We start from the raw sequence: 72,089 nt of genomic DNA on the forward strand, positions 1-72,089 counted from the left end.
GGCATTTTAAAACATATTGATCTCACCCTATATCACTACCAACACAAACCTATCGTAGGCAGTTCATTTCATGTGTCATAGTATACACAAAATAATGGTTGATCATTATCATGCAATAAATTTAATGACTTTTAAAAAAGTCAGTAAACTCCTGTCCAATCAGTTTGTCCTCTCTAAAGCCACTTATTATTATTAGCAAAGGTAATAACATTTTGAATACTAGCCTATCAAATCCAAAAATAATTTATCTCAAAATCAACCATTTCCTAATATCTCATTACAGTAGTATAAATCTCATTATTTCTTACTAACCACCTAGAATTTATATAAATTAAGTTGTTAATGGAAAAATTAAATCAATAAATGGGTCTTGGTGATAATTCATGTTGTTAAGTCTCTTGGGACTGGAATGATATAAAGATTAAAAACATACTTCAGCCCTAGTTGGTTTGGTTCAGTGTATGGGGCATCGGCCTGCGGACTGAAGGGTCCCAGGTTTGATTCCGGTCAAGGGCACATGCCTGGGTTGTGGGCCCAACCCCCAGTGGGGGGCGTGCAGGAGACAGCCGATCAATGATTCTTTCTCATCATTGATGTTTCTATATCTCTTTCTCCCTCTCCTTCCTCTCTGAAATCAATAAAAATATATATATATTTTTTAAAATCCTTCAGTTTTCATTCATTCTAACAAACTTACATATCCAATTATATTCACTCTAATTTATTTAGCTTCATTTTATATTGAGTAGTTTGCTTCCAGTTTTCTGATTTGCAACTTATCATCAAAATAATTTCTCACTTTTTAAAATTATTTGCTATTGCCACATTAATGAGCCAATATTATTTTTCCTAAATATTTTTCAATATTCAGATTGCTCCCCAACTCACTCTGGAAGAGACAGTTCCCAACTCCTCTCTAACTGGCAGAATCTGACATATTCTCAAAGACACTGTTGAATACAGCCAAGAAATATTATCTCTCTACAGCAAATTACTAGAATTAACTTCAAGAATATCTATACACATAAGTGAATAAAGATCATTCCTTTTGTTTTCAGAAACTCATAAAATGTGTTACAAATTATACAGAAGAAAAAGGAATACTAATGTCTTCCTTGGGAAAATGTGCTTCCTACTTTATGAGTGATGGCACATTTTAAGAGCTTATGTATATATTTAATGAACACCAATTTAGTGCCTACTCTGTGCCAACATGCTTCTTGAGATCTAACTGCGAATAAGATAAGCAACTTACACTCTAGATAGGGGAGAAAGAAAATACAAAAAAAAAAAAAATACATGAACATGACAATGAAAACATAAGTGTTAGATGACAATAGGCCCTGAGAGATTAAAAAAAAAAAGTATATAATAAAGTGCTGGGGTATCAATACTTTAGATAAAGTATTCAGGGAACTTAGCTCAAAGAAGTTGACATTTGAATTAATAAATGAAAAGCTTAACAGAAAAAGAGTAAATAGCAGGAACAAATCGACTGACTGTGAGTTGTTCTTAAAATATTCATCTTCTCCAAGAAGGTTTGCTCTTCAGTCATCAGGTCAGTAAGTCTGGGTAAGGACTGAAAGTCAGACAGGGCCATGGGAACTCATACATGGTCAATGGAATTCAAGAAATGACTCAACCCTGAACTGGTCACTGTGGGATAGTGGATATTTTTAATTTGTTAGATTATGAAACATATTTAGCACTTAGTACTATGTATGATGTATGATGTACAAAATGCTATTCTATACATTTTCTTATCAATAGACTAGAGGCCCAGGGCACGAATTTGTGCACTTGGGGGGGTCCCTCAGCCTGGCCTGTGCCCTCTCGCAGTCCAGGAGCCTTTGGGGGATGTCTGACTGCCTCAGAGGTGGAAGGGGCTCCCACCACTGCCACTGCGCTCACCAGCCATGTGCCTGGCTTCTGGCTAAGCAGCACTCCCCCTGTGGGTGCACACTGACCACCAGGGGCAGCTCCTGCATTGAGTGTCTGACCCTGGTGGTCAGTGCGTGTCATAGCGAATGGTTGTTCCACCATTTGGTCGATTTGCATGTTAGCCTTTTATTATATAGGATAATTTGTTTACCAGCCCCAGGACTGGGTTAAGACAACACAAATTAAAGTATTCACAGGCTAACTCATTCAGCAGAGATTTATTGAATTTCATGTGCCTAGCTATCATTAACAGAATTTTAAAATCACCTCCTCTTCCTGGTAACATGTAAAAACTGCTTTTGACATACTTACATTGACACATTAAGGCAAATGTTAAATTTCAGAATGTAAATGCTCTTGCCTTTCCAAAAGTCACCACCACTCATTTCCTTTAGTTACTGTGGCTAGTTTAACCAATATGACAACACTCACAAAAAACCCATGACTTGTTCTCAGATACTTGTCTGAGTCCAGAGAGCAGGTTTCCTCATAGGTTACTTAAGCAAAACCCTCTTTGAAGAGCCATTATGATAATTTTTTAAGTGGAAGTTTTTTAGCATGCTAAATACTTTAGAGATGAAAACATAATACTTATTAAACAGATCAAAAGTGCTTCAGAAAAATTATGATCGGGTAGTGAGTCAATAAATAATGAAAGCCTATTTCAGGAATTCAGTACCTTTCGGCCAAAGTGCTTTATGTATGAACATAGCTTCAGCCATTCTCTCCAAAGTATAATGCACTTTATATTGTAACCATTTATGACAAGAAAAATAAAATGACTGTCCCTCACTTAAAGCACAAAAAGTGTGTTAGAAGACAAATCATGATCAGTAAAATTCAGCTAGTTTAGGATGGCAATACTTAAGCCAAAAGCTTCATGAAGATTAATTTTATCCTCAAAATAATTAAGTCCAAATTTAACAGTCAGTAAAACTGAAAGTCATGAGGACAGACAAAAACTGGCATAAATTATAGGCCAACATTTGCACCTAAACCTTTTGTTGTCTTTGTGAGCACAAAGCAGCCAAGGTTTAACCAGGAACTGCAAAAAAAAAAAAAACCACAAAAAAACACACACACACACAAATACACACACAAAACACACAAACAAACAAACTAAAATAACAACAAAAACCATGATGCCTTATGTCCTAAATGATGTCAAAGCCCAAATTAAATAGGTAAATACATGCTAAACTATTAAAAACTATATTTTAGTATAGTAAAAACCAGGCCAAGAAATGGATTTGTCCTACATTTATTTAAATTAGACCTCACCTTTTTTACTCCGCCCTCCAATTCCCTTCCCCTCTAACTGCTCTGTCTGTTTTCTGTATTTATGAGTCTGTTTCTATTTTGTTCATTACATACCACATATAAGTAAAATCATATGGTACTTGTCTTTCTCTGACTGGTCCTTAGCATAATGCTCTCCAGGTCCATCCATGCTATCGTAAAGGGTAAGAGATCCCTCTTTTTTATGGCTGAGTAGTATTCCATTGGGTAAATGTACCCCAGCTTTTTTGTCAACTCATCTACTGTTGGACATTTTACTGCTTCCAAATCTTGGCTATTTTAATAATACTGCAATGGACATAGGGATGTATATATTCTTCTGAATCAATGTTTCAGGTTTCTTTGGAAATATTCCCAGCTGCTCTAGACTTATTTGTATGACTGAATTCATTTTGTGACAGTGTGACTCATTTTCTTTTGTCTTATACTGGGCTCCCTAGAGACAGGATGAAAATAAAGTTCTCTTTTGGGTAACTTTCTAAAAATCTTGGTACTTAAACTCATCTGATATGCCTAATTTTCTAATTCATTGCTTTCTCATAAACTCTGAAAATCTAAAATTCAAACCAGTAGAAGCATGATGTTTAAAAATTCAGATTAGTGCATTATTTCAAAATTTTATTTCTTTGTGAAGTGTCCTTCCATCCTCACTAGTATCATAATTCGCATAAATTTTTATATATTTCAACATCTTCTCTTCATGTCTTATCTATAAAAATATTTCAGCAATATGTTATGCTCTGCAGCTGATGTCAAACACAGTTATGCTGGCTGGCTTAATTTATTAAATACTATTCAAAGAAGGGGGAAACTAAATAAATTCCATTTCCACTTACATGTAATTGAACATTTTGTGAAGTGTTAAAAGAGGGTCATTCACTTTCATTTCTTGACAGTAGTGAAATGTTTCATGTAAATTATCAGTGAAAATAATCTGCTGTTACTGCTCCACTGCTTAGCCTAAGTTAACTTATGTGTAGTTACTCAGTTTTTTCCAAGAAAAACTGGATTTTTTTTTCTGTTCACTACTACTAAGAAAATAGATTTAAAATATATGGCATTACACTGTTCTCAAAACTGCCTGGTACTGGCACAAGAACAGACATATAAACCAATGGAACAGAATAGAGAACCCAGAAATTGACCCAAGCCATTATGCTTAATTAATATTTGACAAAGGAAGCAAGAGCATACAAAAGAGTCAAGACAGTCTCTTCAATAAATGGTGATGGGAAAATTGGACAGATACATGCAAGAAAACTTTCATCATATACAAAAATAAACTCAAAATGGATAAAGGACTTAAATTAAGATGGGAAACCATAAATATCTTAGAAGAATCTACAGGCATGTAGATTATAAAATACCAGATATATGTCATAGCACTATCGTCACCGATACAGCTCCTAGGGCAATGGCAACTAAAGAGAAAATAAACAAATGGGACTACATCAAAATAAAAACCTTTTGCACAGCAAAAGAAACCATCAACAAAACAACAAAAAAGCCCACTGCATGGGAGAACATATTTGCCAATGTTATATCTGATAAAGGTCTCCAAAATTTATGAGGAACTCATACATCTTAACAAAAGGAAGATAAACAATGCAATAAAAATTGGGCAAAGGACCTAAATAGATACTTTTCGAAAGTGGACATGCAAAATGCCAAGAGACATGAAAACATGCTCAAAGTTACTAATCATCAGTGAGATGCAAATCAAAACAACAATGAGATACCATTTCACACCTGTCAGAATGGCTATCATCAACAAATCGACCAATGACAAGTGCTGGCCAGGATGTGGAGAAAAAGGAACCCTCGTGCACAGCTGGTGGGAATGCAGACTGGTGCAGTCACTGTGGAAAACAGTATGGAGTTTCCTCAAAAAATTAAAAATGGAACTCCCATTTGACCCAGTATTCCACTTCTAGGAATATATTCCAAGAAATCAGAAACACCATCAGAAAGATGCATCCCTATGTTCATAGCAGCACAATTTATAATGGCTACAATTTGGAAACAGCTTAAGTGCCCATCAGCAGATGAGTGAATTAAAAAACTGTGGTACATCTACACAATGGAATACTACGCTGCTGTAAAAAAGAAAGAACTCTTACCATATGCAACAGCATGGATGGAACTGGAAAGCATTATGCTAAGTGAAATAAGCCAGTCGGAGAAAGATAAATATCACATGATCTCACTCATTTGTGGAATATAATCAACAACATGAACTGATGAGCAAAAATAGATCCAGAGACAGAGAAGCATCGATCAGACCATCAAACCTCAGAGGGAAGGCGGAGGGGATGGGGGGAGTAAAGTGTAAGAGATTAACCAAAGGTCTTGTATGCATCTTGTGTGCATGCATATAAGCATAACCAATAGACACAGGCACTAGGAGGATGAGGACATGTGCTGGGAGGTGGGAGTGGCCAAGGAGAGGTCAATGGGGGGATAAGGAGACATATGTAATACTTAAAAAGATAAAGACTTTTTAAAAAAATATTTGGCTTTTAGGTCAACTATGTGCCAGATCTCTGTCTTCCCATTTCAAAATCCTTATCTTAATCTTGTACACAAAGTTCGCTTTACTTTGTAAATATATTTACAGATGTCAATGATTAGAATGGGCACTTTTGTGTGGCATTAATCTTTCTACCACAACCAAAACAAAAAGTAACATGATTTATCCTCCATGATGCCTCTCTAGATCCCCTCAATCACACCAAGGCACCTTCCTTACTGGCTCATCGAGTATATTTTTGTATATTTCTATTGTTGGTGTTTGTATGGTTAACCAACATAGTCTCCTAGACTGTGAGTGCCACGAGATTGCTCTAACTCTCATAATAATTAGATATCCGAAGAATTCAAAGAGGTAAAGGGAAAACTAGCACAATAGTGAGTTTTGTGAAGAATTAAGTTGTAGAATATCTGGAAATTAGTAGTTTTTTAATATTAAAACAGAAATCATTGTGCATATCTCCAATAAAGGTCACAATACTTGATGCTTAGTAGATATTTTTAAAATATTGGCAGATTGAAAAACTACTAAACACAGTTGAGACTAAAATTAAAGTATTATTAAATGGAGAACTTTTTGTTGTTTTCTAATAGAGATGTATTTATCTATGGTATATTTGGTTTATAGAAACTGTAACAGCATGGTAAAAAAGAGATAAATTAATTAGTCTGCTCTCAAACTATTCATTTTCAAGATGGACAAATGTTAACATTAAGTAGTATATTCCCCTTCCTAAGATGTTAACTGAGGATTTATTATCTGCTTTTCACCTGTAGCCACCAAAGTTTTCTAAAATGTATTTATAACCATCATATTAAATAATTTAACTTTTCATCTTTGGAAAATAGAGGATAGTCTACAAATTACTGTTTTTAAAGAAATCTGAGATGCATCATCCTGGAAATAGTATGTATTTTCTTACAGCTATATTTATTTATTAGTACCGTATTAATATTTGCTCATGACATTAAGCCGAGGTCTTAACTTATGGCAATGAAATTTCAAAATGTGTTTTTAGGGTATTTTTGAAATTGCAGAATAAATTCCTCATTGGTATATTATTGGAAGCAAGGAAAAATATAATATCCATACAGATGGTTTTAAAGCTGATTTGGTTCAGAGGTGTTAGCAGTATGATATTATAATGATCTCAATATTTATTAATAAATGTGTGCATGACACACAGTTTGTTGTAACCAAAATGACAGTTTGTCAATAAAATATCTATTAGGTCTATAACATGTTGCACAGACTACAGAATAATTGAAAGGAATGGCACACACTCGATCAATACCATGAATAGCAGAGGGGGTCTGGATAATTTACCGCAAACTGAAAATGATTTTCTAGGCATGTATCTCATCAGGAGCATAAGTGGGAAATAACAGGCATTAACAGGGACAGAGCTAGGTCCCTGTGTCATATTTCAATAACTGTATTTGATTTTGTTGTTTAGCTTGCCCTCACCATTTTACTTGTTTCCTAGCCTCATAAGAACAGTCATAAAATGAAAGTGGTACTGTTTCCATTAGATGTTTTTGGTAGCAAACAACAGACTGAGTCACAACATAAGACAAATGGAGACTTTTTAAACTCAGTCCCTCCTTGTCACTTACTGTTTATAGATTACAATTGCCTAATAGGCCAGCAAACAAGCATTATACTTCTACAAATGTAAATTCATAGCAAAGTCAATAGATGTTACCAATAGTAACCAAACAGAAACTGCAGTAGAATTATTTTAATTATAATAGAATAACTTCAATAAAAACTCATTTTTGAGAGACAAAAACACTTGCAAACACCATTCGATTTCATACATGTGTGTAGGAAGGAGAGTTTTATAGAGTCTGTAGCTGCTTCCTTGAAATAAATTGACAACAGAGAGATCAACAGAAAATGTAAACAAATTTATTAAATTTTAATATTGCATGCATAGGGGCATTACAGGAAAAAATTAACCCCCCCCCCAAAGAAGTAATGTTTGAAAAATTATATGTCATCTCAGTAGAAGAAGGGAAGGGGAGATGTAGGTCACTTAGGGAAAGGTAAATGATTTTTAGGAAAGATGAATGGGCTCTTAGAAGAATAGATGGTTGATAAAATAGTTTGTTACAAAGTTGGTCTGGATGTGGGGTCAACTTCTAGTCTCCTCTCCTGTGATAAAAATCAATCTACCCTATTGATGGAACTCCTGGGGAAAGGATTTATGATAATTGATTTCCTTTTGGAGAATTGGTCTTTAGGTAGATGAGGGGAGTTCAGAGAAAGTCTCTCCTTGCATTTGCTGTTTTTTAAGTACCCTCAGCTCAAAATAACCAATATAATAAAGCAGCATATGTTAAAATGGCATATCCTTAATTCCTTCATTCATCATTACTTTATTATCCCCCAAATTTAGAGTGCTAATAAATCAAGAAGAAATATAAGATCTGCAGATTAGAAATATGATTCTTACACAAAAAAATAATAATAAATATATTTTTAAAATTTCTGAATTTGGAAGTTAAATTTGTTAGGATCTCTACTTATTGCTTAGAAGGAGATCAAATCTCTTCTATTACCTTTAGATTCTACGTAAATCTAACTGAGCTGTTTTCATTTTCCTTTATCTCTTTTCAGGTTATTTTAAAAGTGTGTGCTTTTTAATGCCAGTATCCTCAAGATTCATATGTTCTCACAGAACTGAAATAAAAGAAATGAAAACACATTTTGCAAAATTGATAATGTTGCCAGTTTTTTAGATAACACAACAGAGTCACTGTTTTGTTCTAAGCTGTGGTGTTGTTGTTTGTTTGTTTTTTTGTTTAGTGTTATGAGTCACCTGAGTTGCTTTTCTATCATTCCTGTTATTTTCTTTAAGGGTAGTCTATCACAGAGGGGATATTTGCATGCTTTGGTAAGGACACTTGACAGAGAAACAGAAGCCCTCCAGAGTGCACCATTGTACACACATTAAGTTAACTTGTAAGGTTCAAACTTTTTCAAATTAACTGCCTTCAGTTAATGATCCTAAGAAAGCAGAAAATTATAAATTCAGAGAATTGCAGTAAAGTGGGCTTCCTTTTATTTTCAAATAAAGTGGGAAGAAAAATTTCACATGGACATGATGTCTAAAGTTTCATATATATGTGTGTGTGTGTGTGTGTGTGTTAGTCCATGATGTATAGAACTATTTGGCAAAAACTGACTTCTCTTTAGTTTGGAGTTAATTCAAACTATTGACTGTGATAATAGTGCTTCAGATTTCACAAACTGCTTCCACAGACATTAATTAAATCTCACAAACTTTCTGGGAAATAGATATTATAATGTTGCTTTAGAAATAGAGAATCTGATGCTCGAAGAGCTTATGGTATCTGGACAAAAGGTGAATTTTCTAATGCCATTTCCTTTGTTCTTTATATTAAAATTCAGTAAGTCTTACTTATATTGAGACTTACATCGTGCTCTTGAAGGGGTTCAAACAGGCCTGGCCACAGTGTGCTATTTTGGCCTGTGGATTATTGTGAGCTAGAGGCAATCAAAGACCCTGCAGCCTCAAGATAAACTTTTATCTATACTGTAAAGTTTTTAAATTGAGGACCTTGCCCATAATAAGTTTATTACCAGAAATAACTTTTTGTGAACTATCTCACGTAGGGTAAACATCTGATTACTGAATATCTGCTCTTCTTATTGTCATGTACATTATCCTCTTCCCTCCTGAAGCCCCAGACCCTTACCTCCTTCCTTAGCTCAGGATTTTCACATATACCTCATTTTACCTTTGTCTTTGAATTTCTCCTGTGTGTGGTGTCTCTGACTCTCTTAGGTATGTGAGGTTGTCATGTGCACAAAATGAAATTTGATTTTCTCCTGTTAATCTGTCCCATGTCCATTTAATTATTAGATAAGCAAAAGGATCAAGAAGGGTAGAGTAAAATTTTTTTTTCTCCCCAAAACTCTGAATATGAGAGCCCTGTTATTTCCATTAAGATGTTAGTCACTTTTGCCAAAACCGGTTTGGCTCAGTGGATAGAGCGTAGGCCTGCGGACTGAAAGGCCCCAGGTTCGATTCCGGTCAAGGGCATGTACCTTGGTTGTGGGCACATCCCCGGTGGGGGGTGTGGAGGAGGCAGCTGGTTGATGTTTCTCTCTCATCGATGTTTCTAGCTCTCTCTCTCCCTCCCTTCCTCTCTGTAAAAAATCAATAAAATATATTAAAAAAAAAGATGTTAGTCACTTTTATTGATAAATATTTCTGCACAAAAAAACATTCATTACTTTGAAGCTGATGTAAAATTGTGGTGTTAAGAAGATTTGAAAGACTGGCATTGAATATTCTAAATGAAACAGAAAGAAAAAGTTTTATTAGAAAATATAATCCCAATTGCTATTGTAAACAATTTAGCATAATTTTAGGATAAATATAGCTTTGAATTCCGGATCCAATAAAGAAAAATACGGTAGACACTATAAGTTAGCTACACAAAAGCCCATTCACAACCAACTTTCCCCTTTTCTTCCTCATATAAACAGGTTAAAAATGTAAAATAGTTACTTTTCCTGGCTATCTTAAAAGTGGATGTAACATGATAACCAGTTCTGCACAGGAAATGTCAGCAGAAGTCACTCAGTCGGGATTCCAGAAAAGTTTTTTAAACGAACAGACTCAGGCAGCCTGTTTGCCTTTAGTTGTTTGCCTTTCATCTTCTACCTGGGATGTAGATATAATTTCTGAGAAAATAGGGTTATCTTATGACCAGAAAAAAAGACACATGTATGGGATGTGCAATCGGAAGAAATAGAAGACATTTTCTTTGAATAGCTACTATAGGTTTCTTATTGAGTGGGAGAGAAAAATCTCGTAGTTGTCAAACCTGTCTTTATTTGCAGCCAATCAGGATTTTAACAAACACAAAATGTGTTGTTGAAATAGGGGTGCTAAGTGTAAAAAAGATATATACCTGAGAGGCAAAGCACTCACAATTTCTGGGTAGGAAGGTATTGCTTCAGGTTATATAAAGAACACATTCAGCGTAACTATAGCTTGCTATAGAACACATACTGACTCAGACTGTAACTTTAAGGGCAATAATAAAAATTGAGTATTTGGGCCTGTGCCAATTTTAGCAAATTCCCACAAGAAAGCATGTCTCTTCCTGATTTGGTCTACCAAATTTTCAAGACAAAGAGAGATGCTCTTTGTTGCAATTTATGTTAATTGATATTCCTATAATTTTGAGTCGTATAAGTGTTGAAAGAGCAAACTCAGGTTCAGGATGGGGGACACGGAAAACAAAGGTGTCTGTGTAGTTGATCAGGTTAAATGCTGCAGGTAGTATGTATCCATCCGCCTTAGAGAAACACGGATGGACCTCTGGCATTTCTCTAGCCTCTTATACTGCTGTGCCACTCAAAGGTTTGGAAGTGGCTGGCAAAAATGAAATTAAGAATTTTAAGTCACTAAAGTCTTGATTTTTAAAAAATTGCATCATAGAAATTACATTAAATTAAGGGCTAGGAGATGTATTCTTCATTTTGTTCCTACAATGGTGGAAGTTGCACAACTGTAGTACATGATCAAACCCAGGCTATTGACCTTGAGTCATTATATTTCTTTTTTTATACATATATTTTATTGATTTTTTACAGAGAGGAAGGGAGAGAGATGGAGAGTTAGAAACATCGATGAGAGAGAAACATCGATCAGCTGCCTCTTGCACACCCCCTACTGGGGCTGTGCCCGCAACCAAGGTACATGCCCTTGACCGGAATCAAACCTGGGACCCTTCAGTCCACAGGCCGACGCTCTATCCACTGAGCCCGGTTTCAGCATTATATTTCTTATATAGTGTATCCTCTCTAATAAAATGGTAATATGCAAATTAACCATCACTCCACTACATAAGTCACGCCCACCAGCCAAGCCACACCCACCAGCCAAGCCACGCCCATCAGCCAATCAGGGCGAGTATGCAAATTAACCCCAATCCAAGATGGCTACAGCCACAGAGAGCAAGGTTTCCCAGGTAACAGAGCAAGCCAAGCTTTCCATAGCCGTTGCAGGCCTAAGGCTCCACTCAAGCTACAAAGTTTCAATTATAGAAGGTAAACAAATTCAAACAAATGGCGGCAGAATGGAGCTTGAGAGAGCAGGCCAGGGTTGCCGGCGGCAACAGGGGAAGCAAAGCTTTCCACACATCCTGGCCAGTCTCAGGACTCTGCTTAAGGCTACAAAGTTTCAATTGTAGAAGGTGAATTAACTGCCACAGAAATGGCTGCCGCCCCAGGCTACAAAGTTTCAACTGTAGAAGGAAAATAAATTCCAGATACCAGGGCCTCCCCTTGGGTTGCCAGGAGGTGTGGCCGGCCTGCAAACCACCACAGGCCCCTCGCTCAGGCCGCCCCACGCCCCAAGGGAACCCCCACCCTTATCTGTGACACCCTTCAGGGCAAACCAGCTGGTCCCCACCCGTGCACCAGGCCTCTATCCTATCTAATAAAAGAGTAATATACAGATTGATCATCACTGCAACACACAATATTGCTGCCCCCATGTGGTCAAAGATCCTGCCCCTATGTGGACACAAGATGGCCACCACAAGATGGCCAGCAGAAGAGGGCAGTTGGGAGGCACCCGGCCTGCAAGGGAGGGCAGTTGTGAGGGACCAGGCCTGCAAGGGAGGGCAGGTGGGAGGGACCAGGCTTGCAAGTGAGGGCAGTTGGAGGTGATCAACCCTGCAGGAGAGGGCAGTTAGGGGTGACCAGGCTGGCAGAGGAGGGAAGTTGGGGGCAAACAGGCTGGCAGGGGAGCAGTTAAGCATCAACCAGGCTGGCAGCGGAGTGGTTAGGGGGTGATCAGGCTGGCAGGCAGAAGCGGTTAGGGGCAATCAGGAAGGCAGGCAGGCAAGCAGTTGGGAGCCAGCAGTCCTGGATTGTGAGAGGGATGTCCGACTGCCTGTTTAGGCCCGATCCGGATCGGGCCTAAACGGGCAGTCGGACATCCCTCCAGGAGTCCCAGATTGGAGAGGGTACAGGCTGGGCTGAGGGACAACCCCCCACCGTGCACGAATTTCGTGCACCGGGCTTCTAGTATTTATATAAATTTACAAACAGTTTGCTCTGCTGAAATTGTCACTGAATTGGAATGAGTTTCGAAATTCCTTAAAGTAAACTTAGATTCAGAAATTAACAATACATTTTACCTATCATACTCAAACATTGTAAAAGAACTGCATGTGTGATAAACCATAATTATCAAACTACTAGAGGTCCAATGCTCGAAATTCATGCAAGGGGCTTGGCCCTCGCAGCCCTGGCTTCATCCAGAAGGTCGACCAGACGGTCATTCTGCTGTTCAGTCTAATTAGCATATTAGTTCTTTATTATATAGGATTACAAAAAATTAAGCCTGCATCATAAAATTCGCCTTGTACTCTTTTAAAGTAATATATAGGTATATTTGGTCATGTGAACAATTTTTATACCCTTCATCCATGTTTATCTAGATCTATAGATATAAAAATTTGAGAGTAATAGGAATTATTTAATTTTGCAAATTATTTTTTCTGTTGCCTTATATAACTTCGCAAAGTTTAATTCTTGAGTACTTCTAGAATCAAGCTTTAGACATAAAGAGAAAAAGGAAATGGATGGTGGGCAAATTGTGAAATCATATTTCATTATGCAAAAATCAATTATTTTATGCCACTTAAGAGGAAGAAATACATGTTAATCGCGTCTTTTCTCTTACCAAAGCTTCCACCAACAAAATCCTTCTAGAATTCTGAAACAGTGTCCCTCTCCAATGTCAGCAACAATCCAAACCACAAACCTTCATGGCATTTGGACTTAATTGACTTTTGCTTCTGGGATATAGGGCAGGAATGTGCAGAACTGTTTTCTTTTCCTTGGTACTTGCATTTATTTTGAGAACAGATATTTAGCGCTACTGATTGAGTCCTATCAGTACTGCACATTGGATCCCAAGTGATAGACAAGCCCATGTGGTTTTTATTAAATTTTAAGTTCACATTGTGTGTGAGAAAGAGAGTGAGTGTGCATGTGTGTGCACAGACACAAGCTAGACTGGTGTACTGGATAGAGGGGAGGGAAAGGAAGGGAAGGGGAAGGGAGAGGAGGGGAGGGGAAGGAAGGGGAGGGGAGGGGAAGGAAGGGGAGGGGAGGGGAAGGGAGGAAACCCAAGACAAGACATCCTAAAACAGGATCCTAGTCTGAGGTCCCTGACTACAAGGGTGGTGTCCTACAGTTATGGGAACGTGTGAAAATGACAATGCTAAGTTCTATCTAACTAAATTGAGCATGCAGAGATTTTGTGTTAATAACTTTGCCACTGAGGCAACCCCCATCTCTAGACTAGTCCAGCTATGTTTAATTTAGTAACAGAGCCTGGACAGCTAACTCCTAAACAGTCACCTGACCAGATTTTCTCTGATGAAATAAGACCCCTGCTGACTCCTTGCTCTCTGAATTATTATTTATCATGTTTCCAGGAAGTCTGGATTCACTCAATAGGGTAATGATTGTCTGAGAGCCAGACAGTTCATGTGCAACTATTCTATTTTCTGGATGGCTGCTGTTCTTATCGTCTGTTCCTTACTGCAGTGGATATTGCTTAGTATGACATGCATACAATCTTTACTTACAATTTTAGAAATTTAAGCTACCAGTATTGAAAAAAAAGGCTCACTCTGTAAAATTTTTGCAAATTTTTAACGTTTTCATGCATACTTCTCATACATTAAATCCCATCTTATTCATTTGTTATTTTGCAATTTTGTGTTTCTCTGATTTCATGATGATGAAACTTCACAGTTTTGAAGGAAAAGAAAAAAAAAGTCACAGAGAATTGAAAGGATGGTTTAGTATATAATAAAACAAACAGAAAAAGTGCCAGTCAGGTTGTGGATAAAAGTGAACCCTTGTGCACTGTTGATTAGAATGCAGATTGACGCTGCCACTGTGGAAAGCAGTATGGATTTACCTCATAAAATGAAAAATGGAACTGCTTTATGACCCAGCGATTCCACTTCTGGGAATTTATCCAGAAAAACACCAAGCACTAATTCGAAAGAATATATTTGCACCTTTGTGTTCATTGCAGTGTTATTTATAATAGCCAAGATTTGGAAGCAGTAGATGTGTAGACAATGGAATAAAAAGAAGTACCATATGAACAGAGAACTGAGGTCACAAGGCAAATCATCACCTTGAAATTTGTAAGGCATGAGTAAAACACAGAAAACTATAGCTGAGGTCAGCTTACTAGGTATTATGTTCTTAATTTCAAATTCAAAATTAATACCATAAAAGGAGAAGAAAAAATACTTAGAAATAAATGTAGCAAACTATGCACACTATCTGTCTGAGGAAAGCTAGAAAATTATTATGAAAGAAATCAAAGGTCTAAATACTAGATACTCCTTGATCGTAAATAAGAAGACAATATTGCCCTAACCATTTTGACTCAGTGGATAGAGCATCGGCCTGCGGACTCAAGGGTCCCAAGTTCAATTCCGGTCAAGGGCATGTACCTTGGTTGCGAGCACACACCCAGTAGGGAATGTGCAGGAGGCTGCTGATCAATGTTTCTCTCTCATCGATGTTTCTAATTCTCTATTCCTCTCCCTTCCTCCCTGTAAAAAAATCAATAAAATATATTTTTTAAAAGACAATATTGCTAAGATACCAATTTTTCCCAAATATATCTATAAATTCAAAGCAACCCCAAATAAAATATCAGCAGGATATTTTGTGGATATCAACAAACTGATTCTAAGGTGTATATGAAAATGCAAAATAGATAGAGTAGTTAATGCAATACTAAAGAAGACCATAGTCAGAAGACTGATACTGACTAAAAGACTTACTGTAAAGCTACAGTAATCAAGACAGTATAGTATTTGTGAAAGAGTAGACAATTACATCAATGAAACAATTAAAAACCCAGAAATAGACCCACACAAATAGAGTCAACTGATCTTGACAAAGAGGGAACGGTAACTGAATGCATAAAAGATAGTCTTTTCAACAAATGTTGCTGGAACATTGGATGCTGAAATGTAAAATTATGAAGTTCATCTAGACACAGACATAATCCTTCCACAAAAAATTAACTGAAAATGAATCATTGACTTAAGTGTAAAATGCAAAACCATAAAACTTCCAGAAGATAACATAGGAGAAAATGTATATAATATTGCATTTGTCCCAGTGTATGTAAATACTAAACCAAAACCATAATCCTTTAAAGAAAAATTGATTAGTTTGCCTTTATTGAAATAAAAAACTTCCTGCCTGCTAAAGGCACTATTAAAGAATGAAATACAATCCTTACACTAGGAAAAAATACTTGAAAAAATATATTAGTGGCACATATTTGTATCTAAAATACACAAATAACTTTTAAAACTCCATAAGAAAATAAACAATCCCATTAAAATGGACAGAGATCTAAACAGACACTTCACAAAAGAAGATAAACAGATGGCAAGTATATGAAAAGTGCTCAGCACTGCATATTACCAGGGAAATGCAAGTTAAAACAGCAATCAGGTGTTGCTACACACCTATTAGATTGGTGAGAATCTAAAACACTGACAACACCAAATATCAGATGTGGAGTAATAGTAACTCTTATTCATTATTGTTAGGTATGCAAAATGGCTAAAAGCCACTTTAGGAGACAGTTTAACAGTTTTGTATGAAACTAAATATAATCTCATCATATGATCCAGCAATCTCCTTCATAGGTATTTACCACATTTGGTTGAAAACGTATGTCCACACAAGAACCTGAATGTGAATGTTAGTTGCAGCTTTATTCATAATTGCCAAAAACTGTAGGTAAACAAAATATTCTTTAGTAGCTGAATGGCTAAATTGTAGTACATCCATCCATACCACAATTTCAGTGCTAAAAATAAATGAGCTATCAAGTTATGCAAAGACGTGAAATAAACTTAAATGCATATTGATAAGTGAAAGGAGCCAGTACAGTTTCAATTAAAAGACATACTAGAAAAGGCAAAACTATGGAGATGGTAAAAGATTAGGGTTTTTCAAGGTTTGGGGTGGGGGGCAAGGAGGAAAAAAGAGGGATGAACATTTGAAGTTCAGGAAATATTCTCTATGATACCATAAAATATCAATGAGATGATATATTTGTCAAAATCAACAGAACTTTACAATAAAGAGAGTGAACCTTAATTTAAACTATGGACTTTGGTTAATAATGTGTCAGTTTTGGTTCATTAATTGTAATATATACCACACTAATGCAAAGTATAAAAACAGGGAAGCTGTAGTATTTGCTCGATTTTTCTGTAAATCTAAAACTGTTTTAAAAAGCTAAGTTCAGTTCTTATATGGCAATTTTTTAGTTAGTATTATTAAGTTAGTTGAAGAAGGAGGCCATTGGACTGTGGTGGCTTTAATACTATGGCAAGCCATGTAATCAAACCCAAATCTAGGCTTGTAAATGCCTCAAGGTTAGAACATTAAAACCCAAGGACTACCAATTTTAAACAGCCAACTTGGCCTTAAGCTAGAGCCAATCAACAATTTCTTTCTTTTTTTTTTTTTCTTCTTTTTTTTTTTTCTTTTTTTTTTATAAAAGTCTCTCTCTGGCTCCTGTCAGTGGAGCATTCCTAACTACTTCCTATTTGGAACTACATGATTCAAAATAAGTTTTGCTCAGTTAAAGTCTTAAAACTTAACACACCTCAGTTAATCATTTAACAGGATGAAACACTATCCAAGGAATCCTCCCTTCAATTTTTTTTGCATTCTGCTGTAATTAATCATTATTCATGAGTTCAATAGAATACTAGGATTAATTGTTTTCCCTAATCTTGTGCCCCATTTTCCACTCACTTTATTCTGACTTCATGCATGTCATTTTGTTTCTTTCCACCTCTTTCACAGTCCTAATATGGAATAAAATTTTTTAACTACAACATAGAATATATCATTCTGATGTGTTGCCATAAGTGACCTGGAAGATGGCTTACAATATACTCACCTAGGGCTAGTTTGTTGCTATTAAAATAAATTGTACTCCCTCCCAAAACCAGAAAATGTTAATAAATCACATTTCTGAACAGAGGTAATGAATGGATGCATTTCAGATTTATAAAAACTCAGCAAACATTTAAAAATCCTGAGTTTGAGTAATTCTAAAGTCATCTCAAGGTCTTGTGTTGCCATTCTTCTTGTGCTCTAAAATAGTGGTGGTCTTCATTTAAAAGGAGTCTATGGTTGATCTAATGTATCAGGTCAGATCGTTTTTCTGATATTCTCCTTGATATAGTACCTTTCTCCTTACAGTAATTTTTAGGCTGGGTCCTATCTTTTTATCTGGTGTTTGAGATTCAGGAAGGTTTTTTTTTTTACAAATAATACTTTAAGGTAATTTTGAGATGGTTTTTATCATATTGGTTTTTATCACTTTTAAAAATTATATTTTTATTGATTTCGGAGAGGTAAGAAGAGGGAGAGATAGAAACATCAATGATGAGAGAGGATCATTGATTGTCTGCCTCCTGCATGCCCCACACTGGGGATCAAGCCCACAACCCGGACATGTGCCCTCACCGGAATTAATCCATGACCTCCTATTTCATAGGTCAACACTCAACCACTGAGTCATGCCAGCTGGACTGACCATATTCTTAAAAGATTTTTCTGACTTACAAAATCATTATGTTAGAACATGGCAGAAATCTTTGTAAACGTGTAACGTTATCTCAATTGCTACAGAGTATACAAGTCTTTCTGAAGATAAAGACATTCCTTCGGTATATTTTGGTTTATTTTGTGATTTTCAGGCCTAAGTGTATCTATGATTTGCAAATGTTAACACATTGGTGAAAAGAAAAGCAGTATTGTTTTAAAAGGCAGTTACTTTAATTCTTAGCCAGTGGCACCTAGGAAGCATTTTGCTGCTTTGCTTTTATGATATAACTGTGTATTTCACTATAAGATATTCTAATTATTAGTCTACATTTTCCAAATAATATTTTGGAGTACATTATTATTATTATCATTGTCTGCAGGTGATTGAACCTCAGGTAGAGATATTTTACCTATGTTGAATTCCCTTTTTCCAGTTACTAACAGATAAGATACAGTAGGTACACCTTTCAAGAACAATTCTTCATTCATCTAGGAAGATGGGTTTTTTAAATCTAAATTTCTGTCTGTTTTTGTAGCCCACTGACTCTAGCGCAGACAGAATATTTTAATGACCTTTTTTTTTCATCTCACATAAAACTTAGAGATAGCACTAAGTAGTCAATTACCAGAGGCCGCTCAAACTAAAAAGCTTTTCCAGGCTCACATATACTAGTAGATCCAGAGACAAATGGCAAGGGAGGTGGTGGTGGTGGGGGGGGGGGGGTGTTTAGAGAGCAACCAAAGGACTTGTATGCATGCATATTAGCATAACCAATAGACACAGACACTGGGGCGGTGGGGGCTTGCCCAGGTTGGGAATGGTTGGAGGGGAGGTCAGTTGGGGGAAAAAGAGACATATGTAAAACTTAAGACAATAAAAAAGTAATAATCCACATACCACAAAATGAAGAAAATATAAACAGGAAAATGGACCCCAAAAATCAATGAATAATGTTAAAAATCAGGTGGTAAAAAGATCCATTCGAAATGTCAGTTAGGCCAAGTATTTTAATTTAATAAAGTATGAAAAATTTGTTGATGTTCTATCAAATTATATATGGTAAACAACTTTTAAGAAACTACCATTTGAGTTTTGTGTGGTAGTAATAGTATCAAAAATAATTCTAGCATTATTTGAAAAAACTAATAAAATCTTTCCACACTTTCCAACTAGATATCTGTGAGGGTCTCTTACAATACTTCAATTCAAATAATAAAAGACAACATAACTAAAGTAGACAGGAAATATAAGCTGTCTTAGTAGGCATAAAAATCTAGCTATTTAGACAGACATTTAAAATATTTCAAAAATGTGAATAGGGACATTTTTATCTAGAAGTCATTTGTTTCAGAAAATTGGTATTCTAAAAATAGTTTCAAATGTAAAACCAAAAAAAAAATAGAAACAGAAAAAAAAATATATATATATATATATATATATTATAGATTTCTCAAGAAAAATGATCTTACGTTCACACTTTCAAATGTACCTCTTCATCCTAGATGATACCAATAGAAAATATTTGGAAATTAAAGATATATATATATATATATATATATATATATATATATATATATACTCAAAATCAAGAAAAAGAATATACCACTATCCATTAGAAATTACAAAGTAGGCACAAAGCCTCAGATCTATTTGGCATTATATTCAGAAATAGGTAGGTACTGCCAGTTCTTTGATCCCTGCCTAGAGTAACTGGGACACAAAAGCTCCATACAGATGATTTGGAGAGGAAAGAATCAAGGTCACAAAATGAAATCAAGGTCTGAAACGGACGCTCCCCACCCATGGAAAGACACTTAGCAAAACAGTGTAGCTGTGACCATGAACTTAGTCTGGCAAGTGGCATACAGACAGCCACCCAATCAAACTCAATTGCTGCTCCCATGAGAGATTTATGAGATATCCCTAGTGTCACGGTAAGACATGTGCCAAGAATCTTATGTGACCTGCTTCTTTTTTTTTTCTTTGTGCAAATGCAGGAAGGATTTCACAATATGAGTCCAGATGATTTTGAGAATACATTTATTAAATCTGAGGAGAGTGAAACAAGGAAGGGCTTAAGATAGAAGAAACAATGAGAGAGCCTAGGCAGGGCTGCCTTGGCTCATGGGAAGGTCAGAGAAAAGGGGCCTTTGAGACAGGTTCAAAGGCTTATCCTGGGAGAGCTGCCACTGCTCATTGCTCCCCTGGTTGCAAGCCTTGTGAAGACCCTTAGAGTTTAGAAGGTGCATGCCTAAGAGGAAAGAAAGGTATGAGCGTGCTCTTAAGAGAGAAAGAGAGAGAGAGCCTTTGATCTGCTTCTTGACTGAGCTGGAGATTGGGCAAGTGGAGAAAAATCCAATAAAAAAATCAGAGAAAAAAACAAACATAATAAACCAAAATTAGGAGTTATGAAGAGTGAGGAAGTAAACACTGGCCTGTTGTTCCTACTCTGTTCATGCCTGTCTCTTACTACATCATTTTCATATTTTGTTCTATAAATCTCTAACCTTGACCTGTAAAAATCTAGTAAGTAACAAATATTTTGTAGTGGTGCCTTGCAAAATAAATTAGGCATGGGTTTAATTACCTTTAGGAACACTGTGGAAGAAATCAAACTCTAGCAGTATGAGGAAGGAAAGAACAGATGAGCCAACATAAACTCAGATGGAGAAACCTTGATAGACTACCTTGACCCCATAGTCTCAGGTAGGTATATGGAGGAGAGATAACAGACTTTGAACATCTGTAGGGATAAGTGGTTTTCTTGGGATAATATATCAAAGAGAAACCTGTGATGGGGACACTTAGGTTTTATTTCCATAAAATACCTTATTACTCAAAGAATATGTCTTGGTAAAGCCAAAGGAAGCTTGTTTTGCTATAGAAACAGATTTTTTTCATCTGGTATGCCTAAAATAAATTTGCCACAGTCTGTTTCTTCACATAAAAAGATCTACTTCTTTGGAAAACAACTAAACCAAGAACATTGTGTTTCCTATTTAAGAAAGAAATAAAGCCCAACTGGCATGGCTCAGTGGTTGAGTGTTGACCTATGAACCAGGACATCATGGTTCAATTCCCAGTCAGGGCACATGTCTGGGTTGTGGGCTCGATCCCCAGTGAAAGGCATACAGGAGGCAGCCAAGAAATGATACTCTGTCATCACTGATATTTCTATCTCTTTCTCCCTCTCCCTTTCTCTCTGAAATCAATAAAATATATCTAAAAAAAATACAGAATTCTCATTAAAAGGCAAACCCATATTTCAAAAAGATGAATTGGAGAGTACTTAAAGAATTTCAGCTGGTTAAGGCATTTAAAATAAGGCTAAGAAAATTTCTTAACACTAGGCTCATAGAATTTTAATTTGATTGTGAATAGCATATACTTTTTTTTTACCATAAACTGGTTTTATAAGATATTATTCTTATAGACATGCAAGAGTAAATAACAATGGCTCAAAGTCTTTAAGAAAAAATTCTCAACTTTTATCAACAGAAGGTGACCCAGGATTATTAATATGTTGAATGTCCAAGAATAACTGGTGTGTTGAGATATTCATTAATTAATTTAGACTTGATCCTTCAGGACTTTAATTTTTCTTTTTGGCAAAGCAGACATCTATCAACACATTCATTGAATTAGAACTTGATATGAATGCTTTTAACAATGAACCTCATCTGCACAAACATTTGGTGCTCTGGGTTGTAGATCTGATAGAACATAGACCCACTACATGATCTTGGTTGCTGCCTCGCTCCCCCACCTTAAAAAATATACTAAACAAGCCCCTAAGCAGTTTCAAAATGGAAGTTTTTAAACCTGAGCAATACCTCATCAATCCTTTTGTCCAAGAAGTCATTATGAAATCTTATGATATTGAACAAGTCCCAAGCACTTTAGTACAATTAATTTTTCAAAATTTTGCAAGTTCTTGAATGTGTCAATTAACTTCATTCAGTTACAAACCAAACACTGAGACAGCCTTCTTATAAGCTTGGAGTAAAAAATTTGGAAGAATCAGTGTACCTCATCACCATTACAGAAAAACTATCTAGAAAACATTTTTCTACTAACATATATTATCTTTGATCCATAGTCAAAGTATCATCACATCTGAAATGATTATAGTTTTAATGACTTAAACAAGATTTCAGTTAGCTTTTCAAATATATTAATTTTTCTGATATGTTGGCTTTAAATGAAGCACAGAAGACAATTGAATGCTATATCCCACAATTCACTATAAGCTCCAATTGAGCAGGGACTGGATTCTCAACTGTAAAGAGTATTTAAAGCACATGGCACAGAGCAGATAGCCATCCAGTAACTACAAATGAATAAAGAAATATATGTGTGTATATAAGAGCCTTTCAAGAAATAAGACAGCGTGTGCAGTAAGTTTAAGGGACAATTGTATTATTCATGCATTCATTTAAATTTACCTTATTATAGTGTGATATATGAGAACAGAACCTGAGTTCATTCTCTAAAGAATAATATTTGAATCAATTTGGACAAATTATTTAACCTCTTGAATTTGATTCTTACCATCTTAATTTATAAAACAGGGCTAATAATAATATGTACCTTTCATACTTAACCATTTTAAGGATTTTAGAAAGGCCCTGACTATGAAAGACTTTTATAAATTATACAGTATTATAAATATTTAACTTAGTTAAAGTAATTTTCTATCACCAACATGAGTTAAAGATTATTTCAATTAATAAAGTAGATCTGAATATTTATCCTAACATTCCCAATAGGTATATGTAAATCTCTAATTAGCCTAATTATAGTTGTTTTCTTTGTAGAAAATATAGCCCATTAATTTTCTTCCCCCAAAACTAATACTTTTTTAACCAAGAAGAGTGTGAAAGCAAACAAGAGAAATTAGACTAGTCTGAACTTATTGAGATACTGAACTGGGGTTCAAGGGCTTGCAGAATACTGGGGTAGGTCTCAGAAGTTCTTTCCTCCCATAAATTATATATAGTAGGTTGTGTATCATGCATAAGTTTTGTTCTTCTTGGAAGAAGATCCTTTAACTTTTATCAAATTCTCAAACAGTTTCCCAACCTCTGAAAAGTTAAGAACTTGTTTAAACAAAATTGGGTAGTATATATAAAAGTAAATCATGTATAAGTTTGTCATTTCAGTTACTGAATTATTAAATACTAGTGGCCAGGTGCACGAAATTTGAGCACAGCGGGGAGGGGGTTGTCCCTCAGCCCAGCCTGCACCCTCTCCAATCTGGGACCCCTCAGGGGATGTCTGACTGCCGGTTTACACCAGCAGTTGAACACCCCTCTTGCAATCCAGGACTGCTGGTTCCTAACTGCTCACCTGCCTGCCTGCCTAATTGCCCCAACCACTCTGCCTGCCGGTTTGCTTGCCCCCAACTGCCCCCCATCAGCCTGCTTGCCCCCAACTGCCCCCCCACCAACCTGATTGCCCCTAACTGCCCCCCACTGCCAGCCTACTCACCCCCAACTGCCCTCCCTGCCAGCCTGCTCACCCCCAACTGGGCCCCCTGCTGGCCTGCTCACCCCCAATGACCCCCCCCCCCAGTCTGATCACCCCCAACTGCCCTCCCCACCTGGCGTGATTGCCTCTAACCTTCTCTGCCTCAGCCCTGCCATCATGGCTTTGTCTGGAAGGACATCTGGAAGGTCTCCCAGTCTAATTAGCATATTACCCTTTTATTAGTATAGAATAGAGGCCTGGTGCATGGGTGGGGGCCACTGGTCTGCCCTGAAGGGGGTCCCGGATCAAACTGGGAGTCCCCTCTGGGGGCCGTGGCCAGTCTGGGCGAAGGCTGAGGGCCGTTTTCCAGCTGGCCACACACCCTTTGGGGTGGGGGTCCCTGCTGGGGGGGCATGGCCAGCCTGGGCGAGGGGCTGAGGGTCGTTTGGGGGCGGTTTGCAGGCTAGCCAAGCCCCCAGCTTTGTCTGAAAGGACATCCTGAAGGTCTCCAGAAGGTCTCCCGGTCTAATTAGCATATTACCCTTTTATTAGTATAGATGTTCCTGGAACTCAGTGTTTACATAAGGGCTTTGTACAAAATGCAGCAGTACTCCATATTTTCCACTTTTTTTTTCTTTTACTTTATCCCCAAGTAGAGAATATTTAAGCAAAATAGTCTATGACAATACACAGTGATCAATGGGGTTAATTTTATAAAATTATGGGTGAATTTTAGTCAAGATTTCTAATAGTGTCCATAACCAAGAATTACATTTTAATGACTAACTCAGTAGTCCTTCTCAAGGTGATATAAGGTTTAAATATTGCCTTAAAAGTACTTGGAGTACTGAAGGAATAATAAAAATGCAAGAAATTACTGCATTAATATTTTGTGCTGTGCACCTTTTTGTTTCTTATGTTCTCCTTTATAGCTTTTGCTTTGGAAGTTTAGAAAAACCAATAAAAATTGAACACTAAAATATTAAGCTTTTTCATTTTAGAAATTGCCACATTTTAGATTTTATAGAAGTTGCCCATAAAGCTGATTGATTTTTAAATTTTCAGTTTTAAGTCCTTGTATTCTCAGGTCAGATCTTCTCAATTTTGCCTTTATAGTTTCATAGGAAGGTATAAAAAAATTCAAAACTTTTTAAAAGTCACTTACTGTATTTGTGCTTCACTTTTATTAAAAAGCACTCAATAAGAACCTCAAATTTCTCTTTTAAGACAGGAAAGTGAATAGAGTGAAGATTTTGATGGTTTTTCTTCAACAATGACTTCATAAACATAATAAAGATTGGTTGAAATTTCTTTAAAATCTTTTAAAAGTAGAGTGTTCCTTCATACAGAGAGTATTGTAAGGATGAAGTTGGCAGGAGGGACATCTTTTTTTAAGGGCTTTATTAAACAAAATACTCCATAATAACTGAAAAATGATGCAAAGTTACCATGAAAATACATCAAAAGTAAAAATTTAAGCATTGTAGAAGACTGTGTGATCAACACATTTTATGTTTTGTATTTTTTATATGTAGTTAAATTTTGGAAAGATTTAATATAATTTTTACTTAACATATATTCTATTCAATTTAGCTAATATTAAATGTGTCCTTTGTTCAGTAACTCTTTGGTTTCAAAGAAGAGGAATCTATTTAAATTCATATATGAAAGCTCCAGGGAGAATCCAGCATATGTATTTACAAGAGGTACATATAGGTGTTATGTGAATTAAAAAATCATCAGTTGTACTTGTTCTGTCTTCTCTCTTTTTAACTTTTTCTTGCTCCTTCTCCTAACAGTACACTGAATATTTGCTCTCAATGCTTTAATATTTTTATATTACATTAAGGGCCTTTGTCATGTGCCTTCATACCCCCTTTCACTAGTGTGGGAGGAGTAGATTTTGTCACCCCATTAATGTTGGGGTAGTTTATGACTTAATTTGACTAATAAAATTTTAGCAAACAAGCATGGCATGGTTCATTTGAATTGTCTGGCTTGGCCTCTTCTACTGCTATAATAAGCCACTGAGATGAGTACATCTCAGAAAGCCACTGCCCCATTATCCTGGCCCCAGGAAATTAAAAGCAAACAAACAAACAAAAACCTAGCCTGACCCTGCCTGGCCTATATTGACTGAACCATCAATCACATATACTCTGGCATGCAAAGAACTTTATCTATATATATAAAAGGCTAAGTGACCAACCATATGTCTGTCCAACCATCCGACTCACCAGCCAGCTGGTACATATGATGCTCACTGGCAATTTAAAAATAAATGTTGACTCCCGCATGCACAATACATATAAAGCTCTCACTAGTGCCAATCGCATGCATGTTTTAATTTTATACTACGAGAGGCCCGGTGCATGAAAATTCATGCACTGGAGTGGAGGGTCCCTTAGCCCGGCCTGCCCCCTCTCACAGTCCGGGAGCCCTCAGGGGCAGGAGGCGACCCGGCGATCAGGGAAAGGTGACACCCCCATCACACCTCTGCTGCTGCTACTGCTGGCAGCACAAGCCTCGGCCAGCCCTAGTTACCTGAGCCTCGGGCAGCCCTGAGCAGCTGGATGGCTGGGCAGCCGCCATCTAAGGCTTTCCTGCATCTCAGGCCAGCCCTGGGTGGCTGGGGGGGTGAGGGGACTGGGGGACTCTGGAGGCAGGTGTGCAGAGCGGCTGGACCTGTCTGGGGGAGGGCCTGGCCATGCCACATGCCTGCTGCCCTGGCAGGGCTGAGGGAACTGGGTGCCACCGTCTTGTGGCTGCGGGCACCGCCATCTTTGAGGGTGTTGCAGTCAATTAGCATATTCCCTCCTTATTGGCTGTGGGCGCTGCCACCTTTGTGAAGGCATGATGGTCAATTAGCATATTCCCTCTTTATTAGATAGGATATTATATATATACTATTTGACATGTAATGTTTTGCAGTAATGTAATTACCACACAAATCTTTCTTCTAATTAATTTCCTTTCAATGTGCATGAATCCATGTACCAGGCCACTAGTACTTATTCTAATCTACTGATATTTTGAGTTCATATATATATATAGTAAATCAGACTAATAAATAAACCTGTTTTCTTTATTATTTTTATTTCATTACATTTATGACTTCTCTGTTTACTTTCAGTATATAAGTTGTCAAATTATTTAAAATATTTGCAGCTACACGCACTACATGATCTTACAGATATATAACATATCCCAGTACCATCTGACTTTCAGTAGTCTCTATTTCTTAACAAAATTTGACATAAAACCTTACTGTTAGTCTGAATATAGATTAACTAGCAATGAATCATTATCAAATGAATTCATGGTACAAACTTGAATATCTATTCTGGGCTGTGAGCAGAACAAGTTTTCTTAAAACTCTCATTAAAATGGCTAATTGATTAGAGCACCAACACATCCAGCAAAGGGTCGCAGGTTCAATTCCCAGTCAAGAGCACGTACCCGGGTTGCAGGTTCCATCTTTGCCCCAGACAGGGTGCCTGTGGGAGGCAATCAATTGATGTGTCTCTCTCACATCAATGTTTCTCTTCTCTCTCTCTCTCTCCCTCTCTCTTTCTCTGCCTCCTACTATCCCTCTCACTCTCTTTAAAAATCAGTGGAAAAAAATCCTTGGGTGAGAATTAACACAAAAATCCTACCTAATAATAGACAAATATGCAAATTGATCGTACCTTCACTATGCCCGCGATTGGCCAGGAGGCGCGGGGGGGCAGGACTCAGGGTGGCTGGGGTGGCCGATTGGGCCGGCAGGACACTGAGCTCACGTCGCCAGCAGCAGCTCGAGCTCAGTGTCTGCACCATGGCTGTGCTGCGGCACAGAAGGGGCCTCTGGGGCAGTGAGCTCATGTCCCACCGCGGACCATCAAAAGCGGGGGAGCTGGGTGCCTGTCCACTCAGGCACCAGGCCTTTCAGAAGCCTCCATTGCGCCGGAGGCTTCTGAAAGGCCTGGTGCACCAGCGGACAGGCACCCAGCTCCCCCGTGATCGAAAGCGAAAGTGTGTAGGGGACCCTACATGTGCATGATTCAATCATGCACTGGGCCTCTAGTAAATAAATAAAATAATTCTTATTAAAATGGATGTAAACAGGAAATGGATGAATAATTTTCTACTATAATTTTAAAGTAATAATATACATTTTCAGCTCTTGACATGTAGGTTTACATGGCATTAGTCTAGCAACACTTGCTTTGCTAGTATTTAAGTTCTTTTTTGGTTTCTATGTCTTTTAGTTAAAACTAGAGGCCCAGTACATGAAATTCGTGCACTCGGGGGGGGGGGGGAGGGACCTCAGCCCAGCCTGCGCCCTCTTGGAGTCCGGGAGCCCTTGAGGGAAGTCCGACTGACGGCTTAGGCCCACTCCCCATGGGGTGCAGGCCTAAGCCAGCAGTCGGACATCCTTAGTACTGCCACAGAGGCAGGAGAGGCTCCTGCCATCGCCGCTGTGCTCGCCAGCTGTGAGCCTGACTTCTGGCTAAGCGGTGCTCCCCCTGTGGGAGTGCACTGACCACCAGGGGACAGCTCCTGTGTTGAGTGGGATTGGACTGAAACCAGCTCTCCGACATCCCCCGAGGGGTTCCGGATTGTGAGAGGGTGCAGGCCAGGCCAAGTGACCTCACCAGTGCACAAAAGGGGCCAGGGAGGGATGCAGGAGTTTGGCCTGCAGTGAGGGACCGCGGGAGGGCTCCAGGGTGTGTCTGGCCCATCTAACTCAGTCCCTATTGGCTGGACCCCACCAGCAAGCTAACCTACTGGTCGGAGCATCTGCCCCCTGGTGGTCAGTGCACGTCATAGCGAGCCGACGAGTGGCCTTAGCATATCATTAGCATATTACGCTTTGATTGGTTGAACGGACAACTGGATGACCAGACATCACATTAGGCTTTTGTTATATAGGATTTTAAATTGTTTTTTAGAGAAAGAGTGGAAGGAAGAAGGACAGAGAGCAAGAGAGAAACATGGATATGAGAGTGAAACATCGATCAACTGCCTCCTGCACAATCCCCACCAGGGGTTGAGCCCAGGCATGTGCCCCGATCAGGAATCAAAGTGTCAACCTTTCTGTGCATAGGATGACACCCAAGCAACTGAACCCCACTGGTCAGACCCCTATGTCTTTTTTTATGCTTACTTTCTCTTTGTTGCATTTCTCATTATGTTTTTTGAGTATTCTTATAAACAGTGTTTTGCATTCTGTATCTGTTATATTGCTTGCCTTCATTTGATTTCATTGTTTTTATGGAGTTTTCTGATATTTTTAATTTGAAACTTGTTTCATTATCTCCTTATTTTGGCTGCCTCTCTGTGTTTATTTCTACATATTAGGTAGATCAGCCATATGTTTCATTCTTGGCAGGGTGGCTTAATTTAGTGGGTTTCTTATGGGGCCCAGTAGCACCATCTCCCTCACTATTTGCTCCAGGTGCTCCAGAAGTCTCCTTTGTGTGGGTTGTGTGTGCCCTCCTGTTGCAGTTAGTTGAGCTTTGATTGCTAATGGAACATCAGTAAGTGGGACTGACCTTCAGGCTGATTGGCTGTGAGGATTGCCTACAACCAGTGCAGAGAGATTGACTTTAGTGGGCTGTGGAGCCTACCAAAAACACCATTTGGCTGTGTTGCTTGTGGAGCTAACCGGGTATTACTCTGTTGTGGTCTGTAGTCGGCCAAAAGGTATGTTGGTTTTTGGGCCTCTTGGGAGGGTCTCTGGTGCAGGCCAAGTTCAGCCACTGCCTGTGACTAGCTCAGGGCCACTTGATAGGAGCTGCAAGGTGATACGTGGTTGGCAGCTGCCCGTGCTGGACCTGGAGGCTTGTGGGAGAAACCCTGCTGTTAACCAAGGTTGGCTGCCACCCACTGTATCAGGCCTAGGGCAGTTCAGCAAAAGTCGTAGGGCATCCTGAGTCATGCCATTGCCTCTTGGCTACTCATAAGGTTCAGCTGCTGAAAGAGCCTTAGGTATTACATGAATTAGGTGAGGCAGGGTATCAGGTGTTTACCAGGGTGGAGCAAGTGGTGTTCCCCAGGTTAATGCAGATTCAGATTTGTCAAGTGATGTGCCTGGGACTACTAAGCAGAAGGCACAAAGCACATCAAAGTCAGCCTGGGGGTCTGTGAATCCTTGAGAGATTTTTAAGAAAGATTACAGTGCAGGCAAGGCCCTGCCCACTACCGAAATAGCCCCCAGTGGTGTGCAGTTTGGTTGGGCAGTGTCATCAGAGTGGAGCTAGTGGAGTTAACCAGACCACTGCCGGTCCAGATTTGGCTGGGAGGGGGCAAGGCTCTCCCTCCAACCCTCGCCATGAAGCCACACAACTCAGGTTTTCGCTATATGTCTGTGGTGCTTCCTGGACCACTGCCCTTTAGCTTAAGCCCAGCGTGAGTGCCCAGGTGTCAGTCTGTGCAAAGGGCCGTTTAAGATTATGCCTATGTTCCCAGCAGCCTTCCCTCTCACCTGGATGAATGGGGTTCCTGCTGAATTTCACAGCCAGTTGTGGCGGCTCCTCTTCCTGGTGCTCTGGGCTACAGAGCCCAGTATGAGCCTGGGCTTGCTGCTCAGAGAGAACCTGTGCAGCTGAGATATCCCTCTGGATTCTCAACCTCCACACATGGGTGTGGGGCCAGGCCCTTTCGAGTCTCCACCTCTACGACCAGTCTTGATGTGGCTTCCTCTGTATATCCTTACTTATAGGACTTCTGTTCAGCTAGCCTGGCCCCACCTGGCCTATATTGACTGAACCACCAATCACATGCACTCTGGCATGCAAATAACCTTATCTTGACTGGAATCCTTATTGTAAGAGCTATATAAAAAATAATCAATAAGCTCTCAACTAAGCCAAATAAGAAAAAAATAAAGAGACCATGCCTTAGTCAGTACAGGCTGCTACAAAGAAGTACCATAAACTGAGTGGCCTAAACAACAAACATTTATTTCTCATAGTCTGAAGGCTGGGAATTCCAAAATGAAGGAGTGAGCAGGTGCTTTGTCTGATGAGGGCCCACTTTCTACTTTGCAGATGGCCGTTTTCTGTTTTTGTATTCTCACATGGTAGAGAGTCGAGAAAGGAAACAAGCTGTCTGGGTCTCTTGTCAGAAGGACACACTTCTCATTCACAAGGGATCCATTCTCATTACCTAATTACCTCCCAAAGGCCCCACTTCCTAACATCATCGTATTGGGAATTAGAATTTCAACATAAGAACTTTGGAGGGACACAAACTTTCATTTCCTGTAAGACAGAAAAAACAGAAATCAGAAAAGAATGAGAAGATATTACTGATACCATGGAAATAAAACAGATCATATGAGACTACTATGAATAATTATACGTCAACAATGGACAATCTGGAAGAAAAGAGATAAAATTCTAGAAATATACCAAGACTGAATAATGAAAAAATATTTTTTTAAAAATCAGAGAAGACCAATAATTAGTAAGGGGATTGAATCAATAATCAAATATCTTCCAACAAAGAAAAGTCAATCTAAATCAGTTTTTAAAAATGAAAGTTCTAAAAAAAATTTTTAAAAAATGAAAGTTCTAGGATTTGTTGCATATACTATGGTGCTGTATGTAGTACACTTAAAAATTGTTAAGATAGTAGAATTTATGTTAAGTGGTTTTTGTTTGTTTTTAAAATATATTTTTATTGATTTCAGAGAGGAAGGGAGAGGGAGAGAGGGAGATAGAAACATCAATGATGAGAGAGAATCATTGATCAGCTGCCTCCTGCATGCCCCCTACTGGGGATCGAGCCCACAACCCGGGCAGGTGGCCCTGACCAGAATCAAACCCAGGACCCTTCAGTCCTCACGCCGATACTCTACCACTGAGCCAAACCAGCCAGGGCTGTTAAATGGTTTTTTAACATAATAAAAATAACCATAGATTAATAATATACACATCTTTTCAAGTTGGAAACAAAGATATTTTGTTAAAATAAGACAAGAAATCCGTCTCACCCTCAGTACAGGCTCCCAATCTAACACACTATACATATACTAGTTCCCAGTACCATCCTTACACCTGTAATAGAGGGCTCCTGCCCAGGACCTACACTTTACAGTGCCTACAATTTTAGGAATGCATCCACCCCCCAAAAAATATATATATTAATGAACACATGAGTAATTCTGTAACCCTAACATTTACTCTCATGATTAATGCTATTTAAGTCCAAAGGGAATATTTCTTCACTCTTCTTGCCCCCATATTTTGAAATTAGAAGCGTCTTAATCCAAACATCATGAGGGTTTACGAGAGTACCTTTGTTGACTTTGGAGAAAAAGTCTACACTGGGATATAGAGCAAATGTGAGGAGCAGAGCACTTAGGTAAAGGAAAACACAAACTAACTTGAATACCCTCTCTTAGAAAGCATGAATGCATTAGATTCTTGTGTAACAAAGTATGGTTTCCCAGTGGTTGCTAAATATACATTTTCTTGATTTTCTTTGTGTTCAATTTTAGTTCCTAAACTTGTTGAATTTTGCCCCCAGTTGAATTTTGCAATTATTGCACTAGACAAAGAGGAAAATTTAACAATATTAATATAATTTATATTATTGCTAAATATTCATATATAGACATGACATGACACATATTCTTTACAATTAAAGCCAGATGGATATTGAATGATACAATTGTGAATACTTTTATTCTTACAAAAAATTTTACAAATCTAAGTAAATTTTAGAAATAAAAAGTTCTAGCATTTTAAGTGAATATGGTTAAATATGGATATTTAGTCAGTATATTAAGTATTTTGCCTACTAGTTACTTTTGAAGACTTGAGAATTTAACTTCTGAGAACATATGAAAATAATTTTAGTATTTAATTTTATATTGATTTACTGGTGATTTAAAATATTATCAAATTTTATGCACGTTGAATATAATTTACTCTCTAAACATTGAAGCACAACAATATGGCAGGCAAATAAATATATACAGTAGTGATGACAATATGAATTTTCAACAAAATAGAATTTATTAAAAAATATGGTTAGAACTGATAAACCATTATGAAAACTACTAAAAAAGATGGGGAATAGGCAAATTATTTAAAAAAGAAACATACCTAAAACTAATGTACAAGTGGTTTAAAAAAAAAACTTTACCAATAATCAGAAATGCAAATTTAAAGTGACCATTTTTTTCACTTAAGAAATTATTAGATAAAATTAAAACTAATACTCAGTGCTGATAAGAAAATAATAAAATCAGCTGAGGAGAGAAGCCCAACCTCCTTTAAAAGCAAATTGTCAACATATATTTTACTTGAAAAATGTTTATGCCTTTTGATCTAGAAATTGCTTTTCAAGAAGTCTATCTTCAGTAAATTATCAATGTAATTTGTCACAGAATTTTTATGGAGCAAAATTTTGCAAACAGCCTAAATGTCCAAATTTTTAAATTATTTATAAATCATCTGATGCATCTGGAAGATGAGATATGCTACAATATTTAATTCTGTGCTCAATAAGTGTTTCTTACAGTTCTGGAGTCAGAAATCTAAAATCAAGGGATCCGCAGGCCTCCCTTCCTTCTGGAGGCCTCCAGATAATTTGCTTCCTAATTTTTTCAGCTTCTAGAAGCCACCTGCATCCCTTGGTTCTTGGCCCCTTCATTGAGTTATTTCAAACTCTCGCTTACTTCCATTGTCATGTCTCCTACTTCTCACTCTAATTCTCCTGCCTCTTCCTAATAAAGACCTTTGTTGATTAAATTCACTACACCTGCATAATCCAGGATAATAAGTCATCACAAGATCTTTAACTTAATCACACCTACAAGGTCCCTTTCTTATGTAAAGTAAGATTCACAGATTTGGGATTAGGATATGGACATCTTTGGGTGGCCATTATTCAGCCTTCCATTATGAAACGAATTCAAAATGAAGATGATATGTATACCTATTCCTCAAAGTAGTGGAACTGTATGTATGATATCCATTTATTTCCAAAATATTATCATAAGCACATATCTATACTAATAAAAGGTAATATGCTAATTAGATCGAATAGACTAGACGTCTTCCAGACATTCTTCCAGACAAAGCCGCGGCAGCTGCAAGGGCCGAGGGCAGGCAGCCAAGACAGCCAGGAGTGTCAGCAGCAGCTCGGTGATGGGGGCAGTGCCTTCTCCTATTGCCCGGTCACGGCAGAGGGAAGCCAGAGGCATCAGCAGTGGCGGGGTGATGGGGGCGGTGCCTTCCCCTGATTGGTCTGGTCGCCTCTCACAGAGGGAGGCCAGACTACAGCTTAGGCCCACTCCCCGAGGGCCTAAGCCATCAGTAGGACATCCCCTGAGGGCTCCTGGACTGTGAGAGGGGGCAGGCCAGGCTGAGGGACCCCCCCCATGCACGAATTTTCGTGCACCGGGCCTCTAGTAATGTTATAATCAACATTTTTCTATGTCAGCACCCAGAATCTTTCTAATTCTGACCTGCTTATATTGTCTTAAAAGCAGACGTTTTACTGTATTTAAAATCTTAAAATGATTTTCTCCATCTTAATGTATACTACATCAAAAATTTTACTTTTCAGATGTAACTAAGTTTGACTATCCAAAAAGAAAAAAATGTGTGAACACACACAGTTGCATATTTCTTTAAATATCACATATATAGTTTGACCTTACCCCAAATAACAAGTCTATTTCCGATGTATTATATCTTCTTGATCTAAATTAATACTTTAAAACTTGCATGAAAGTCAAAAGGTATCTTTCCTTGGTTTACATAAACAAAATAAATAATAGTAAATTTTCTATTTGCTATTTTTTCTAACTGCTAAAATATTACCAGCTGGTTTGCATTGATTGATCTTTGTAAATGCGTATGTTTAGTGGCTTGTGGAAAAATTTTAGATTCTATTTGTCATGTTGCCACATTAATTTAATGTTAGCATTAATTTAATACTGGGCATAGAGTAGCTTTATCAGTTATTTAAATATTATGTTTTCAAAAAATATAAATAAGCATAATAAGTTCTCATAATAAAATTGGGAAATATTGTGTCTTCATAAAGTGATAGTTTTGAAATAATTATCAATAGCTCTTTTTACTCTTTATCTATTTTGCAGAATTCAATTAGCTGGTCAAAGATTTTAGTTTTAATTTGAACCCCAAATATTCATAATCCTTACTTTGTATTACCTGCTGAATGTCATTCCTTATAAAGACATCAGTTATGAATATATTCCTGTACAATTTTGTGCCAAAGTCATTAAAATGATTTTCCTCTAAAAGTATCATTCAATAGTAATGTTGACAATTTCAATTATTTGTTAAACAGAAAGAAGAAAATCCAGCAATATTTTACTGCTCTGAATAATTTCTTAAGAGTATCCTATCTGAATTTGCTAATATCAATTGTAATAATCTGTTTCTTGTTGATTTGAAACAATGGTGTAACCTCTTCTCTCTGCCTTTGGATACTTCAATCCCATTTGATAACTGTGCCAAGCCATTATGCTGTGGGATTTATGAATTTCTAGGGTGGAAATACTTGAAAAAGTAATGGCCTTCATTTGGGTACTAAGTTATGCATCTCTTGGAGACTGTCTCATTTATAGTTTAGCCTCTTTCAGTACTAGTTTATCTTCATGTCTCTGTGTTATTTGGCCCTGCTTTAATTGACTTTCCCACTGCATATTTGAGAACAAAGTCATTAGAAAGTATATTCTGATTTTCATTCTAATTCAAGTTAGCTTCCATTTGGTTTGCTTTGAGAACATTTAATTGGTTCTTTTCAATAGCATTTATTATATCTGCCTGGTAGCATGGAGCTTTGACACACAGGGTGCCTAGATAACTCGAAGATCAATTGAAAATAGTTATTTCAATCAAATTCTACCAGAAAGAATTTATCCCTGGATGCTTACAATGAAGATTTTTAATTCCTTTCACCTTATAATTCTACTGAAAATATATTTTACTCCTTACGCTCTATTTTAGAGCTATTGTTCTGTTTAATTCTCTATCCTTTACCATCTTGGATCTAAAAAATACTTCTGAAACAAGTCATCAAGTTTGTCAATTAAATATCTATTAGCTTTATTTTATGTCAAGTAAAACCTGTAACCTGACTTACAGTATTTAATTTGGCTTGAAAATACTTGTATTTTTGGTGAGGATTTATTATATTATACTGATTTTCCCATAGCACATTTCATTATCAAATTTTGATGAGCTCATGGGAGTGGGTATCCAAGAATTCAAATGAATACATCATCACCTCCATGCTCTTGACTTGTCTTTTTGTTAGTTCTGCTAGCTTTGACTACTTTAGTCATACATTAAAGGCCCTTAGAACTGCCCCTGACCCTGGCCATGACATCCAGTGAACTTCTAGACTGTAATTTTTTTAGACTGTAATCTTTTTAAATTTTATTTTATTGTTTAAAGTATTACATATAGTAGTACATATATCTCCTTTTTATCCCTTTTGACCTTCCCCCAGCCTCCCCTACTCCCTGACACATGCCCTCATCCTACCCCCCCGTGTCTTGTGTCCATTGGTTGTGCTTATATGCATGCATACAAGTCCTTTGGTTGATCTCTTTCCCCCCTCAACACTCCCCAGCCTTCCCACTGTGATTTGAGAGTATGTTTGATGCTTTACTGCCTCTGTATATATCTTTTTGTTCATCAGGTTATAATGTTCTTTATTTTCCATAAATGAGTGAGATCATGTGGTATTTTTCTTGCATTGCCTGGCTTATTTTACTTAGCATAATGCTCTCCAGTTCTATCCATGCTGCTGCAAATGGTAGGAATTCCTTCTTTTTTATAGCAGCATAGTATTCCATTGTGTAGACGTACCATAGTTTTCTAATCCACTCATCTGCTGATGGGCAATTAGGCTGTTTCCAAATCTTAGCTATGGTGAATTGTGCTGCTATGAACATAGGGGTGCATATATCCTTTCTGATTGGTGTTTCTAGTTTCTTGGGATATATTCCTAGAAGTGGGATTACTGGGTCAAATGGGAGTTCCATTTTTAGTTTTTTGAGGAAACTCCATACTGTTCTCCACAGTGGCTGCACCAGTTCTCATTCCCACCAGCAGTACACAAGGGTTCCTTTTTCTCCGCATCCTTGCCAGCACTTATTGTTTGTTGATTTGTTGATGATAGCCATTCTGACAGGTGTGAGATGGTACCGCATTGTCCTTTTGATTTGCATCTCTCAGATAATTAGTGACTTTGAGCATGTTTTCATATGTCTCTTGGCCTTCCTTCTGTCTTCTTTCGAAAAGTTTCTATTTAGATCTGTTGCCCATTGATTTATTGGATCATTTGTCTTCCTAGACTGTAATTTGATGTGAGATCCTGTCAATACCCAGTCACTATGAAACCCTTCACCCTGCCTCTGGTTTAGCATAAGCTCTTTCAGCCTGGACAGTATAAGAGGCCCATAACATATTTGCAATTTTAAATATTTCTACTTAAATATCAGCTTCCCCAATTCTGTTAGTTTATTTATTCACTTATTTATTTACTTAAAGGTAATCTACTAAGTAATATAGGCAGTAGAGTAAATTTATTTTCATCTCCTTTTAAACATTAAAACTTTACATTGTTACAAATGTATTCACTATAGATGTAATGCAAAAAATTTTATTTACTTTTTAAATTTAAATTCATGAATAAATAATGATATACAAACGTATATTACTTTTTATTAATAGATATAAGCATGGACATAACATTTACTTTTATAATTGTTTGCTATAAAGTTGTTTGCTTTTTTTTAAGTCCACAGTATTTGCATCTAGCCTTTTTGAAATACAGGAGTGAATCAACAATCCTATATAATAAAAGCCTAATATGCTAAGTGTCCAGTCATCCAGTTGGCCATTCAACCAATCAAAGCATAATATGTTAATGATATGCTAAGTCCACTCAACTGCTGGCTATGATATGCACTGACCACCAGGGGGCAGACACTCCCACTAGTAGGTTAGTTTGCTGCTAGGGTCCGGCCAATCAGGACTGGGCAAGAGGGCCGGTCACACCCTGGAGCCCTCCCCCAGTCCCTTCCCAGCTGGCCAACCTCCCGCGTCCCTCCCCAGCCCCAATTGTGCACCCATGGGGTCTCTCAGCCTGGCCTGCACCCTCTCGCAATCTGGGCTGAGGGATGCCCCCCCCTGCCCTCGAGTGCACGAATTTCATGCACTGGGCCTCTAGTAGACTACAAGGCCATTATTTATTCATTCATAAAATATAGAAATTCTAGGTTATATAATGTTTCAAGGTAAACATTACTTTGATGGATGCTTCTGTTTAGCAACTTGTGAATAACTACTTGGGAATTTTATTAGTCTGTTAAATGTATAAAAATTGCATGAAAAATGTTAAGTAGAAAAATCTTTTCCATCACTTTAAAAACATAATTCTTATAATACAAAAATAATTTACATTGAAAAAAATTTAAACTTTACTATTTTTCTCCTAGATTTAAAAAAATGATTTAAAATTTTGGAATATATATATATATATATATATATATATATATATATATATATATATAGTATATTTGTGCTATTCAGATATATTAAACAGTCAATTAAAAATGTGATTTATGACAAAACGTGCTTTTCTAATAGGAAGATGCTTAAAACTTGGAAATATTTTGCGTTATTATTTAACATATTCATTTTTTATTTTAGAGTAGATGGCTCAAACCATATCTGAAGTCAAGCAAGAAATACTTTAAAATGGAAAATATTTAATATCTCAATATTAGATCAATTTACATAATTATATTTACATTAGTAACACTAACTACTAGTCTTGTAACACCTGCATCATCTTTTTAAAACCTTTGTTTAATAGAAAAAGTATTACTCCAAATATATGAAATTTGATTAAAATAACCATAAGTACTGTCCTTACTAAATACAAATGTGCAAGGAGGCCAAAGCAGTAGACGATGTTATGCAAATAATCAGATACTATGACATGGTACAGTATGAAATGGCAGAGTACTGAGAAATGAGTCGGGGCCTGGAGATGTGTAAGGAGTTCCAATTCTATTCTAGTGACATGAGAAGATAATGAAGAAGCTAAGTACTGTACTTTCCGGGGTATAAGACGACTGGGCGTGTAAGATTTTCCTGGGTTAAAAAGTCATTTTATACGCTGGAAAATACGGTATATTGGACTATATTGATGGGATTAGATATAATGTATTAGATATATTGGACTACCATATTTTCCGGCATATAAAACGACTTTTTAACCCAGGAAAATCTTATACGTCCAGTCGTCTTATACGCCGGAAAATACGGTATGTGAGTGATAATCAGTTTCATGTTTTAAATATATTACTCTGTTCTGTGGAAACAAATCAATGCACCAAAGGACATACAGACTTGAATGACAAATAACAATAACTTACAGTTTGAGCTTTATATGTAGACACACATTCTTTGCAATGTTCCTAAAGTCTGAAGGACAAATGTAGCAGCATTTCAACACTGTTCCTTACATACATTTTTCCAAAGTTTGACTTAGAAATAGAAGAATATATTTTAGATTGCCATAGATAGAAAATTAAAATAATCTGGTGTGTTTTGTAACCAATAATTAATATAATATAATCAATTATGCTAATAGCTAAATGTAGATATTATAATGTTAACAGTTATGAACCATTGATAAGGCTTTTCAATATTGAACACAAACAATGAATATGCTTCTGAGTGAGATATGATTTATTAGATGAAATTTTTCTTGAAAATGTTACCTTTGATGTGTATTTTTATGTAATGCCTTCAATACAAGAGAATATTTAGAATAAACTGTTTTACTAATTTACTTACATGACGTCATGGAGATCTGTTTTCAGGATAGTCATCAGTTGTAATCAGTTCTCTCTCATACATAGGCAACTTACTTCCTGAGAATGAAAGAGTATAACTGATCATGGAAGATTGCTGGCATTTTTCTAACAACAAAGTGGGCTATATTTTCCCAGAAATGGTTCAATTCATGCCACCAGTTTGAGAAGGTTTTATTAAGGGCAAGTAAGGTAAATCATCAGAAGCTTGTTAAGTGTTCCTTATCTCCCTCTTTACTGGAGAAGATAATTATTCAGAAAACATCCTTGGTTCAAGGGCGGATTAAGTTTTGTGGAGCCAATATAAGAAAAAAACAATATTATGAACAAAACATTTGATAGAAGCATAAATATTTACACTAAGAAGAGAAGTCACATATAAAAATTAACTAAAGCGTGACAAATATCACAAAAATTAAAAAAATCTAAGAGATAAAGTAATAATATTGACATATCTCTAGTATATTACTTGGCTGCATACTCTTTAATCACCTCTTCATGTGACACTGATTTCATGAAATCGTTTTCCATCAAGTGAACAGAAAGATAATTATTCTATCTACCAGTGTTGTTAAAAAATATTGATAGACCAAGAGGAAGCAGCATAGAGGTCTGGCAGTCCCCCAGTCCCGTTGAAGAGGCCGAGAAGGAACAAAAAAGATGCCCCGCCTCCAGCTAAGCAGCGTGACAAGGCAGAGGAGGTGAAGGAAGAAGACAGAAATCGCACCCCAGGCCCCTTTTGCAAGGGCAAGTGGAAAAATAAGGAACAGATTCTCATCTTTTCTTCCAGAGGAATATATTTCAGAACAAGGCATTTAATGCAAGACTTAAGAATGCTGATGCCTCATTCTAAAGCAGGTACTAAAATAGATCGTAAAGTTATTTGTGATTAATGTGGTTTGTGACATGAAAGACTGCAATAAATGTATCTATTTTGAAGGTAAGAAGAAACAAGATCTCTATATGTGGCTTTCATAGTCACATCATGGACCATCTGCTAAATTCCTAGTTCAAAATATTCAAACCTTCCCTGAACTAAAGATGACTGGAAACTGAAAGGTTCTCGGCCCCTTTTGTCTTTTGACCCTGCTTTTGATGAGTTACCACATTATGCTTTGTTTAAAGAACTCTTAATTCAGATCTTTAGTACACCACGCTACCATCCCAAAAGCCAACCATTTGTGGACCACGTGTTTACTTTCACTGTTTTGGATAATAGGATATGGTTTTGGAACTTTCAGATCATAGAAGAAGATGCTGCTCTTGTAGAAATTGGACCTCATTTCATCTTAAATCTCATAAAGATTTTCCAAGGAAGTTTTGGAGGACCAACTTTATATGAAAACTAGAGGCCCGGTGCATAAAATTCGTGCATAGTGGGGGGGGGGGGCGGTGTCCCTCAGCCCGGCCTGTACTCTCTCCAATCTGGAAGCCCTTGGGGGATGTCTGACTGCCAGTTTAGGCCCGATCCCACAGTCAGACATCCCTCTCACAATCCAGGACCACTGGCTCCTAACCACTCACTACTGCCTGATCACCCCTAACCATTCTGCCAACCAGCCTGATTGCCCACAACTGCTCCCCCCCCTGCTGGCCTGATCACCCCCAACTGCTCTCTCCTGATTGCCCCTAACTGCCTCTGACTCAGCCCCACCACCATGGCTTTGTCTGGAAGGACATCCAGAAGGTCTCTGGAAGGTCTCCTGGTCTAATTAGCATATTACTCTTTTATTAGTATAGATGTTATCCCAATAAATTTAATAAAAATTGTCTGCAAATTATGCTGACACCGGAAGTGAACCACTTATCAATTTTATTTTAATCATCTCAATTGGTGTACCCTGTAGGTGTAAAATTTGGCTTCCACACTGTCAGCATTTCTTGGGGACCAGACTTCAGAGACTTCATAGATAGTTCTGAGGTCTTTGGCCTTGCTCTGAAGTTAGTGGCTGCCCAAGTTTATCACTCGAAGTGGTGAATTTTTCTACATTGTCTTGGTCTTTTTCTGGATCATTTTTATTCAGTTCCTCATTTGGCCTGTGATAATGGCCACATATTGTTGGCTCTACAGCTTTCGTAGGTTTTCTTGAAGGGGTAGGAATTTTTGGAAAGGCTCATTTCCTTGAACTCCCTTAAAGACATCTTTTCACCCCCGTGGGTGTCTTTAGTACCTGGAAGAACAACAGAGTGAGCACAGAAGGACATTGGTTTGTGAGGAAATGGCTGGGATGAAAGGGGAAAAAGTATGGGTTGAGGATGGAATCTGCCAGGCAAGACCAGGGAGTCTTGGGAATATGCCACTGAAGAGGAGGAGGAGAAGTTTGGGTGTGGTCCTTTCATCCTGGACACTGGACCTGGGTTAACAGGGCTTCTTCCTCTCTTTTACCTTCTTTTGGTGAATGGGGTTGGTTGTTACATAACTGTGCTAGGGGTTTGTGGTTTCCTGGTCATCTTCACCATATCAAAATTTCCCAGGGCCCTACCCCAGGCCTCCTGAACATATGTTTTTCTCTAGGACAATGAGGGGCCACACACCCTAGGCTTTAATTAATCAGGAAGCCTGTCCTCCAGCTAATGGTAGCTCTGAGAGAGAAACTTAGACATCATAAAGCACCATCCTGGCACTTCCATGGGGAGGGGTGAGGAGGCCAAGATGTTTTGGTGAGAGAAAGGGGGCATTTCTTTAGCACCCCTAAGCCTTCTCAAACTTATTGACTCCATGTTCAATTCTGATGGGTCACATGGTAGGGAGATGATGCTTCCTCCAAACGTTTCCCTAGGCCACCCATTTCAGTGTTCATTGTTCTTTCTCATCCTTCACCATTAGCTAGTTTTCGTAAGATTTACCTAAAATCTTTTCAAGGTAATGTGACTGTCTCTGTGGAGATGTGAATCATCCTGCTTCCCTAGTACAGGTTGCTCTTATGAATCTTGAAAACCATTCACTTCTTGCCTACTACCAAAGAAATTTTCCATCTCACCCCCCTTTTTCTACTGTCCATGTGGCTCTCCCCAGCTTTCTGTTTTCAAGGTAGAAATCAGGCAATAGAGTTGCTCAACTGATTATCTTAGCTTTGTTTAAAATCTTGGGGGTGATCATAGTAGGTATAGTATCTAGATTTGGGGTTTAACAGTATAAGGTGAATGAGGCAGGAATTTAAATTCCCGAAGTTGGGCTTCCTGTTTATATGTTGAAAATTGCACCTTCTCAGGGAACTCGGGTAGTCAGACCCTTGGTCTGAGGATTGCAGACTCAGGTTCATAGAGGACAGGAGGCCCAGGCCTGTCAAAGTATGGATCAGAGGGAGGGCTAAAGGACCCTACAGAATCCATCTCAGGCCCTGCCATCGGGCTTTGGAATTGCTGGGCTTGGTTCCAGATGTGACGTACACTGACTTCCTGCAGAGGACTCAGGGCAGTGAGGCCTTGATCTGAGGCCTTGGGTCAACAGAGAGAGGATCCCAGGACCTGCCAGGGCTCAAGGTGAGGAACATGAGGGAGGAGGGAGGGAACCTGGACCCTAGAACAGAATCATCCCACCCAGGGCGGGGTGATGACAACAGGTGATTTCTGCATCCAGGTCTCAGAGACTCGGGGGCTTTGGTACAGGGAGCGGGACCTCAGATACGCAGAGGACCAGCCCAAGTCCTGCCAGAGCCAAGGTGAGAACCCTGAGCAAACAGTAATGGGACTCTGGACACCACAACAGAGGGGACCCCATCAAGGCCCTCCCCCGCTGTAAGCCCTGGGAGTCCCCAGAGTGGGATGACAACCATAGACAATTTCTGCATCGGGTCTCAGAGATTCTGGGGCTTTGGTATAGGGAGCAGGAACTCAGATATGCAGAGGACCATCCCAAGTCCTGCCAGAGTCAACATTAGGATGTAGAGACCCTGGATCGCATAACAGAGGGGACCCCACAGAAGCCCACCCTTACTGTCAGCCCTGGGAGTCCCCAAGGCAGGATGACCACACACAGTGTTTCCTGACTTCCACAAATGGGTCTGAGAGATCCTGGGAACATGGTATCAGGAAAGGGCCTCTAGTGCACAGAGGGGAGGGCCCAGGTCCTGCTGGAGTCAACCACCGAGGCAGCAGCAAGGTCGTTAGGCCTCCACTCAGTCTGGCCAGAGGCTAAAAACCTCGCTGTGCCTGCCTCGCCCTTCCCTGCCCACCCCCCACCCGGTGTTCTGTAGAGCCTTCAGTTGTTTTGGATGTTACGGACCCTGGATCTTTATATATATAGATCCTCACTACCAGTCACCAAACATGCATTAGTGTGTCATAAGATTCATCACACCTGCAAAATACAAGGAGAAACAGCAAGTTAAAGAGGTGCAGAAACTGAGAAAGAAAGAACCAGACTATCCTTCCACATGAACCCACTGCAGGTGTTTTTGTTACACCAGCCGAGGAAAAACCTATAGAAATACAGTGGGTAAAACCAGAGCAAAACGTTGATTTGAAAGCAAGAAAGAAAAGGGTTTGTAAAAGACAAAGAAAAATGAAGCAGAAGGTGAACAGTGGAAATGCAAGATGAATCATTGAATAACTAATTTTTCAGTTATTTTATATTTATTTTATATTCAACTAGAGGCCTGGTGCACGAAATTCTTGCACGGGGGTGTGTGCCCAGCCTGCACCCTCTCCAATCTGGGACATCCCTCTCACAATCCAGGACTGCTGGCTCCCAACTGCTCGCCTGCCTGCCTTCCTGATTGCCCCTAACTGCTTCTGCCTGCCAGCCTGATCACCCCATAACCACTCCCCTGCCAGCCTGATTGATGCCTAACTGCTCCCCTGCCAGCCTGATTGCCCCTAACTGCCCTCCCCTGCAGGCCTGGTCACCCCTAACTGCCCTCCCCTGCAGGCCTGGTCACCCCTAACTGCCCTCCCCTGAAGGCCTGGTCCCCTCAACTGCCCTTCCCTGCAGGCCTGGTCACCCCCAACTTCCCTCTTCTGCCAGCCTGGTCACCCCTAACTGCCTTCCCCTGCAGGCCTGGTCCCTCCCAAATGCCCTCCCCTGCTGGCCTGATCGCCCACAACTGCCCTCCCTTGCAGACCTGGTCCCTCCCAACTGTCCTCCCCTGCTGGCCATCTTGTGGCAGCCATCTTGTGTCCACATGGGGGCAGCCATCTTATGTGTTGGAGTTATGGTCAATTTGCATATTACTCTTTTATTAGATAGGATGTGTAAATACTCTTATTATTCAGAACTATCTTACATCTAATTAGTGTGGCATTTAAAAGAAAAAATTAAAATCTTGTGCCTTCAGTAGTACTGTTTTTCTAAATAAAATATCACTAGAACTAAAAAAATATTGATAGTTGGGGTTTGTAAAATATGTATTACAATTTACATAGAGATGTTTACATTATTGCTTAGTTTGGTGTTCTACAAACACAAGAACACTGGTAAATTATATTTTGTACAATTTCCACCATAAAAGAAAAAATGCATGGTATTATTTTAACTTTATCCTCCGCATTTTTAAATATATTTCTCACAGAAATTTTCAATTGGCAAGGCATCAAAGAGATCTATTCTTCTGCTCAAAATTTTGACATATTTGAATGCTGGGTTTTCCACAGACCAACTTTTGGTTTTGTACATTTTAAAATCCATTACTTTCTCTTCCACTACTCAAATATTTCTAGTACTTAGCACCCTAAGGTATTAATGATCAGACCTCTGGACTTGTCACTTAAGTGGAGTGAGTCAACAAGTGGGTAATAGAAGTTTTCCTGAACAGCATTATACATGAATGGCTAAAAATAACTGCTGTGAAAGTGATTACAAACCATATATAAAGTCCAGTAAATCCAAATACCTCAATCATTTAAAATTCACATTGGCTGGATCCCTAAAAATGGCCATTTTTAGCCAGCATGAAAGAGGGGAATTCAGAAAGGAAAATGACTGATTGTAGCAAACATGTATTTGTGGGTTTTTTTTTTTAATTTATAAAAACATATGATCACTGAACACATAGTAAAAATTGCCTTCACAGGATGTGGTTGTATCATTCTACAATACATACAAAAATTTTATGAGTATTCCTCACCACCCAAAATAATTGCCCCTTTTCCTTGCCTCTTCAAGAGGTAGTAAGCTCTGTACTCCCCCTTCCACCCCAAAACACATCATTAGGAGACCTGAAGTGCTGCACTATACAGCACTTAAAATAAAATAATTTAATTTAGGTTTTCCTATACCATGCCATTCCTCTTAAACTGTTCTTTTGCTTAAAGATGCTTATTAACTAACCACTTAGATTATTCATCTGTTTGCTGCAAGGAGTATTGATATACTCTCCTATCCTTCGGTTTTTACCTTAAATGTAACTTCCACATCAAGTCATTTTCCAACCATTGTATTGGTGCCATTTTTCCCCTATTGGAGTGCTTCATTAATATCTGTCACAACATGTATCCAAATTAATAATTATATATTTACTTGTTCATTTACCAAAAGCCCCCTGGTTCTAAAGACAGTGCCTACCACATAATAGGTACTAAATAGTATTTGTAATAAAATCCCATAATGAGGTAAATTCACCCAGGCCCTAATGCCCAAAAAAGTGAGGTTAAGTTCTTACATTTGGAGGGAGGGATGGGACTGGAACAGAGGGTAAGTTGAAAGGCTAGCCACAGGTTGTGGGACAGGCAACCCTATCTCACAAAAGGTGTCTCTTGACCTTCCCAGCATGTCTCCCAACCTGTTCTCCTTGCACCAGAAAAAAACAGTGGGCACCAAATAACTGTAAGATTACTAAATGCATTGCTACTTTTACAGATGTTTCATCACAGCCACAAGAACAAGCATTAATTCCATTGACAGCTAAGCCAGTGTGCACATCTGATACCAGGTAATGCCAAACCACAGTTGGAATCAAAATTCTTGGTAGGTGTGTTAGACCATAAGCACTTTTAGTCTTATTAAATTTGCAATAATGTGATCTGGCATTTATACGACTAGATTTTCTGGATCCCATTTACTGCATTCTATTGCATGAATGAGTGAAAAAACTCATTTATCAGTATTTCTCCAATCTCAAATAATATTTATGATTAAATAAGGAATAAAATCAAATTTTTAAAAACTGAACTTAAACTTACAGTGTTTTGAGAGAAATAAAATAATTTAACTTTGTAAATAGAAAATTAACTATTATCAAAATATCTTACATTATTTCTTTCTTAGGAAGAATCATTTTCAACATACTGGGAATTAAATGTTCTAGGAAATTCAATATCTGTTTCTATTTTTACACATTTCTTTTTATAAAGTTTAGAAAGCAAGTTTACATCCATTAAGTCATTTGTGTGTAAAAGCCTTATGAAATAAGTCTACTTATATGGTAAGTAGACTCATCAACATTAAGTCCATTCCTCTTTTCTCTTATTTCTTATGTATTAAAGCTAAAAGTTAATCTTCCTACACAACCTTGCATCTAGTGCAGGCCATGTGCCAATCCAACCAAAGGAAGTATATAGAAGTCCTAGGGATTTCAGGAAAGTGTGTTTCTTTATACAACACCTTGCTCCTTCTCCTCCATTACTTTTTCATCTTGACTGGAATGTAGCCATAGAGAGTGGAGAAAACAAAGCAGTGATATTTCAATGATGAAAAGAAGTCTCAGAATCTCTAAGACTTTGACCCTGAAATCCTTGCGACGTTGAACCAAGGCCAACAACTGCCTGCTTCTTGGCATCTTGTTGCATGGTAATTAAATACATATCAAGTTTATTTAAGCCTCATTTAAATTGAATTTCAATTTATAGATGGGTAAACTAAAGTTCAGCATCACTTGCACAAGTTTACACAAAGAATAAGGGATATAGCCTTGACCTAAATCAGGATGTTGAGGGGGAGGGTGGAAGGGAAGTACCCCATTCAACAGTTGATAATCTAAGAGAAAAACAAAACTTGCATTAAAAGTAATATATTGAAATATGTGATAATTTATTAGTCTTGGTGGTTTAATAAAAATAGCAAAACCTTTTTGTGAAGTTAAAATGTATCAGTCACTTTTCTAGCCACTTTACATACATTAACTCTTTTTATTCTCAGCATAATCCTATTAGATAGATGCTCTATTATGCAGAGTTTAAAGGGGAGAATATTGAAGGTATGAGAGGTCATGAGTCTTAAAGTAACTTGTCATAAGTGATACAACCAATAAGTGACAGAACTGGCATTTAGACTCTGGTAGTCTGGCTTCAGTGATTATGCTTCTAGCCATTACCTCACACTATTTCTCACTGGTCTGTTTATGTCAGTTTTAATGAAGTACATATTTCATCCTAATTTTAGGATAACATTAAACTTGAGGAGTTAAAAAAATTTTTTCAGATGTAATAAAAAGAGAAAAAACATTAACACTTACATAGCACTTAGTATGCTCCAGACACTGTTCCAAGTAATCCTATATAATAAAAGCCTAATATGCTAAGTGTCTGGTCGTCTGGTTGGCCATTCAACCAATCAAAGTGTAATATGCTAATGATATGCTAAGGCCACTCAACCACTCTCTATGATGAGCACTGACCACAAGTCAACCAGTTGACCAGTTGCTATGACGTGCTCTGACCACCAGGGGGAAGACGCTCCAACCACTAGGTTAGCTTGCTGCTGGGGTCCAGCTAATTGGGACTGAGTGAGACAGGCTGGACACACCCTGGAACCCTCACATGGCCAATCTCCTGTGTCCCACCAGCCCTGATCATGCACCGGTGTGGTCCCTTGACTTGGCCTGCGCCCTTTCGCAATCCGGGACCCCCTCAGGGGATATCAGAGAGTCAGTTTCGGCCCGACAGCAGAATGACTGGTCGCTATGACATGCACTGTCCACCAGGGGGCAGATGCACAACACAGGACCTGCCCCCCGTGGTCAGTGCACTCCCACAGGGGGAGCGCCGTTCAGCCAGAAGCCAGGCTCACAGCTGGTGAGTGCAGCGGCAGTGGCGAGAGCCTCTCCCACCTCTGCTGCAGCACTAAGGACGTCTGACTAACGGCCGTCAGTCAGACATCCTCCAAGGGCTCCCAGACTGTGAGAGGGCACAGGCCGGGCTGAGGGACCCAAGTGCACAAATTTCATGCACCAGGCCTCTAGTTTACATATATTAACCCATTTAATCTTCATGACAAAATGACCATCCAATGAGTCTGAAACTATTGATTATCTTTATTGTATAGAAGAGAAATCGAATCCCACAAAAGCTAAGACATTTGCTCAGAAGTGGTGCAGCTGGGATTCTAACTCAAGAAATCTGGTTATAACATTTGGCTTTAAGCATTTCAATAGCAAAGCACATAACCTGCACAATAGTAAAGGCTAGTAAAGTTTATAAAAGAGATAGAGTACCAACTGAACAGTGAAGGAAAGCTTCATGGAAGGGTAAATTTGATCTGAATTAACTTTGAATACAGAAGAAACTAAGTAGCAATAAGCAAAAAAATGGGGATCCGAAAGTTATGAGAAATAAAGAAAAGTCTGAGAATAATTCCACAATATCAGAGTCAAGTAGAAGCATGATAACATTCAATGAGATCAGCTGTATTTTTAAAAGCAACAGATTAACTCTAATTTTTAAATTTGAGAATTTTTTAAAAATCCAAAGTTTAGCTTCTTCTATTTTCACCCACCAATACTTGTTGACTCAATTCTTGACTATTATCAATTTATTCAGTTTAATTCCATCACAATTTATGTTCTGACTGGCAACTCTTAGGTACAATGAAAATAAAATTTTAAAAGTTATGGTTTCTGCATTCAAGGAAATTATAGTCTTCTACATTTTTAGACCATATAACGGTCACATTCACCATCTTCCTTTCAATTTTTGCATCTAACTGATTTTAAGACACTACTAAAAAGTTCAAAAGATCAGTTCAATAAGTATTTATTGAGCAACTCCTATCTCTCAGACATTGTGCCAGGATCTGGGACTGCAGAAGCTTGTTAGAGGAGAAGACACATAAGCAAATAATCACAGTATAGTGTGGTAAGCATAATGAAGCAGCAAGGTCCATGTGCTCAGGCATCAGTCAAGAGGGTATGCTGGAAGAGGTGAAGTAAGAACAGGTCCTATGGAAAAAAGTTCAAAAGCTAATTCAAGGCCCTAGACACTCTGGCTGAGTGGACAGAGTGTCGGCCTGTGGACTGAAGAGACCTGGGCACATTGCTTGGTTGCAGGCTCAATCCTCAGGAGGGGCCGTGCAGGAGCAGCCAATTGATGATGTTCCTCTCTCATGGATGTTTCTATCTCTCTATCCTTCTCCCTTCCTCCTTCTCTAAAAATAAATAAAAACGTATAAAAAAAAACCTATCACTGAGTGCTTCCTGAAAATCAGGTACTGTGCTAAGTGATGGTGGTACAATACTAAAAATGCAAATGTTATCTCTGTACTTGCCAAGCTTATAGACCAATAGAATGAAACCAATCCTGTGAGATTGCAAAAAGCTGGAGAATCCTATATAATAAAAGCCTAATATGCAAATTGATCAAACAGCAGAACCATCAGTGGAACGACCGGTTGCTATGATGCACTCTGACCACCAGGGGGCAGACGCTCAATGCAGGAGCTGCTCCCAGCCCGCAGGCCCCAGACCAGCCAAGGTGGGTGCCAGCAGGGGCCCTGCAGAGAGAGGCGACCGGCAGCAGGGTGATCTGGAGGGGGGAGCAAGGCCCGCCGGTGAGCAGACTGGTGCCACCACCTCCCCCTCAGCCTCCCCCCCCCAATCGCCCTGCCAGTTGCCTCCCTCTGCGGGAACCGACCAGTGGCGGCAGGGGCGGGACCGGTGAGCGGGCGGTGTCAAGCTGGCCAAGGTGGATGCTAGTGAAGGGCCCCCTGATTGCCCCACTAGTCGCCCCATGGATCAGCCCTGATCGCCGGCCAGGCCTAGGGACCCTACTTGTGCAGGAATTTCATGCACTGGGCCTCTAGTAAAGAAATAAAAGAAGAAAGAAAAAAGGAATGCAAGAAGAGAAGAGACACCACAGAAAGGGATTTTGGAACCAATAGAGTTTGTTAGACTTTTGAATCAGCAACTTCTAAAAATGGAGGCATTCTTGGAGTGAGAGCCAAATGAGAGGGAAAAGCAGGGATCAATTACAGCACTTGAATCCAGTAAGTTTTATAGTTTGAGAAAGGTCAAGCATCCAGATAGATCTGAAAAGAGCAAGAATTAGTACATGGAAAGCACAATGGATTAATGACTCAGGGGTATTAATTTTCTTTGAAAGTGACAGCTAGGTCTCCCACTTATGCCCTACCAAGTTAAAATAGATTTGTTGCTTGGTGCCCATGAAGAAAAATGTCAGTCTGCATGGATATGATGGTATATTTCACTTCACAATGTTGTCTGTGACTAAAAGCTATGCAAACTGAATCACATTTGTGTTGCTCTTATGTAATGCAGACCTATACTTCCTTGAATCTAATAAAAAAAAAGAACCATTTCTAGTAAGAATAATTTTCTGCTTCTTTCTTTCTAGTAAATTTATAAATCATGTAGACGTTTTTTACTGATACTTTGATAAGTATGCTTTGTTTTTTCAAGTGCAATAATAGACCCATTGTGGGATACTATGACTATAAGATATAGTTTGACATTTCTTGTCCAGATGACTTTTGAATCAGCAACTTCTAAAAGTTCAGGCTGTAAGGAGCCCCTTTGCTCCAAGTATATAGCAGTGACATTAAATATAAAATAAGTAAGCCAGACATATATAGCAAGAAGATCCAAAAAAGGAAAATATCTCCATAAATAAACACAAAACTACAATATCGGCTTGAATTATGAGTCTATTGAGCTATCAGTCATAAGACAGAAGAGATATGTGGGAAGTCCATTCCTTCTACAACAGAGAGTTAAAGTGCCCTATAGGAAACAGGAGAAATTAGTTAGTCTCAATGCATGACACAAAGATCTGGGGATAGAGGGCACTCCCAGGATATCTTCTGAAAGAAAGCTAAAAAAATACTGCCAGATCTGCCTAGACTTCTGGTTGATACAAAACTATGCACCTCAGTAGAAAAAAGACCACAGGTAGGTAAACATTCTCAACAGCAACCTAGCCAAAACTACCCAATGGCTCAGTATGCATTTGGGTATTATGGCATGACAGAGATTCAGCTTCTAGGATAGGTATGTAGGTAGGCCCATACATAGCCATTGGTTGTTACTCTAGACAAAATACAAAAAAAACAACAACCCACAAACAACCCTACAACTACCCGTGGATACTAAGTTGCAAACAAAATCAGGCAGAATGTAGAGGACTCAAAACTTTGAGAGGTACCCAACACAAGAAGGGTTCTCCTGTTAAAGCCCTTCCCTGCTGGAAGGAACTTCACAGAGCATCTTGGGAGGAAGCAAGACCTGCCGGCTATGGAACAGGCGGCCTAGTGCCAGGCAGAGTGAGGTAAGGGGAACCAGACAGACGGAAAATGGGGAGATAAAAGGGCTGGAAGCTGAGAACACTCGCATCCCCCATAACAACATTTTGGTGGGTTTTAAATTAACAATCAAAAAGTGAGATCAGTGTGTCAGTGTTGAGGATATAAAAAAATGTGTTAAAATTAGGAATATAGAGGAAAGTTTCTGAGTTAATCAGGAAAGTTCACGATAGGGAAAATAGTATTACATAGAAAAAAATAAAATGAAGTGGTTAAAAAATAAGAAAAAATAAAACACATTGGACGTGAACTTTAAAAAATATAGCAACTGACATAAAAATCCAACTGAAAGGTAATTGAATAGCAGAAATAAGACAACAGTAAATTAATATGTTGACGTAAGATGCAGGAAAAATAAACGAGGCAAAGGAAATTTTTAAATAATAGATACCCTACACGGTTAAAGGATCCAACCCATGAGAAGTAGCTATTCCCAAAATCAGGTCAGAACATTTAACAACTGTTGTTCACGCCCCACTCAGCTCCAGTATGAGAGGACAGGCAACCTATAGAAATCTGAAATAACCATCCTCCGGCCAAGGAACCCAGTTTTCATCCTCATTTACCAGGTCAGCCTGTCACATTGTTCTATCCTAAAAGCAGAGCAAATGCAGGTCACAATGTTTTCTCAGTCCTCCCAGCTAATGAATACTCGAGACAATTCAGGGCTTTACCACCAAGAAATGTAGCTCTCTCTCCCCCACCACCAAGTAAGAAGGATGAGTACTAGGTAACCAACCTGAGTCTGGCCAAATGTGACTCACCCTCCAGCATCCAACCCACGGAGCACACCCGCGGTGGAATCCCAAGATATCCCTGCCTTACCCTTGGAACACTTCCAGCACTTAATCCAGGAGCACTGCATGTTGAAAAGAAAACTGAAACAAAGCCAGACCCAACTCTGCACTTACTTTGGTTGGTCATCGTGAAACAGAAATGTGGGGTTTGGAGTCCGAGTTCGAGAAATCCAAGAATGAAGTCTCTGGCAAAAACAGTCAGCGGAACCGAAGTTTATCGGGAGAAGCCAGTCCTGGGACAGGTGCAGCGAGGGTTCCAGGAGCAGGCCGGGGTCCAGAGCTTCCTGTCCATGGTTCAGTGGGATGCTCAAGTCTAGTGGTCCATGTGGAGAGTCCCATAATCCACCTGGGCCCCGGGGAGGGGCTCCCCCCGCCGCAGGGGTTTACGTCAGGAACCCAATTACACGCTGCGGAGAAGAGAGGGAGAGCGCACGAGAAAGGGCGTGCACGCCTTTCAATATAGGGGTGGAGACAGCCTGACTAATTCCTGATTGGTCTTTTCAAAGAATTTTGCCTTAGCAACATCCTTGGGATTGGTTTATATGCCTTGCTACCTTGTGATTGGTTGTCTGCAAGCTGATAGCACTATCACACATGTTTAAGTTCACGCCTCTCACGTGCCCTTCCTTCTCCACCCAGCCGGGGTGCCTTAGTAACTCCACCTGGCTGGGTTCCTCCTCCCATGGTCCCACCCCATCTACCTAGCTTCTTTCTGTCTCCTAAATAGTGTCAGCACAGCAGTCTACAACTAAGGTCCTAAATGCCATGTTGCACTAATTTAGACAAGAATCCCAGTTTTTACTTTTACTCCATGGTGAAATTGGTTGCTATTGTATTTTATGGAGAAAAAAAAAAGATTTTTAAAGTTTCACACATAGAAGCAAAAATACTTAACTGGTTTACACGTTCAAAAGTTAATAGAAATGGCATAATAATAATAATATTAATAATAATAATAAAAAAAGACAGATTAACAGGGGCAAATCTAGTTTACCAGTAATTTGTATATAGGGTTTTGGATGAAATAAACTAAACCTGACAAGCTCAGGGGAGGCCTGCATGGTGACTTTACAAACTCAGAGACCTAAAGTAACCACATAGGATGGTCTGAAATTAAAACTTTCTAACTACAAGTGGTCGTGGCAGTTAGTCATCTTCTAAGCTAGTATTTTCCCTAACAAAGGTCAATCTTTACCTTAACTGAGGGTGTCGTCTATTTTTGCATCTACAATAACATACCTGATAATATACCTTTGGGATATCAAAGTTATTTCCTTTTCTCTAGAACCCTCAAAGGACAGCCACCACACCACAGCAGAGACCACAAATAACCCTCATTGTTATTACCATGTTAATTTTAACTGTTAACTGTGCTATACCCACCTATGTAAAAGAAGTATGTGTCCATTTGTTTTACTTTTTATCCAGGCCCAGAGATTCCCCCACTTTGTTTTCTTACCCCTCTATGATCTACCACCCATTAATTTCACATAACCCCTTTACACCTCCTCCTTTGAGTGTAATGTATCAAATAAGGTGCAATGCTGCCATTTTCTGGAGCAGTTTCTCAATCCATTGAGATGTTGCTTCCTGGCGATTGTCGTCGGTTTGGCTCAAGTAAAGTTCTTACAGATTTGAGCATTTCTTATGATGACAGGGTGTTCCACAAAAATATTAGCCCAACAGGCAGTCAGGCAATTGAGGTTTATATGCCATCCTGAGCTAAGGAGAAGAGAGTATGGGTCTGGGATTTCAAAAGGGAGGAAAACAATTCACAGGAAGCTAGGAAAAGCAAATGTTTAGTAAACAAATATTTGCCATGCAGAGACAAAGGGACACTGTGAGGAATGTGAACAAACATTCTAATTTTAAATGTTAAAAACTTGCTAATTTTACCCTAGTTTACTACATCTAGCTCATATTCTTTGTAGTTACCTCTGGTGATGGCTCTCTTCTTGGAATAGGCCCTTTACCTAAGACTAGAGGCCTGGTGTACGAAATTCGTGCATGGGGCGTAGGATCGGGCCTAAATGGGCAATAGGACATCCCTCTCACAATCCAGGACTGCTGGCTCCCAACTGCTCACCTGCCTGCCTTCCTGATTGCCCCTAACTGCTTCTGCCTGCCAGCCTGATGACCCTCTAACCACTCCCCTGCCAGTCTGATTGATGCCAAACTGCTCCCCTGCCAGCCTGATTGACCCTAACTGCCCTCCCCTGAAGGCCTGGTCACCCTTAACTGCCCTCCCCTGCAGGCCTGGTCCCCCCCAACTGCCCTCCCCTGCAGGCCTGGTCACCCCTAACTGCCCTCCCCTGCAGGCTTGATCGCCCCCAACTGCCCTCCCTTGCAGGCCTGGTCCCTCCCAACTGCCCTCCCCTGCTGGCCATCTTGTGGCAGCCATCTTGTGTCCACATGGGGGCAGCCATCTTGTGTGTTGGAGCAACAATCAATTTGCATATTACCGTATTTTCTGGCGTATAAGACGACTTTTTAACCGAGGAAAATCTTCTATACGCCCAGTTGTCTTATATGCTGGAAAATACGTTACTCTTTTATTAGATAGGATTTTTTAGGTGGTTAAAAGGGAGATACTTTAAAAATACCTTCTGAATCTTCTGCTTCTTAAAAAATCAGCCTAAAAACTCCTCATGTCAGAGACACATTTTGGGGTGGCAAATTTTGCTCCCCTATACTAACAAAAGTTGAAATCAAGAGTGGAAGATTTTAATAACCAAGTGGATAAGGTGACCTGTTTTTGGATATCAGTCAGCTTCTTTCCCTAGCCATTCCTCTTGGTTCCCAATAGACTCATCAACAAAGTGGCCCTTAACAGCGTGGGGGGTTATCCAGGGGTTAAGCAGCAGGGACTTCTACTTACCAAGACTGACCTGCCTACAACCATTACTAAGTGCCCAATCTGCCAGCATCTGAAATCAACACAGAATTCTTGATATGGCACTTTTCCCCCCCCCGAGTGAACAACCAGCTTCCTGTTGGCAGGTTGATTACATTGAAATGCTTCTGTTATGAAAGAGGGAGTGCTTTGTTATTACTGAAATAAACACTCTGGGTCTGAGTTTGTCTTCCCTGCATGCAATGCTTCTTCCAAAAAAAAAACTTGCAGAATTCCTTATCCACCATCTTGGTATTCCACATAGCGTTGCTTCTGAACTCACCAGTCTTAATGATACTGTTGTAACTAACCTAGTTATGAATAACTGAAAAGGAGCAAAGGGAAGACCAAATTTTATAGGCATGTCATTTGTGCAACTTTGCCAGGAAGCTGCAGTTTAACACTCCCCAGGGATTGGACAGCGGGAAAATGGACATAAGCCCAATAAAGTCTGGGTGACATGGGGAAGGTACTTGCTTCTCAGTCACACCTGGGAACAGGTCATTGGCCGGAATAGGCATGGCTACTGCAAGCACAGGAAGATTTGAGAAACTTAAACTCCTAAACAAAGGAGTTTGCTCTCTGACCCTCTTAGTTCTTGTTCCTGGCCTGCAGGGCTCTCATGCTGCTTAATTTACCCCGTGGCTGTCGGCCATGTGAACCCCACACACAATGGACCAATGGACTGCAAGTAGCCTAATACTAAACTGGACCCAGCTTCACCGTGGAACCGAAACTTTGGACTCTGGATTTGCTTCTAGCTCTGCTGAATCCCCATTGCACCTCTTCCAGGACTGATTAAGGGAAATGGGACTTTAGAAACATAATAACAAATAAACACTTTTTAATGGTTTTAATGATTCTTATTTCCCTTCACAAACTTAAATGCCAATCAAAAAAAAAAAAAAATTCTACAGCAATGAACTCAAAACAGATGCAATGACCTCACTGAAGACCTTGAGAGGATTTCAGAATAAGGAGAAATTCACATTCCTTTCACTATCTCACTACTCAGGAAAGTAAATGATATCACAGTCATTTGATAATGATGAACATATGCTTGGCCTTTTAAAATCCTGTAGGCCTTTCAGTGTTTAAAATAAAAAAGAGACAAAAATGCAAAGAATGCCCACTAGGGTTGAAATTGTATTTTAGGTAAAGATACCTTCATGACTTAAAATCTTTAGAAATAATTTGCTGAATTATACTCCACCAGCAGTTTCTCTCCCCACACTTGCAAAACATACTTGATTATCATTTTTTAATGTTTGCACATCTATTAGAAAAAATGATTGGAGATTTATTGAATACTAGAGGCCCAGTGCACGACATTCCTGCAATGGTGGGGGGGTGATGGTGGGGGGACCTCTCAGCCTGGCCTGTACCCTTTCGCACTCTGGGAGCCCTAGGGGGATGTCTGACTGCCAGGGAGGCAGGAGAGGCTCCTGCTACTGCCGCTGCACTGTCCAGCCATGAGCCTGGCTTCTGGCTGAGTGGCCCTCTCCCTGTGGGAGTGCACTGACCACCAGGGGGCAGCTCCTGCATTAAGCATCTGCCCCCTTGTGGTCAGGGTGTGTCATAGCGACCAGTCATTCCACAGTTCGGTCCCTTTGCATATTACCCTTTTATTATATAGGATTTTATTTGATTATTACTAGATCTAATTAACTATGTATTTATTTTTTTTATTCTTTGTTGAATTACATATTTATACCCAATTTGCACCCAATTACTACTGATAGCTTTTTTAAAAATATATTTTTATTGATTTCAAAAAGGAAGGGAGAGGGAGAGAGAGATAGAAACATCAATGATGAGAAAGAATCATTAAATGACTGTGTCCTGCACGTCCCTACCGAGGATCAAGCCTGCAACCCAGGCATGTGCCCTTGACTAGAATCGAACCTGGGACCCTTCAGTCCGCAGGCCCATGCTCTATCCACTGAGCCAAACCGGCAAGGGCACTGATAGCTTTTTATATATTTGTTACCAGAGTAGGACTGGGACCCAGGTGGGTCTGCCCAGCCATGGCCTGGAAATAGGATTCTTCTGCAGTGTCACAGGAAAGGAATTTCAGGGACACATGAACACAAGGATTTTAAACAATAGTGGCAAGATTTATTAGAGTGAATAGAGATAGTACGCCCTCGGAGAGGCACAGAAGGGACAGGCTCTAGGGCAGTGGCTACTTCAAGGTCCCTGCTAAGCCTCCATATATTTTCTTGGATTCAGAAAATAGTAGGCTTTCTTTCAAACTATCCAATCTTTTTCCCTGGCTCTTCCCGGGACTGTGCTTTGTCCTCATCATATCCAATCATTTTCCTGGATCTTTTAGGGTTTCGTGCCCTTATCGTATCCAATCATTTTTTCAGATTTCTCCAGGCTAGTCTCCTCCCTCTTTATAGTGGTCTTCTTGGTGTCTATTGTGCATGCACTCAGTAAGAGGCATTTCCCTTCTGGTTTTCTCACACCCCTGTTAATCTGGCAGACTGGTGTCAGTTGCTCTCTGGGGTGACTGAAAAGTTTCTTTCCAGCCAGGCCTGAATAGCTCAGTGGTTGAGCGTCAACCTATGAACCAGGAGGTCACCATTCAATTCCCAGTCAGGGCACATGCCAGGGTTGTAGGATCGATGCCCAGTGTGGAGCATGAAGGAGGCAACTAATCAATGGTTGTTTCTCATCTCTCTCTCCCTCTCCTTTCCTCTCTGAAATCAATAAAAGTATATATATTTTTAAAGTTTCTTTCCTGACTACTCTAACGCCCAGAATGACTGTGAAACTGTCCTTTCTAGTTAATCTGGCTTAGTCAGATGTCTGGCTTCCTTCTCTTTCATTAACTAACTGCCTACTGTAACATATTGGTGATAATAACACTTTATAATGTCACAAATATTTTCACATTTTTCCACTCTTGATCTATTTGTAATGGGTTAAATTACAGTGGTATAATTCTTTCACTTGTATATATTTATTAGAAGATAAAAATAGCCCTAGCCGATTTGGCTCAGTGGATAGAGTGTCAGCCTGTGGACTGAGGGGTCTTAGGCTTGATTCCGGCCAAGGGCACATGCCCAGGTTGTGGGCTCAATCCCCAGCAGGGGGGGTGCAGGAGGCAGCCAATCAATGATTCTCTCTCATCATTGATGTTTCTATCTCTCTCTCCCTCTCCCTTCCTCTCTGAAATATATATATATATATATATATATATATATATATATATATATATATATACTTTAAAATTTTTTTAAATAAATAAATAAAAATAAAACTCAAAGTCAAGGTTCAAACAAAATACCATATAATGTTATTTAGTTGGGTTTTTTTGTTTTGTTTTTTTTGGGGGGCTGAGAGTTCTTTGACACAAATATATGAAAGAAGTAACTCTAAGCTAAAAATTCTATTAAAGGACAGAGAACTGGACATGAGATCATTCTTTTCAGACAATTAGCTAGAGTTTTATCTTTTTTTTTTTTAGAACCCCTGATTAAATTTGTAAAACCATTTGAGTCCAATTCATCTGCCTGGAGGTATAATTTTTCTCAGAATAGTATAAATATGACAAGAATAATTTTCATTTTTTACATTTTTTTTCAAATTATTCTAAATATGGTATTTAATTATTCACAAGTTAACAGTGCCACTGTTCCTGAATTACATTGCTTAGTTAATTGTAATTCTTCAGAGGAATATTAATCTTGTTAATGCTTATAAGTCTCAGAGAAGAAACTTTATATATCTATGTGCCACAAGCAATATCCTGACTTCTAGGCAACTAAAATTCTTGAAATAAATAAGTTAACTCCACCAAATTAAAATCTTAAATAACAGAAGTTTCAAAGATTAGAACAAGTATAATTTTCCTGGCTAAATATTCATATTGATTTACTTACTTTATTTTATTGTTTTTTAAATTATTATTTTTAATCCTCACCCAGGATATTTTTTCCATTGAACTTCAGACAGAGTGGGAGGAAGCGAGGAAGAAAGGGAAGAGAGAGAGAGAAACATCCATGTGAGAGAGACACATAGAGTGGTTGCCTCCCGAATGCACCCAATTGGGCTGGGGATGGAACCTGCAACCGAGATACATGCCCTTGACAAGGAATTGAACCCCTAAGCCTTCAATCCGTGGGTAGACCTTCTGACAAATTGTTTCCTGAAAATGTTACGTTGAGTTTGAAAGCCAATAGCAATGATTGGCATTTATTACACCCTTTCCAGCATTGATATATTTTTTGCTTTGTTTTTGTCTTTAATCCTTTATTTATTTAATTTATTTATACATTTTCATTTGTTACTATGAGTAAGGATGCATTTAGTTCTATACATCTTTCTAATAATTCTGGAATTCAAATTTATTTATTCTTTTGTACTTCTGCCTTCTTTTTATACTTTCATTCTTCTTATCTATACATATTTTGTCATCCATTTATTAGAGATACATCATTTACTTATAGATATTTATGCAACACACACATCCTTCATCTTATATATTTTGCAAATATTTCCCAGAATCTTATTTCCTCTTTTATTTTTATGTATTACTTATTCAATATTTAAAAGTATTTCTTAGATTCTTCTACCTTTTCTTTATTTTTTTCCAAGACTTGCTAAATTGTAAATTCTAAGGTAGCAAAAATTTTATTTCTTTTTTTAAATTGTACTACTGAATTAGAAATTACATTCAACACTATTTTGTACGATGACATTCAATATTATTTTATATTAGTTTCAGACATAAGAATAGTGGTTATACAATGATATACTTTACAAAGTGATCCACCCTTATTTTAAATACCCACCTGGCTCCAGACATAGTGATGACAATATTATTGACTATATTTCCTATGCTGTACTTTTCATTCCCACGACTACTATGTAACTATCAATTTGTACTTAATCTCTTCACCTTTTTTCACCCAGCTCACCAAAGCCCTCCCATATAACAACCATCAGTCTGTTCTATGCATCTATGAATGTGTTTCTATTTTGTTTATCTGCTTATTGTGTTCTTTAGATTCCACATATAAGTGAAATCATATGGTATTTATCTTTCTCTGTCTGACTGACTTCATTTAGTATAATATACTCTAGGTCCCTCCATGCTGTTGCAAATGGTAAGATTTCATTCTTTTTTATGGTCAAGTAATAACCATTTGTTTATATGTATCACCAGTTCTTTATCCACTCATCTACTGATAGGCACGTGGGTTGTTTCCATATCTTGGCTATCCTATCTAATGAAGAGGGAATATGCAAATTGACCATCAAGCTGTCACAAAGATGGTGGCGCCCATAGCAGAGGCGGGGTTTCCTTAACACAAGATGGCTACACCCACAGTGGAGGTGGGGTTTCCTTAACACAAGGTGGCTGTGCCCACAGCGGAGGTCAAGTTCCCATAAAGAGTCTTAATGAGCAATCAGCAGGGACCTGAGGCTGCATGGTGCTGGGCCAGGACAGGGGAGCTGAAGCTGCGCCCCCCGCCTGGTGGGGCTTGACAGGGGACCTCAGGCTGCACCCCCTGCCCTGGTGCCAGTCCAGGGGACCTAAAGCCACACCCCCCGCCCTGGCACCGAGCCAGGGGACCTGAGGCCACGCCCCCCACCCCAGCACCAGGCCAGGGCACCTGAGGCCGCACCTCCCCATCCAGCGGGACTTGACAGGGGATGTCAAGGTCCACCCCCTGGCCCGGTGCTGGGCCAGGGGACCTCAGGCTGCACCCCCCACCCTGGCGCTGGGGGACCTGAGGCTGCACCCCCCACCTGGTGGGGCTTGACGGGGACCTCAAGGCGCACCGCCCCACCCCAGCCCAGGCTGGGGGACCTCAGGCCACACCCCCACCCTGGTACCAGGCCAGGGGACCTCAGGCCATGCCCCCCGCAGGGCTTGATGGTGGACCTCAGGACACTCACCCTCCCAGTGGGCTTGAGGTCCCCTGGCCTGGTAACCTCAGGCCATGCCGCCCACCCTGGTGCCAGCCGAGGGACCTCTGGCCGCACCCCCTGCCCCGGCGCTGGGCCAGGGGACCTAAGGGTGCGCTGGGGGACCTGAAGCTGTGCCCTCTACCAGGCACTGGGCCAGGGGACCTGAGGCTGCATCCCCGCCTGGCAGGGCTTGACAAGGGTGGGGCTGGCTGGGTCTGGATCTCTCCCACTGGGGGTAGGGCCGGCTTGGTCTGGGTCTTACACGATTTTGAGTCACTGCAGGTGGGCGGAGATGACTCTGGGTCCTGCGGCGTACCCCAGACTCTGACAGGAGGAAGATTTTCAGATACATTTTACTAATTTTCTTTCATCTTTGACACTTCTATTATAGAGAAAGGGCAAATAGCAATATTAAAATATTTCCTCTAATTAATCCCCTTTTAATGTGCACAAATTTTGTGCACTGGGCCACTAGTTGTAAAAAACACTCAATGAACATAGGGAATGTTTGGGGTTTTTTCAGATATATACCCAGAAGTGAAATTGCTGGGTCATAAGGCAGTTACATTTTGAATTTTTTGAGGAAATTCCATACTTTTTCCATAATGGCTGCAACACTCTGCATTCCACCAGCAGTGCACAAGGTTCCCTTTCCTCCAAATCCTCACCAAACATTTTGTTGATTTATTGATAATAGCCATTCTGACAGGTGTGAGGTGATATCTCACTTTGATTTTAATTTTAATTTCTCTGATGATTGGTGACATTGACCATCTTTTCATATGTTTCTTGACCATCTGTATGTCCTTGTTGGAGAAGTGTCTATTCAGGTCTTTTGCCTATTTTTTAAATTGGATTGTTTTTTTTTTTAGGTGTTGAATTGTACAAATTCCTTGTAAATGTTGGATATTAAGCCCTATCAAATGTATCAGTGAATATGTTTTCCCATTCAGTGGGCTGTCTTTTCTTTTGTTGATGGTTTCCTTTTCTATGCAAAACCATTTTAGTTTGATGTAGTCCCATTTGTTTATTTTTTCTTTTCTTTACCTTACTCAAGGAGATATATCAGGAAAAAAAAAATTGCTACAAGAGATGTCCAAGGTTTTACTGACTATGTTATCTTCTAGTATTTTAATGATTTTGAGTCAAACATTAAGTCTTTAATCCATTTTGAATTTATTCTTGTGTATGGCCTAAGAAGGTGAGCATTTTATTTCTTTGCATGTACCTGTCCAATTTTGTAAACACCATTTATTGAATAGATTATCTTTACCCCATTGTATGTTTTTTGCCTCCTTTGTCAAGTATTAATTGACCATAAAAGTGTGGTTTTATTTCTGGGCTTTCTATTCTGTTCCATTAAACTATAAGTCTGTTTTTATGCCAGTAACACACTATTTTGATTACCATGGCTTTGTAATATAGTTTGGTATTAGATAGCATGATTCCTACAACTTTGTTCTTTTTTCTCAAGATTGCTGTGGCTATTTGGGGTCTTTTGTGGTTTCATATTAAGTTTTGAAATATTTGTTCTAGTTTTGTGAAATATGCCATTGGCATCTTGATAGAAACTGCATTAAATCTATATGTTGTTTTGGGTAGTATGGACATTTTAATGATGTTAATTCTTCCTATCCATGAACATGTTATGTGCTTCCACTTACTTTTGCATCTTGAAGTCATAATGATGGCAGTCTACTTTGACCTGATTTGACCTCTTTCAACTTTCAATTAAAATACCCATAATAATTCAGAAAAAGAGAGAAGCTGAGAGCCACAATTTGGACTGAAGGGTCCAAAAGGTTATGTCCCAAATATCTAGTAAGTTATTTCTAAGTGTATCACTAATTTTGCTGAATTTTTAAAATGCATTCTGAAATGGCACATGTTCTGCACTTTTAACTGTATAGATAGTAGCTCTAAGAAAGGTAGAGTAGGGCTTTGATGTATACAACTGCCTGACTCTGTCTTTAGGGCCTGAGGAATGTGAGGAATGTAAAGTCAAATATATCACAGCATAAGGGCAGATAAGAATTGTACCCATCATTCTCTCTACTCCCTATCTCTTCTTGCTGACTCCAAAAGAAAAACAATGACTTTTTCAACTTTCATACTGACAGGGCAAATACCAGCAACCCTAGAGACGGAGAGAGTGGTGACAGGTGGTGTGCTTCACCCTGAGGTGGATAAGATGGACTGTAGCACTAGGAACAGCACTGAAGAAAAAAACAGAAAGTGTCTTGGGAGAGTATATAGTTAACATGGTATTTAGCAAAAGCCGCTCAATGAGACAAAACCAAAGATAGCATTTAAATAAAAGAAGTAATGAGTGAATAGTCAATACAGGTTGTTAAAAAATTAGGCTATCCATTGGCAGACAACCAAGGAAGGAAGGACAGAATGAAAGAAGGACAGGACACTCCCGGGGAGCATAAAGCTTTAGCTTCCTATAAAGCTGCCCCATTAGCATGCCTATATTTGACCTGTCCTTTCTCCTTTCACGTTATTCATAACTAGGTTAATTACAACAGTATCAGTATGAATGTAAAAATTGAAGTAACATAAGTATTGTAAATTGTCAATAGCCGAGGTGATAAATTAGGACAAGTCAAAATGAAAGAAGCAATTAGGCGTTTATTCACTCACTGAGATATTTTAAGCACAAGGCTAAACAGGGGAAAAAACACCAGTTTCCTCAAGTGTTTTGTTTCTCCCAAGGCAGGTATAGGCAGATGGGGGAAATCTCAGTGCTAAGGGAGTGAGTCTCAAACAAAAGGCTCCTGACTTTGAAAGACCTGAGGACCAGCGGGAAGGACCAGGTAGGAAAAATGCTGAATGTTGAGTCAAAGTGGAGAAAAGTGTCTTTAAACCACCACTCCCCCTACCACCCCCCACCCCCGCTCCAACCACCACCATTACCACCATAGAGCAGTTTCCATAACAAAGGCACCTGAGAAAGGCTTGGGCTGGGCCCCTCCCACAACCAATCAGGTCTCCAGGTGGAGGCATTAACAGTAAAAATTCAGTTATATGCGCTCTATCCAGACAGTGCACCAAGTCTGGTGTGCAAGAGGGAGGGGGCGAGTAGGGGGGAGGGATGGGGGTGCGGACAGTGGCGCCTGCAGCTTTCTCCTACAGACTTGGCAGGTAACTGCTTTATAATTGCCTATGTTTGGGCCTGACAGATCACACATACATTTTAAGAATAATCAGAAGTCTGATTTTGTATATAGTTGCCCCAGTAAAAAGTCATGAGAGTCAATGGACTCTCAAAAATCATCACGTGTGAATTACGCCTATAAATTAGAAGTAAGGAAATATTTTCCAACTATAATTCAGAAGCAATATGGAAAGACATGGAAACACTTGATTACATAAAGATAAACTTTGCATAGCAAAATATACAGATGAAAAAATAATTTGTAGATTATGTTACAGACGAGGAGTTACTATTTACATGTATATACAGAACTTCTAAAAGACCATCAAGTCCCAAAGACAAATGAGCTAGAAATATGAAGAGATTGTTAAAAATGCAAATGAATCTTACACATATGAAAAGATGTTAAGTCTCATTCATAATAAGATAAATGCAAATTAAAACTACATTGAAATATCATTTTTTACATCCCAGATTGGAAAATCAGAAGTTTAACAACACAGTCTGTTGGTGGGATTTTGAATAAACAGGCACTGTTGTTATTTGCTGTTGGTGCTGCAAAATGGCAAAATGCCCATGAAGGGTGTTAAATAACATCCCAGTAAATTTAAATATCTAATTGGTTTTATTGAATGATTTATGAATCAGGCAGTATCCTATCTAGCAAATTGAGGGGTGTTCCAAGAAGTACAAAATGGAACGTTTTCCATAGGCAGAAACTGGGTGGGACAAGTTACAGCTGACCCTTGAACAACACAGTGGATAAAGGTGTCAAACCCCCGCACAGTCAAAAATCCTTTTATAACTAGGGACGGTGAGTGTCCTGGAACCAATCCCCCTCAAATACCGAGTAACTACTGTACATAAAATGTCATACAACAATGCATGCATCTAAGGATTCCAAACCACAGATTAAAAATAAGTACTGTTATATAAAGTCTAACCAGTATTCTTTACACCTGAAACTTAAAAAATATTGAATGTCAACTGTAATTGAAGAATAATAAATATTTTTTAAAAACAAAACAAGTACTTTTTAAAAAAATCTTTATTGTTGACGGTATTACATGTCCCCTTTTATCCCCCATTGACCTCTTCTAAGCCACCCCTATCACCCCTACCCCCACCCCAAGCAAAGAAGTACTATTTTTGATCTGCCGTTGGTTGAATCTGAGATGTGAAGACCTCTGCTAAGGAGAGCCAACTGTATACTTATTGAAAAAAACCTGCATATAAGTTGATCTGCACAGTTCAAACCTATTGTTGTTCAAGGGTCAATAACATTTTTAAAAATGTTAAAAGCATTGGTTCAGACAAAGGCATCTATTTTGGGGGGAAAGGTAGCAGGAGTTTTATCAGGCAGATGACCTTATGAGTGTTGATTAGAAAATTCCAGACTGATTGTTTTAAGGTCACATTCCTAGGAGGGCTGTAACTGCAATTAAGACTTGGTCTGTTTTGCTAGGGACAAGTGATGCCACGTTGGGCCTGTTGTTTCTTTTTCTTAATAAGAGAACACCAGAACTATTCAGCAATATTGTATATATATTTACCCTTTGAGCTGGCAATCCTTCTTCTCTGAGTCTGCCCCAAAATAACACTAACAAAAATACAACAAGATATAAGCATAAGGCTATTTATAGTAGCAGTATTTGTTAAAACCTACAAACTGGAATGTATATGTCAAAAGGAAATGGAATGAATAAACTCTGGTGTATGTACATAATGAAATAGTATGCACCTTTAAAATGGAATGAGAAATATCTAGATAGACTACGATGAAGTGGTTTCGTGTTCACCTTGTTAAATGAACTGCTAAGAGAGGCTCAGGCAGATAGCCCTCACATGTCAGTGCCATCAGGTGACTGAAGATAGCCGCCTCGCCTGAAGTGATACCTCCTTTCCAAGTGAGGGTGAGCATAGAAAGGCCTGTCTCTCTCCAACTCAGAGATTCTGAAGGGTCAACCCACCTTGACATCTCCCCGAGAGGGGCTGTTGAGGCTTCAGTTGAGACTGGATCCAGTTCATCTTCTCCCTCTGAAAAGTCCTGCTTCCTTCCCTTCCCCTCTAAAGTGTTAATCCCAATAAACCTACAATAAACCAAGTACACACTAATCTCTATCAAGGGGTCTGCTTCCCAGGAAATCCAATCAGTGCCAGTGCCAGGAGGAGTTCTCTGAGCCAAACTTGGGTGGGAATTTCAAGATAGATTGCTCCTCACCACATGGCAAACTGAGAATTGAATAGAGATAGCCACTGGCATAACATGGCAATGCAATTGTGAAAACTGTTACTAGTGTTGTCCTGGGGTGGCCTGCTGAAGGATAGAATGGCATTAGCTGGTGCAGTGCATAAGCTGCTTCAGACATGAGAGAAACCACAACTATAAGGACAGTGGAACTGAGTGACTTTTGCTAAACCCGGTCACTCTGATAAGATAATGTATAGCTGAAGTGGTTAATCAGCAACTAAAAGCTAAGTGTGAGAGACCAGCTGCCTCCCTGGAGGCTTTCAGGGAGGGTGTTATCTCCTGAAGTAACAGGGCAGAGAAAACTAAGCACCAATCCCAGAACTTAATTAACAAGTTAGCCCAACTCCAAACTGCTATGCCTCGGTCAGAACCCTTGTGGGGTTAAAAAACATAACCATGACTCATAGAATGGGTAAATAAATCTGGTTTCCATGCCCTGAAAACTCTGTAATGGTCAAATTCCTCTACACTAGCTGAACCTGCAGCAATGGCCCACATCTCTGTAAAAAAAAAAATTTTTTTTAAAAAAGGAAACAAGTCTCCTTTGCTTAAAGAAGGTACAGAGGCCTCTTCCCCACAAAACCAACTCTCAAAATTTTTCCTGAGCAAGAGCATGCTGGGCCTATCAGGAAGGAGAGGGACTGAACCTCAAAAGAGCTGCAGGACGCAGCCACGATGTGGCAGGAGAAGCCAGTAGAATATACATAGTACTAGATCCTGAAGGAGGTTTATCAAGAGTGCCAGTCGGTAATGTTGACTACTAAAAAAATTATCAATGTATCCTCTCCTGGAACACAGGATATAACTCTGTCAAATACCTAAAGAGATGACACAAACATCCTACTAGGATGGCTCCCAGAAGCATGGAAAATGCAATGGCCATACTGAGTGAGTGAATGTGCTTGAATTGTCATAACAGATAGTGGAAAAGTTTATTTAAAAGCTAACAAAAGTGGGATTGCTTAGAGTATAAGGCCAGAAAACTCACAATATTTACCAAAACCACAAGGATGTGCAACATTTTACAGTTCAATGTGGTTATCCTCTGTAGGCGAGAGCTAATAATAGAAGATGACATTACAAAACAGGGCCATACAATAGCAATAGTTATGGTAGGAACTCAAAACAATGGAGCCCAAACAGCAAGAAGGGACAGAAGCAAAATGGATGCAATTATTATGAGGGTAATGTCAGAGGTAGGAATGCCTGATAGACACTGATTTGTGGAAATGGTTAATAGAACATAGCTTCCCTTGGGGCAAATGAGAAGGAGAGTGAACAGGGTACTACACAAGATGTAAAAGTAAAACATTTTAAGAATAATCAGAAGTCTGATTTTATATATAGTTGCCCCAATAAAAAGTCATGATCTTTTGCTAGTTCTTGGACTCATAATTCATTCATTAAAAAATGTAGGGTTTCCCCCAGGCAAAAGGACCCTGGAACACCAGGACAAGTATAAATGGTCACAATCTCCTACTCTTTCCCTAAAGGAAACCACAGCCATTTAATTTGGTAAGTGTACATTGGGAAAGGGAAATCATCATGTCAAAAGATGATATGATCAGACATTTCACAGAACATGCTGGCAAATAAGCACACAAAAATTATTCTCAGCTTCATTAATCATTATGGAAATTCAGATTAAAACCAATATGAAATATCACCTATCAGAATGGCTAAAATAAAAAATAGTGACATCAACAAGTACTGACAAGGATGTGGAGAAACTGGAATGTAACTGGCGAGAGGGACTGTAGGGAAGGAGTAACAACCAGTCCTGGAGATTCATAAGCTAAATATGCCCTTTTGTACTCTCCACTCCCTCAGCAATGCAAACCATCGCACATAATTTGTAGTACACAGTTCTCAAAATCGAAATTATAAAATCATGATTAGAAGCATGTGGGCTTCAGAAGAACATTGTAAGGTGGACATTGACTTGTCAATGTCTCTTGGTCCATGGTACATGCCTTCTCATTCTTTCTGATCATCAAGTATTATAACACACACACACACCCCTTACATACACACACACACACACACACACACACACACACACACTCCTTACATATACTCACACATTCACATACCCATACATATATATAATCTGAGGACATATATTAATCCTCACTAATAATATACCCCACAGTCATATTTTTTAAAAAAAGAGAGAAACATTTTCTGAAAACAGTATTATCTACTCTGAATATTTCACTCACAGTGAAAAAACTGTCTTACACTACAATGTGAATGGCGTCGTACTCAGTTCATCCTTCTGCTTCTAACCCATGCCCAGATTCTTTTCTGTGCATAAGAAATGTGGGGCTCATCACAACTACTCTTTCAAGCAACAGAACAATCAGCCTTTACTGGCCATTTTTGGCAAAACTAAGTACTAGGAAAGCTTCAATTTTGAACTTCTCTCAAAAGCTTAAGAATTGTGTTGTCTTTTATCATAGGGCTGATTCAATTCTTAGGTAAGATATTCCCAGACCACTTACTGCGGATATAATAGAGAGTGAATGATGATATTAGAGAAACCTATGAACTGGGAAATGGTAGCAAGTTCATTCTTCCTGTAATAGTATATATTTAGTAGTTTGACTTTACATTCTTAGTTGATTATGAGATCCTTGTAAGCAGGAAATATGTCTCATCTGAGTTTCTTAAGAGTATTTTTCACAGTAACCTAGAAATGAGCATATTTTCTAAAATAAAATATCTGGTCTCACCATCTGATTAAGAAATTTGATTAGTTAATACTTATATAAAAGTCTCACAAATTTCTAAAAATATACTTACAAGCTTAATGAAAAAATGGCCATTAAATGGTAATTGAATGTCTTTTCTTTCACTGGCACATAAACTTCTTCCTAATTTCACTTTAATTAGGTATTGGGAAAAAGTTTAGGTAAGAAAGTAAAAGTGCTTAAAGTAGATTGCCTTAACTTATAGAATAGATTGATTGTAATAAATAGAACCCAGTTTCCTGACTATTGTATGCAGAGTTTCAAGTTATTCTCTGCAATAGAAGACCACATTGATGTGGTCTGTGAGGTTTCTACAGATGATCTATGAGTTTTTACAACATACCAAGTGGATGCCTCTAATTGTTTGCCAACCATTCACCCCTCAACCACTTCCAGTATGGTTTTCTCCCACAACATTCCACTGAAACCACTTTGTCAGAAGTTATCAATGATGTGCATTCCATAACTACCTTTTGAAATACCCATCCTACCCAGAACATTTAAAATATCCCGGTAATTCTCTTATTTCTTTCCTTTCTTCTCTCTCCCCTTCATGGGATTTTCTTCCTCAAAATCACAAAACAGGCATTGAAGATTCTTCAAGGTCCCATCCTTGACTTTCTTCTCGTGCTTATCTTTCTGAGCATTTACCTTCCCTCTTTTCTGTTCATTATCTTCCCAAATGACTTCAATAATTATGCAAATGAACTTAAAATTATATCTCTGACTTCTCTAATTTAATGCTGACATTATAAATACTGGTTAAATATTACAACAGACATTAGTATGTAGTGATCTGGAGAGTAGGAAGTGAAACTAAGCAGAAGCAAACTTTTACATATAGGGAGATAAGAAATTTAGGAAAACATATGAAACAAGAAAGGAACTGATAAATTCCATGAAAAAAAAGTTCTATATAGTCAAGAATATTTTGCTGTGCTGCTCTATGGTAAAAATTGATTCTATCAGATCCATATAATTGGGTCTCTCAGTTTATAAGAAGAACATGTGTTAGTAAATGAGGCACTAGGAGATTTCAGATACATGTGAGATATAAGATATAAGGATGATAAGAGAGTTTGTTTTGTCATCTTTGTGGAGTTGAAAGGATGTTAGAGGTCAGAGAGTGAGATGATATGAGGAGCGTTAAGATGATGGATAGAAAGGAACACATGCAACCTAGAAGCTCAGCACACCTGAGTATTATGTATGCCTGCAATTTCTCCTACGACTATGGTGGCAAATAAAAGTGACCTGAAGATATCCACATCACATTCATTGCCTTGTCTATTGCCATTGCAGAACATAAGGAAAACCTAGAGAGAGCAGATGAAAGCATCAATAACAAAGTGTCTAAACTCCTTTATATTACTCCACCTTTCTATGCTCATTCAATACAGGTTCTCCTCTTACCACTAGTACCATTGTTATCACATATTAGGTTCTAATTATATCACCTTTGACTTCTGTATTCCTAACACCCAAATTAAAAAATTAAGTGTTTTCTGATTATTCTTCTAACAAAACTTTCTTTAATACTATATGTTTTCCAATGGTTTAGACACTTTCACCTCATTCTTAAACTATTACAAAGTACCTCTTTACTGGTTTCACTCTTATATCCTGCTTACAAATAATTTTCAAAAAGCATTTCTAGGTCAGTCTCCCAGACTGTTCAGGTTAAAACCTACTTTGGTACATCAAGAAGCATAGAAAGATACAGGGTCACACTGAAGTTTGAGGTGTGGATTACTGTTTTGCGGCACTACTTATGTAGTTATAGAATAAAAATAACTGTCTCATTTTAGACTAAATTACACTACCAAAGATCACTGCCCTAAGAACTAAATAGTCATGACAAAGCTGGATTGAGGGATACAAAGACAAAGCAGAATCTGTATGTAGGAATGATATTACTCTTTTTAAAAAATATATATTTTCATAGAGGAAGGGAGAAAGAGAGATAGAAACATCAAGGATGAGAGAGAATCATCAATCAGCTGCCTCCTGCACGCCCCCCAATTGGGATCAAGCCCACAACCCAGGCAAGTACCCTTG

The 72,089-nt window shown here is 38.8% G+C and overlaps 1 pseudogene across 1 annotated transcript; it reads left to right on the forward strand.

Moving 5' to 3' along the window:
* Positions 1 to 30,237: 30,237 nt before the first annotated feature.
* LOC307107891 (ribosome biogenesis protein BRX1 homolog) lies at positions 30,238 to 44,326 on the forward strand (annotated as a pseudogene). The gene is made up of 3 exons: positions 30,238 to 30,314; positions 40,406 to 41,130; positions 44,033 to 44,326. The product of its transcript is annotated as a ribosome biogenesis protein BRX1 homolog (transcript).
* The last annotated feature ends 27,763 nt before the right edge of the window (positions 44,327 to 72,089 follow it).

The sequence above is a fragment of the Cnephaeus nilssonii genome, assembly GCF_951640355.1.
Source record: "Cnephaeus nilssonii genome assembly, chromosome: 12".
In the NCBI taxonomy this organism is placed as follows: domain Eukaryota; kingdom Metazoa; phylum Chordata; class Mammalia; order Chiroptera; family Vespertilionidae; genus Cnephaeus; species Cnephaeus nilssonii.